Here is a 61,257-nt window from a genome sequence, read left to right on the forward strand (position 1 = left end):
TAATTAATAATTAATTAATTATGTACTAATCTATTATCCTGTTTTCCGCGCTGGCTAAGTTAACTTACCCCATCCCTCCTAAACGCGGCCTGTGAGGAGTAAATAGCAATTCATGCTACAGTTTTGCTTAAAGGATTAAGTTGTTGTCTCTATATATGTATATATGCATTTAAACGTGCCATGTGTATTGCACATAGTATCTTGGCCAGATTGACTATTGCAATGGATGTATGTGAGTTCAGCTAGTGTTGTCATGCATCCACTATTTGCATAGTGTTGTAGTCCTTTCGTCTGAAAAATCTCATCTTGCAGCCCCCATCATATGCAAGCTCTTGTTTCTTTATTTGGACAATTACCATTTCTTCTTTATATGCCCCTGTTATGCCTCCCCACCGAGTTAAATGCTTCTCACAAGTTGCATACTTTCTTTTCTGTAGTACGTAGAACATGTAATAAATAACGGTACATTAAGATTGTGTTCTCCTAGTTCTATGATTTTTAAATAAAAGCATGCTTCATAATATCCAAAGGATTTGCGTATTTAATCAGACCTTACCATTTCTGCAGTTATTCTTTTTGCCACCAGCTAGAGGGAGTTGATTTGCACCAGTGCCATCAGATTCCACTCACCTATATATGCTGTAAGGTTTCACACGCTTGATTTGTCAGCAAGGAGATGGATATCTATTAATCAATTTTTACTATGGATATTGTAATTGCTCAAGTTTAGCTATGAATGTTGCTGCCATCTTTCTAACAATAGTGAAATACAATAATGCCAAACTGTGGCACTATTTGCTATGTTAGTTACCTCTTTTGATCTGACACCCAATTTTTGTATGAACCCATCTTGTTGTTTATGCTAAGATAAGTTTTTGATAGATGAATGGGAATTGTTTGAACTGGGACAAACAATTCCCATTAAATAGTTAAGTATTTTGTGTTGATGTGATTACCTGGATGTGTGATTTGGATGCTGCTATATTCTGGGGCAACTAATAAATGAATTAGCATATGGTATTAATTTGCACGCTCAGTTTACCGTGGCACCCGAGAACATGATGGGTTACAGTCTTACAGAGTATTTACACTGAATTTTACCGGGTGTTTGATTGCAATTCCACTCGGAAATAGAAAAAAAAAACCTGATGTTTCAGGCACGCGTGCGCTCCGTAACCGAGTGTTCTGGCGCACTACGCAATCATCGCCATTTCCGTTCAGCTACTGTTCCCTGTTACCTGTTGCCGTTAAGATCCATGGAACGGCTCAGTCAGAATGTTACCGAGCTCCTGAACACACCCGGTAACCTGCAGCTTGTTGCGGAGTGTTTTCCAGATACACCCAGCATCCATGCACGGGAAGAAGAGATCACTCCCGGCCGGGTGGTCATTTCGTAGTCTCGTACTCAGCAGCATAGATTCCTGGGTGCCGTTTCTGGCACTAGGGAGAGACTCCCTCTCCAGTTCCTCAACGTCGATGACTGACAAACCTTAAATTGGGAGGTTTTCGTACGAAGAAAAAAACCATAATTAATAATACTACCTTCGTTTCATATTGTAAGACTTTCTTACCTTATCTACATTTATCAATCGATGAATACATATAAATATCTAGATTCATTAACATTCATATAAATATCTAGGCAAGGCTAGACAGCCTTACATTGTGAAACGAATGGAGACCTTTTAGATGAAGGTATTGAGACTAAATACAATTACCACTAATTATCTATGTAATTACATCTCTGCCATCAATTACACTAATGTTTTATACATTACCCTTTACTAGATCAACGGCTGACATTGCACCGTAAAATATCTCATATGCTTTTGATTCATACATGTGAGAAATTGACAAAAATGGCATAATCCACCTTTTTCCAAGATATATCTGGGCTGCACACAAGCATGGCTATTGGCTAGTTGTTATTATATAGCACTGATATGCATGAAAGGGATACGCGCATATATATATATATATATATATATATATATATATATATATATATATATATATATATATATATATATGCCATAAATAGATGTATGCCTGATATGTGCATATGCGCACTTTACGGAACTCTCGATCCATATGTAGCATGGAAAGCATGTTCCAGTACCGTATAAGTGGTCCACGCAAATTACGCGGCTAGCATTGATATATATTTTTTATATAATTATATATACTTTTACGTTCTATTACTAAAAAAAATTAAAAACAACGATGATTTTAGACTCCTACGTAACTTGATCAATATGATTTTATATATTCGATATAAGATTATTATAATAAGTCGTTTGTCTATACAATTCAAATGTTGTTGAATTTTAAGATGTATAGAACTTCTCCCAATAATAATATTTTTTTAAAAAATATGATTTTTATGTTTTGTTTTTTTCTAATTGTACTTCTACACGGACTTTGATCTTAATATAAATTATTTTTTGTTATTATATTTTTATTCTAAAGTTATTTATAATTTATGGTTGTATATGAGTTTCATTATGATTTGTTTTCTCACTGCTGCCTTACATGATTTTCATAATTAGTGTCTCACGTTTTGGAAAAATACTTGTTCGTTTTAGTAGTATCTGTGTCCGTGTCCATTTCAACAATAACGTGATCTTTTCTTTTCCTTTTTTTCTCTTCGACTAATCTCGCAATTTCTAGCCCGCATATATTGCGTGGCTAGCATCGTTATAAATTGTATGTATATAGAATCTTTTATCTTGATAATAATTACTTTTTAATTGTTATTTTAATTTATATTTTTCTAAATTATATTTTTACATAGAACCCTATTTATCTGTATTCTAAACTGTACTTGTACCTGAACTTTTTTATGCATAATTAATTTTTAATTCAAATTTTAGATACTTCTAAATTGTATTCATATGTTGACCCTTTCTCTTAATTTTTCTATTTTTAACTAAAATTAGATATTTCCTAATTGTATTTATAGATGGACTATTCCCTTAGTATCAATTATTTTAAAACTTTTAATCTAAGATTTAGATTTTTCTAAAGTGTATTTACACATGGATTGTTTTCTTTATATCCGAGATTTGGATTTTATTACAAATGGAGTCTTTTATTATTTTTTATTTTTACTTGATCTTTTCTTTCCTTGTCCTATTCCAAAAAACATTATCTTTTTTTATTTTCCTTGTCCGACTCGTTCTTTTCTCACTTTCTGTTTATTTTTTCTCTTATAGAAACCTGAAACCTGATCTTTATAGCAAATTTCATCGAGCAGCATAGATTTGGTTTTCGCCACCCACTCAGTCGTACTAACACCGTTATGATCACCTCCGACCTGGCCAGCAGATGGATCGATGTGACCGATTGATCTCTTTTACTACTATTTCTCTTATAGAAACAGTGTCCGATTGATTTTTCTTTATTCCAAAAGACCTGCTATTCTATTTTTATCTTTTCCTTATACAATTGATATTTTATTTTTCTCTTTCTTATTTTTCTTTGATTAATCTAAGAATTTCTAGCCCAGCCTCCTTTTTCTATTGTTATATATATATATATATATATATATATATAATAGATGAGACGGAAGAATTAAAGCTGGCAGGCAGAATATAATGCAATTCTAGCGCTAATTAACCAAGCAAAGCATATGGCCAAAAGATGATAGCCAGGGCACTGCAGACAAATGCTGATCGGTCGATCGATACTTTACCCTGTACCCAAGCTACTTGAACCAGAATGTTCGTACTTTTGTCAGGAGCTGTCGCACATACACACACGCATGATGACATGATGTGACTAGCTCAGCAGCTCTCGCCTTTCCGGCTTTTGGCATCCGGTTCTTGTCTGGGAGGCGCCTATAACATCCAGCCATGCAGACACACGTACTCCAAGCTAGCTAGGTATAGTACTGAGCACTGAGCAGCGGCCATGGCCATGAGCCAGCAGAAGGAGAAGCCAAAACCTAGGCCTGCTAGTGATGAGCAGCAGGAGGGGGACAAGAAGAAGGATGACTACATCGACAAGACGCTGTCGACGACGGCCAACCTGGTGAAGCTCCTCCCCACGGGCACCACGCTGGCGTTCCAGGCGCTGTCGCCGTCCTTCACCAACCACGGCAAGTGCCTGCCCATCAACCGCTACATCTCCGGCGGCCTCGTCGCCTTCTGCTGCGGGATCTGCGCGCTGCTCTCCTTCACCGACAGCATCGTCGACAAGAAGGGCCGGCCCTACTACGGGATAGCCCTCCCGCTCGACGACTACGGCGACGGCGGCTTCCTCCCGTTCAACTACGAGAAGCCACGCCGTCGCCGCCGCGGCGACGACGACGACGGCGGCGGCGGCGTCTGCTGGGAGGACTACTACAGGGACTTCGACCGAGAGGAGCTCGCGAAGCGGAGGCTGCGGCCGCGCGACTTCCTGCACGCCACGCTCAGGGTCTTCGTCTTCCTCGCCGTCGCCTTCAGCGACGCCGGCATACAGACCTGCCTCTTCCCCATGGAGAGCCAGTCGTGGAGGGAGGCGCTGGTGAACATGCCGCTCGGCGTGGGCTTCATCGCCAGCTTCGTCTTCATGATCTTCCCCTCCACCAGGAAGGGCGTCGGCTACGGCGCGGAAGCCCCGATCGACGCCGACTCGGGCCAAAATAAAGACGGCGACAAGAAAGATGATAACAAGCAGGACGACGACACTACCATCAGCAATAAGAACGACGGCGACTCTGCCAAGATCACCTCCGGTGCCGGCGCCGGCACCTCGGAAGGCAGCAGGAAGAGCCCTTCCACTTCCACCCAGGTTGCTCCCGCTCCCAGCCCCGCCGCTGCTGATCAATCCGCTATCGATATTCCAGCAGCTCCGACAAAATAGGGGCAGCAGGCTGGCCGGAGCTCCGACAAAATGTGTGCCGCCGCCGCCATGGATGCATATGCTCTCGTCTCGTATTTTTCGACGTCTAAATAAAGCCTGCCGGGAGGAAAGGCGGCGATCAGTGCTTTTAATTCTGTCCCAATAAAGCACGCACGTGGTACACACGGCGTGCGATTGAATGTGCTGACCCTGTACACGTGTGCTTTTTTTTTTCCCCAGTCACGATTGCTGTATGCACTAGTGTATCTAGAGCTAACTTTGAATTGAATTCAAACGATTGTACCGTGTTTTTTTGGAACCTTCATAAATTATATTGGTGAAATGTTTTGATTATATATTGTTAGATATATAGATATATATAGATAGAGATAACATAGTCCAATATTATCTTTATACATAGAGATATAACTATAGAGTATTCTAAGTATCCATCTCCCTATTCAACATATACAACAATAAATTATAGGGTTAATTTGATCCATGCCACTGCAAATTTGCAGTATCAAAAAAATACCATTACTATTTGTGATATCGGCTAGATGCCACTGCAAATTTGCAGTATCAAAAAAATACCATTACTATTCGTGATATCGGCTAGATGCCACAATAATTTTATAAAATTTGATCCATGCCATTACCGTCATGTTTTCCGTCACACTATCATTTCTGTCTTCTCTTAATTTCTTCTTCTCCGGCAGCGTCCGTCGGAGCCGAGTGCGTCAAAGGCTGTGAGCTCGTCGGGGGCCGGCGCGCTGCCATAGCACTTGAGAAAGAGTGTGGCGTCGCGGCACATGAGCGTAAGGAGAGCGACCTTGCGGTCGGACTGGAATGGGGCAGGTTGGCGTGGAGGAAGGAGGTCAGTAGTAGAGGCTGTCCATGGCGGAGAGGTGGCCAGCGATGCGGTCCATCGTCGCGGGCTCCATGGGCGGCGGCGGCTAGGGTTGAAAACGGTCGGAAAACTGCCTCTCTCATTTTCATTTCCATATTTTTTTGTCCGGAAACGAAAACGGTACGGTAGAGACGGAAACGAAAACGATATCGGCATTGTCGGAATTCCAGAAACGGTACAACCGGAACGGAAATGTATCGATAATAGTCGGTAAGCGGAAATGCATGTCGAAAATAACGATATATAGTTGATCACATCGTTGGAGAGTCGATGAATAAGATAAGTCTATAACGACATGAAGGAGGCGAGCGGCGGCGGCGCGGTCGTGCAGAGCAGGCGAGCAGCGGCAGCAGCGTGGACAAAGTACTCCTAGAGAAGGAGCAGTGACGACCGATGGCTTTGGGCGCTGTGGCGGCCGGCGACGTAGCCATGTGTAGCGGCGGCGCGCAGCGGCCGACGGGGCAGATCAGGTCACCATCTGAGGCTAGCAGCAGTGGCGGCCGACAGAGCAGCGACGATGGCGCGGCGGTGGTGTGGTGCCGTGCATCAGGTGCGTGTGCAGTGTGCGGCGGCGTCGTCGTCTCCTGTAGTCTTGCCTACTCTCCTATCACATATGCATGTACTGGACCATGGACCCGTGGTGACTGGTTAGTGTTAGGCACTTTGGACTTTACAGCTAATGGGCCAACACTTGACTGGGCTTTCTAAAATCTTCCGTGAACTTGGGACTTGGCTAGCTGGGCTTTCGGAAATTTCCGGCTCAATACGGAATTTCGACAAAACGGTCAGAGAAAATGCATTACCGTTTCCGAACATTACCGTTATCGTTACCGTTTCCAAGGATTACCGTTACCGGCTAAAACGGTCGGTACAAAACGAAAACGACAGCCGATATGGTCTGGATTTTCCGTACTGTTTTCAACCCTAGTGGCGGCGGTCGCCATCGATGGCCGGAGGGGACGAGGCATTCGGCGGCGAAGTGGGAGTCGACGGGGATCTGCCGTCGTCACCGCGACCGGAGGTAGAGGCGGAGGCCGGGGAGGCGGCGGTCACGGTGGCAAGGGACGAGCGATGAGATGGGTTCTTGTCAGGGCTCATCGCTAGCTATCCCTTCCTCCGGGTGCTAAAGTCGAACATGGCCGGAGCAAGCTAGCATCCTGACCTCCAAGAAGCCTTCCGGCGGGAGACAACAAGGCCTGACGCCGCAACAGGACGTGTCGCGGCACCGTGCTAGCTGTGGGGTGCTTCCGCCGAGGTCGTGCTGATTGCTGATGGTGTGCTGGTAATTCTTTCCTGACCAATAGACGAACAACCGACAAGTTGGAGAGAGATAGCGAAGAGAGAGGAGGAAGAAGATGGACCTCATGTGGGCCCCACGTTTTGGGACATACGAAGATGGAAAATGTGACCGCAGTGGCATGAATTCGATTTTATAAAATTGCAGTGGCATATATAGCCATTGCAGCGGCATATAGCCAATATCACGAATAGTAATGATATTTTTTTAATACTGCAAATTTACAGTGGCATGGATCAAATTAACCATAAATTATATGATATCCTCTGTTTAATATTTTTCATATGGTATCAAAGTAATAGGCCAACATTATTAGATTTTAGTTGTCAGACCTCCCCTTCGCACCACCCTAGCAGATGATTTGTCCATAAATCTCTCTAAGGTGTCACATTTAGTAGCTATAATAAATTATCCAAGGATTGATATTAGATTAACTTTTTAGTCACCCTAAATCTAGTGCACCAAGTGAGGTACTGACTTCTACATCCTCATATCCAATGGATCAAATTAATTTATCTTAAAATCTACGGTTGAGATCAACTTAAGTTCGCTCTCCCGCAAGCAGTCACCCCTCCACCCCTCCAACGCGCCGCCTTGCATCTTCACCCCCATTACATCGGCCCCACCGCGTCGTGCCGGGTGCCGCCGCGGGGAGCGGACGTGCCCCTATCCGATCCCGACTCTGCCACCACGATAGATGCCAAGGGCGGATCTACATGTATGCACTGGCATACCGTGTAATCCATATATAAAAAAAAGAAAGAAAGAAAAAAACTTACCTCGAGGGCTTGAGGCAGTCTTGGACGGGCCGGACGGTAATACTCGACGCGAGCAGCCCACGCCTTGAATCAACGTCGCAGCACAGCTAGCGGGAGTCGTTGCGCGCGTCCGTCCATCGTTGCGTCGTACTCAGTCATACCCTAGGGCCGGCAGGCCGGAGAGTAGTCGCAGACCAGGTAGGTGGTAGGCCGCAAACACCAACTGCCTGCCGATCGGCAGTGAGTCACGGCCGCACATGCAGCTCCGGCGCTCCGCCACAGCAGCACGGCGGCGCCGCTGCCAGCGGCCCAGCGCAGGCAGGCAGAGGCAAGCCATCAGTTTTAAGATTTCAATGTGAGATTTCGATACTTGTTCTTCGGCTTTTCATAAAAGAAAATAATGTCTAGTTTAATTGTTATTCGATATAGCTTTTCAAATATATATCGTGTATTTAGCCATGATTTTAACTTAATCCATAGCCTTGACGTATTACTTAATACGCGCGCGTATATATATATATATATTAAATCATGTTGTTAATTTTGTAGTTATTACCGATTTACTAAAATAGATATACCTAAGTGTATACGATAATTTTTGAATGTGCGCACCCTTAGTTCAAATCCTAAATTCTTCCCTGCCGACGCCGTCTCCGCTCTCGACTCTACCGCCGCGGCCAATGCCGCATCTGCTCCCAACTCTGCTGCCGGGAGCCGCCGTGCTGCTCCCACTCCGCCGCCACGGCTGACGACGCCAAAAAGGGTTACGAGCTTGAGGTGAGTCGAGATGCTAAAAATGGTCTTTGAATAGCTCACAGAAATTGTATCGTGCGTTTCTAACATGTGACTGACTGGTGGATATTCTCGCAGTCCTACTCCTATGTATATGTCCAGAGCACTGTACAAAGAAATATATATGTCAGAACGCTTTTTTTCTGTTACAAATCCTTCATTGAATTGCTACGAAACAGGCTATAGCATCGTATCTGATCTTAATTATATCCTATAGTGCATCAACACAAAAGACTCATAACTCATGAGACAAATCCAACGTTCTGTATTCATCTACCCTATAGTGCACCAACATGAGTCCTCACTTCTGCATCCTCTGCTCACCTCTTATATCTACCCTGTAGTGCAAGTCCTCACTTCTATGTCCTGACCTCTTATATCCAACTGTCCACAGCAGTCTATCTCTGAATCAACCGCTGGGATCATTTGCGACCCTATCTACCCTAGCGCCTCCCACTTCAGTGTCGCCCTCGCCTCCACCGCGCCGCCTCCCGTGCTCCCCGACCGACGTCACCGTTCGTCCACCCTGTCATCGTCATCTCCACCGCGTCGTCTGCGCACGTCTACCGCGCCGCCTCCGCATCTCAGATCTCCACCGCCGCGCCCTACACGTCCACTGCCGCCGCCCCTCCACCGCGCCCTTCACGTCCACCGCCACCGTGCCGCCTCCACCGTGACCGACGCCGCCTCCGCTCGCACCCCCACCCCCACGACCGACGTCGGTTCCGCTGACGCTACGACTGTGGTTACTCGTGCTCCACCTCAAGATACGGAACTGGTAAAGCTAGAATTTCGCTATGGAATTTGGATGTGCAGCAATTAAGGTCAAAATCCCCTCGTCGTGGTGAATTGCTAGCTTAGCTGCATAGCAAGCAGTATTCCATTGGCATTGTTGCCCCTGTTGGAAATTCATTGGAGCGGGAGAAATCAGTTATATATTGACATTTTTGGTTGCAGAATGCAGCTCAATAACAGTAAAACTTAACTAATAGTCATGCTGTAGATTATAGTATCAGTTGATGTGGTGTTCTAATAATTTAATTTTTTCAATCACAAATTTTAGTCTTTTGGATAAAGAAGAGTTAGGGTCGAATGTCCCTATTGCTGCTCACCACTCACTAGATGGCTCTGAAGTCCTAGAGAGACAGCCTAGAGGGGAGGTGAATAGGTGTCCTGATAATTCTTTCAAATCACAGTGGTCAGTAAAGGCCGGACTATCCGGTCGGCACTCTCGGGTTGGGCCGAGAGCTCTGGCCGAACCGTCCTGCTTAGAACACCGGACCGTCCGATCAATGAAAAATGCAGACTTGACAGTATGCTTTTTCGGTGATGTTCCTGAGAACGTGCTGTGATGGTGTGTTGAAAATAAAAATAGAAAGATGACAGGAATAAACAGAACACAAAAATCACAAGAACGAAGACACGAGAGATTTGTCCCGAAATTCGGATCTTCGATCCTACTCTCCGTTGAGGCGCTCCTGCGAGCGGGATATCTCTCGATCCGTTTCCTCTCTTGGCTTCCTCCCACAAGGCCAACACGGGTCTTCGGATTCACACCTAAGGACTAGCAACCCCTTCGATTGACCACCAAGGTCAAGATCAAGGCGACTTGCCCAAACCTAGGTTGCAATCCGCTCTACCCTGCAGCCCTCTATGTGAAAGCACAAGAATCCACTATCAATCTTACCTATTTCCTTGCGGAGGTTAGGCACCAACCTTCACAACTTGCTCCCGGGCGATCCACACGAATCGGAAGCTCGTGGGCGACGCCTATCCGTCTAAGAGATCAATCTCCAAGAGTAATAGACCACCTTGGCTTTACATGCATCCATCAACGCTCGAGAATAAACACTCTATCACTCACTAACCTAAACACTCTCTCTAAGACATAATCCAACGATTAATCTCTCTAGGAAGTGTTTTGGGTTAGTGGGGAGGCTTGAGAGGTGCTAAATTTGCCCTAGCAACTAGAAAACTCGAACAGAAAGCCTCACCAACGGCTAGATCTCAGGAGCCTTTTATAGGCTGGCAGACATCACTTAGCCATTGGAGAAGAAACCTAACCGGACTGTCCGACTAGGGGGCCGGACCGTCCGGCCGACACTTAACTTACTTACTCCGAGCAAGGGTCAGACCAAGGTCTAGACCGTCCTGCCACCGGACTGTCCGGCTAGGAGTCCGGACCGTCTAGGCCCTGCTGCTTGCGAAAAGCAGCAGCGAGCCTCCGCTCAATTTAGACTCAACCCTAATCACTCTTGGATGCATGCTTAGTTTCTGTGACCCCTCTTAATAGTACGGAGTTCCTATGACTCAAAACAAAAAATAAAAACTTCTTCGAGTCCCTTCGTCTTCATAGATCCGTCGCTCCGGGTCACACAAGCATCAAGTTAGCCGTGTAATTCTTCAAACAAATTGATCCCTTAAACTTCTCTGCAATCACAACACATTAGCGCACACATGCTTGACTAGCATTGTCATTAATCATCCAAAACTTCGCTTAGGGGCTAGATGCACTTTCAGGCTCCTTTCTAAAGTAATCTCGTCGTCTCTTGGTACTATTCTATAGTGTATTATCAAACAATATGGCTCAGTCTATACTTTTTCATTCATGATTGGTTGTAACTACTATTTTTTACTCTCTCCGTATTTTAATCGATGGTACTGTTAATTTTTTTGGCATACACATATGACTATTTGAATTCATTCATGTGATATAAAACTAAAATCAGGGCCTATTCTGCATATCTGAAGCTTTAAAGCTTTGTTAAAACAAATATAAATGCATTGAGTCAAAGAACTTGAGTTATATTCAAAGCCAAGTAATTGCACTTATGCTTGTCTACTGATCTATCAACACTAATGCTTGTCGTGGGCTTCTCTACTGATCTATTAACACTTCGGTTTGTCTTGTAAAGCATGTGCATTAATTTTCTTTAAATACCAAAAAGCATATTTATATTTAATTCTGCATTCAAAACTTGCAGCTGTTAGGTTTTGCCCAAGGGAGGATAGTGCCGGCTCTCGAAGAGGCTATAACCTTAGATCAATAGCGAATTCAGTTAGTGCTTGTGCTAAAGTTTTGTTGGGAGATAAATTCAGATATGACACTCCTGATATGCAACCATTTAAATCTTCATCAGAGAGACATCATTGTGGCCCCGTTTGAAAATGATGAAGATTTTGGATTTTTTTTCATTATCTGATTTTTAATAGTTATGTGAGGGTATAAACAACTGAATTATGTGCTGCTATTGTGTAAATTTTGTTTGATATAATTTGTTTAATTCGTAATTCTGTGCACTGCTTCTCCCTGATTGCATGGTCTTATCAGCAAGGTTACTGGAGAACCATTAATTCAAAGGAAAGATGACTCAGCTTCAGTATTGAAGTCAAGGGTGGAAGCCTTCCACGTACAAACTAAACCTGTATGTTTTCTTAAGCATATATGTTTTTTAAATATTCAATTTTCCAAGACAAAACCTTATTTTAGTTAAGGTGTATTTCTTCAGTTGCAATTCAGTATTTCCTGCTTATCTTTCATTCTTTTTTGTTCTGATTGCATTTTGCAGACCTTACATTTCTAGATTTATACTTTTCTTCCATTTGTAAGTTTGTTTAGTAGAGCTCCAACAACTCTTGCCTCTTGGTATCTCTAGATTATGGTTTCTTAGGTGAATATTTTATTCATAGACATTACTTTTGCCTACAAATTCCACATCGTTTAAAATTCTTGTGTTAGAGCTCTTAATATTTCATACTTAATATGCATGACTGTATAATGCAGTTATTTTTTAGGCTAGATAATGAGGAATATGAGCGTCACAAAGTTATGACGATAGAAAGATCGTCACTAGATTAATAACGAAAAAATAAGGTTTCGTCATAGAACACCATTAGAGACGCATGATAGGTGACGAATGAATTTTCGTCACACGAGCGTCACAAATTACGAAACGTGACGAAAAATTTAATGTTTGTGACGTAAATGAAACGTCATCTATCATAAGATCTCTTGTAGTGTGTAAAGCCAATCGTCTAGTTCATCTGCTAGGGTCCTGAAGCGGTATCGGCTATCTGGCCGATAGCGGTTTAGGTTAAACTATTTTTCATGTTTTATATATTGTCAGTTACAAGATCAAACTGACTGGCACGTCTAGTTTCTAAGAATTTATCCCATGTACTGGAACGTTCTAAGAAGTGATTCCCATGCCTTCGTGGGTGACATGTTAATTATCTTCAGCCTCAACACGTATGAGGTATCACCTATTCGGGGTTGTGCATCGTTGGCGGTTTCACAATTGGCCCCAAGTGATATACGGTTGGTTAAACACCACATGTATGTGGAGATGTTTTTTAGGGATGCCAACGGGTCGGGTTTGGTGCGGGTAGAGCAATTACCCGCTCACCAACTTGAAGGTTGCGGGTAGAATTCCCCACCCGAACCCGTGCCCGTAGGTAAAATCTAATGCCCATACCCGTACCGGTCAGGTACTGGGCGAGTATCGGGTACATGTCGGGTCTATCATTTCACATGTCAAAAGCACATCAAAATAACCATTCCAACGTATACAACAAAAACATACTGCTCATAATAAAATATTGCATTACACATGAAAAGTTGAACAAATACAACATATTGCTCATAATAAAGTATTCCAACAAATATAACAAACTAATCATAGCAAAAATAATAGCACATAGCACATTATTTGATGTTCAGATTCAACCATTTGATATTGCATACACATCTAAAGTTGAAGACATAGGTCGTATCAAACCTTTTAACTAAAAGGGAGTACATTACAAATATTATTACATGAATAACATAATAAGTTTTTAGCCAAAATTCAATATGTGGGCTATGTTTGGGTTCGTCGGGTTACCCGCGGGTAGAGAAAAATACCCATGTATGTACCCGTGTCGGTTCGGGTCGGGCACGGATACTAACTGCGGGTAAAAAATCATACCCGTCCCTGTCGGGTCGGGTACCCAGTGGCAGTGTACGTATAATCATTGAGCAATCAATATTATTGTCAAAGTCTAATCTTGAGGGCTAGTTTTAAAGTAATGACCTTCATTTTTATTGGAAGGGAATAAGTGTTACGTAACTAACGTCTTAATGAAATGCATCGTCCCAACGATTTAGTCTGTCGTGCATGGTGGACGACATATATTAACGACATATTTCGCATGTCTACACGTTTTGTTGGAAAAGATAGACCTTCTTATATATATAAGTGGACTAGCTAGCTTAATTAAGCTTAAGACTAATTCTTATCTCGCAAGTTACAAAAGGCATATTCCAAAAGAAAACGTCAACATTCTAATTTTATTTATTTAATTAACCAGCCCTACGATTGGCAAGTTGGAAAAGGCCGGACTGTACAAGTGTAGAGTCGATCTATATATTATATCTGTGGTGTCTCTGCAGTACGTAGCTACAACATTCACTCTGATCTAACGCATTAATTAATTGCACGTCTTGATTTGTGGGGATTGATCCGGCCGCTCGTAACAGGCCGGATCAGCTAATTAAGGCCGCCGGTGTGGCTATATATATGGGCACCGCACCACCCACCGTCGCCATGCCCTGAAGTCGAAGTCGACGGTGAACACCGGGCTGCGAGCAAAAAAACCTAGCCTGCTGCTCGAACAACGCTGGGGTGGCCACGCCGGCGGCTGGTGACGGCAGATAGATGTAAGTCAAGATCAGCAGGTATATATATATCTTCTTAATTTCACTCTCCAATATATATATATATATATATGCGCTTTAATTAATTAATTTGCTGAATTTCACTACTGCATGCGTATATACGTACCGATTTGCGCATGAAGAACAAGCTAGCCGGATCGAGTAGCTTGCACATGTACGGACGTACGTAATATTTCATCATGTACCTTCGAACTAATCGATGCTTATATTTCCTAGATGCTAGCTACTCATTCTGTGTACATTATACTCCTTTTTTTTAAAAAAAAAGAAAAAGACAGACACGGTAGCACTAACATTTATGTTCCGACGCAAATTTCGCAAATTATTACATAAAATTCTTAATATCATGTCATAAATAGCCACATTAATATATTCCATATTAAGACGTGCAACATATTTTATAATAAAAATTGTTTTTATTCAATTTAGAAAATGTTATGTTATATTTTTATCCATAACAACCCACCGGCGTTCAGCTTGTGTGTGTATATATGAGGTTTCTTGGGACTTGCATGCATGCTCCAAGATTCGAACCTAAATTTGGGTAGAAATCTTAAAATGGATATTACTCCCTTCGGTTCGATCCTGTCACTTAATTTGGACATGGCTAATGTTAAATTTGTTAAACTTTGGCTATGAAAACATTTTAAAATATGTATTTTTTAAAGTATATATGGAGGCTATATGTCTATCTTAATCTTAAATGGTGTTCCCTCCAGTTTCATAACACTTGTCATAAACCTAGTACTCTGATTATGTATAACTTTGAAAATATTTACATGTGTATAGAATAATATTGGAAAGTAATCCAATAAATCATATGTTTGTTAATTAATATTTTTACATATCTTGTAGCTAAAGTTAATTTTAGAGATTGTGTCCTTATTTAAAATCATATGTATTGCAAAACTGGAGGGAGTAAGAAATATTCCCGATCGGTGTAGTTTGTTATGCCAACGGTTGGAGTACCATTCTATACTCTATGCACCTTTTAATATATCAGTCAATTCTTCAGGGAAGGTAGCACGTGTATACGAAACCATTGACCTTTTCCAGCTCTGGAAGACGCAACCATGCATTCACTAAAAATGCCCAACTAGCTAGGCATAGAGATCTGACGTAAGCATAAATTCACTCTCTAAATTGCAAGAGATTTCCCAAATTATTTAGAAAAATGTCTGACTTACATCCCTAAACTACTGGATATATACAAATTACCCCTAACTCAAACCCAGATATTTTTCACACTCAACCGGCAATAAAATCCTCTCGAGGGACTTTAAGGCTGGTTTTGGCTTTAGATAGCATAGGTGACTGTATTTCTGCGTAGTTACACCTAGGGCCATACACAGTAATATAAACCAAAATGGGCCTCAAAACAGCTTGAGTGGGTTCAACATCCGTTATTGTCCGGTAAGGGCGAAAAATATTCAGATTTTGAATTTAGGGGTAATTTGTATACTCACTAATAGTTAAGGGTGTAAATGGGACTTTTCTCTATTATTTATGCTGTCAGTCTGGTTTTAGTCTCTTAAGTAGTACTAGTATGATTTTAATCCCGTAACTATGAACTTTTCACTGTTAGTTGAAAGGTGGACGTCCCCCGTGTATCAAGGCCACACGTATAAAACTCTTAATGTCAGCGGACAGTAATTTTGTCTCTCTCAGAAGCGAGCACTTAATTTATATCGCGTGGGCAAACTAGCACATTTTTTCCCGAGCAGTTCAATTGCATATTGATCCGGCTTTATAGGCTGGAAAGCCCAAAGAAACAAAAATAGTGTTATACACACAAAAAGGAAAAGCAACACAAAAGCTTAACTACGCTCCTTCTCATATGGACATATTGGCTCCGGCCATGGTTTCTCAGTTGTAGCCGATTGTAAAACAAAATTTAAATTTGAAAGCATTATTTTTGGATTTGATTTGCAGTTTTTTATTATGGTTTATTTTATAGCTCTATATTTTAAGTTATGGGTGTTTATATAAAAGTTTTACATGTAAATTATTTTTTTCTAAAAATACGGTTTCGCTTTTATTTGTTCTAAAATGCAAAACGACGGGAGCCATTGAGAGCAGGTACAATAGCAGACTATAAGCCAGCTTATTTTAAAGAGATAAGAGGAGAGGAGAAATATGAGCTACTAATTTATAGTCAGTTGTAGCACGGACTTCAAGATATATTGTGCGGATGACATGTGGGACCATATATTAATATTTTATAGATAACTATTATAAAATTTAGTTATTAGATTAACTATAAATAAATTGAAGGTCTGCGGTTGTCTATACTATTTAACTTGCTCCGATGGCCCGGTGCTACGTACACTGCAGCACACACCATTCCCAAGGACTCAAGTGCAAGGGAGATTTAACAAGAATATTCTCAAAACCCAATTAATGATTCGTAATCATCCCCACAGGCCTAAACAAACAGTACGTAGGCATCAACACAATCTAACCGAGTTTTTACTTTGCCCCACCACAAACATAAAATTGTTTGGCAAACTCCGAAAATAAAGCGCATCCATTAGGACACACCAAGCAAACTTCGCAATGGGCCATATCTGAACATAATGTTATTGGTAGGGTCTTTTTTATCACACACATTACGTGTTTATTCGATTTGGAGGAATTTCAAACAAAGGAATAGAAAAAGTAAAGGAATAGGGATGTATGATAATACCAATCCATAAGAATTTTTTTAAGAGGTTTGAGTGTGGATAAAATTTTTTCTATGTTTTCTCTCTATATCTTATAAGATATAGGGGAGGAAAAATTCCTTTGATTTTTCTATGGTTCATTTATACAAACCAAATGATTTTTAAAGAAATTCAATATTTAGAAATTGGATCCTTTATTTTCCTTCAAAACGAATAGGTACTACTCCTATAAAAAAACCCTTCCCTCATGTCCAGTTCCACTGCACATAAAATAATTTTTAGGCAGGCCACCCTGACCAGCCACTCCAGCCCATCATTATTTATGGCCCTTTAACTTTAAGACTGTATTATTATAATATTTGATCATACTTTCTTATCTAATGTATTGCAAATTTTTAGGTTGACATACCCGAGATGGTTGCAAATTTTACAGAGAAAACAGTAAAAATGACAACCGACGTCCCCGCCGAGCCCTACCTGCTGGTATAAAGAAAGCCCTGGGTGAATTGGCTCAACGCGCGCGACAGCACCGAAGCTGCAGCCCTTTCCACTTCCAGGCGGACGAGGAAATGGGCAACCTGATCCAACTCCTCCGTCGCGCCTGGTCCTGTTACGGGCATATTTTCACCACGGTCTACACCGCGCGCAGGCGACGACGATGCTGACAATCATCTGCTGGCTGTGTTTGGTTTGACACCAGATCAGCTTCCCAGCATTCCATCGACTAGGGTAATTATTTAAGCATATATGTATCTAGTGCCCGTAATTATTCAGATACGTGGTACATATATACATGGACCCTCGAATAACTGTGAGTCATCTATTAGTTTAGATCTAACGGATCTGATTTTATTATACATACATACTTACTTACCTACGTACCTACTTACTTACTCCTGATTTTCGTTGATTGGTCACTCACCCTAGCTGATTCAATTCTTTTGCTTAACCGTGACAGGATTATTTTCTCCGCATGCTTGAAGACATGAAAATAACAAGAGAAATAATTAATTGAGTTCTATAATAAGCATGTCATCCGGGGCGGATACAAGCCGCCCTAAGCCAAGGCATGATATATATATATGTGTAAATGTCGTCGTGAGTACAGTATCGCGTAATTAAGCTGTGTGTTCCAATGGTGGCTAATGTTTGCAAAACGGAACTCGCGATAACTCACTCGTCCGTTGATACCATATTAATGGTCATTTGTGTACTGTTGTTCTCTACCGTTGACAATGCTATGAATCCGTCTATGCATGTAATGCTAAATAAAAGAACTAAGTTGATGGTCATTTCCCAGTGTTGCCCTATGTATTTCCTCTAAAAATTATATTTGTATATTGGGAAATTGAGATAGTGTTTACTGTCTACCAGTATAGGCTATACCCAGATCTATATTGCAAGTGATCATTGTGTGAGCACCATATAAGTTCACGCAGATGGGGTACATATACACAAGATACCACACTAGCTAGGCTACAAATTATTTTTGCAAGTAGACTCAAAAGTAAGTCGCAGACAGCTTACTTTTCGGTCTCCGACAAAGACCTTGCAGATCACCCAGCGGTGGTAACCGGCCACCTACGAAAAGAGGCACATACGGCTTAAGTCACTTTTTGAAAACGTCTTTTCAAAGCGGCGCATAGCGCGTCATCTACAAAGATGAATTTTCTCAGGTAGCTAACACCATGCACCGCTTACGATGTCCCCTAACAACTATTTCTCTTTCCTCCTGACCTCACTCCAGTCAAGGCCCTCACTCCATTGAGATGTATTTTGTTAATATGTTGTATCATTTATTGGATATACAATGTTACCAGCTCTGTATTATTGGGCAGACGAGTTGCGGAATATAAACAAGCATTAATTATTATCTAAATGAATTTAAGACAAAACTGAAGCTGTATTTTTAGAATAATGAAATAACAAATATATAAGTGTAGGTGTATTTTTAGAATGTATGTAATAATTAATATAAGTGTATGTATATTTTTATAATAATGAAATAATTTGCAAGTGTAGAATGTAGGTAATAATAAATATAAGTGTACGTGTATTTTAAAATAATGGAATAATAAATATAAGTGTAGGTGTGTTTTAGATTAATGAAATAAAAGATATAAGTGTAGGTACTGTATTTTATATTGATCAAATAATAAATATAAGTTTAGGTGTATTTTTAGAATAATGGAAAAAACTGTAGATGTGTTTTTACAATAATGAAACAATGATTAATATAAGTGTAGATGTATTCTTATAAATAATGAAGTAATAAATATAAGTTTAGGTGTATTTTTAGAATAATGAAATAAAAGATACAAGTGTAGGTATATTTTTATAGTACTAATCAATATAAGTGTAGGTGAATTTTTAGAATATGAACTATAAGTGAAGGTGTTTTTTTTAATAATAATATATAGGTGTGCATCGGTTTTTTGAGACGGCGCACATGATAGCGCGCGCGTATGCAAAGATAGCTGAAGTTTTGCAGGCGGCTGACGACAAGTATTGTCTTCAAAGCTGCATAGCCTACATAAGCGCGCGCTCGGGAGTGGCGAAACTTTTCTTCTAGTCTTGTGCCTCAAAACTTGAACCCTAGCTCCACCAGGTTGCCGAAAAATTGCGTGGGTTACCGCCATCTTAATTTGTTCCTCCACATGCTGCCGCCCGATGCCACCTCCGCACCATCCAGTATCCTCCCCATGACGCGCACCCTCCACTGCCGATCCTCTTACCGCTGACGACGTCGTGCTCAACAGCATAGCCACCACTGACATCATCCTCGCCGCTATTGTTGCTACCTGACACATCAAGTTCGATGATCTGTTTGGCATTGTCTTCAGGTCCGTGGATTGCGACCAAGATTGAATCTTGTCCTCTTGTGGTGACGAGGTGTCAGGCTGGAATAAAATTTTTTTTTATTAAACAAACCCTTTTTAGTAACATTTTATTACTAAACCACCAGGCAAAATATTTTCAAAACTGAATTTTTTTTGGCCACGCCAGTGCTAGTCACGTGACAAGACAACGTTGTCTCGTAGCCTGGGTGGCGTGACAGTCTTACCACGCCAATGTCAGTGGCGTGGCAAGACAATTTGGCCACGCCACCGACAATGACGTGCCAAGCCATTTCGCCACGTCAATGTTGGTCGTGTGGCCAAAAGGTTCATGTGGTGAAAATATTTTTCTCGGAGGTTTAGTAATAAATTTCTTTGTTAAACAGGTTAAAAAAATAAAAAAAATATCGAATTTTTCTTCATCTTACTATTTACTAACGCATAATCAGATCTTGTTAAAAAAATATTTCTTCCTTGACAATTTGAAACAAAACTTCAAAGCACTTCAAGGACTTAAATACTCTTTAATAGATGAAAATGGAAGAATTTCCAATTTCGATATTCTACAGAGCGTGATTCCATCTATCTTATGTCGAAGCAGGGTAAAATAACTTTAACAAAACAGCCCGAAACTCCCAGCGGATGGCCAGTGAGCTAAAAAAACGAAAGAATGGGTTAAATTTTTCATATGCTCTCCTCTTATATATAGGATGCTAATTTTCATATAGGAAGACATATCATAGAAAAATAAAATCGAAAATATTCGGAGATGACTATGAAAACACCTCTCTAGATCCTCGAATTGAAAGAGAGATTGAGAGGGATGAAGAATCCTAATTCTCGCTATTTGGAATTGATCCAAACATCTACTCTACCGACCAGTTTGATTCCGAGTTAGTAAAGGAAAGCCCCTCGTACTCGTCGTCATGAAGTCTAATGTTGTCAAATTTAAAAGTTTGTCAAGATACAACCCTGATCTTTATAATCTTTAAATTTAGATCTGTTGAACTTGAAGAAATTCTCACCACACCCCTACCTGGTACGCCAACTGCCAATTATCTAGATCGATAGTAAACATAGGGGTGGCAAATAAGAAGCATCATTAATGGTATGCAAAAGACATGTTAGGTTCGAGCTCTCGATGTGAGATGACACCTTACTCCATTTGTATATCTATTATTTGGTGAGCGCAATCAAGATGTTGTACAATCTGTTTGATCCCTCAAGGATCTCTGTCTTCTCGTATATATTGAGGGGTAGAGTTACAAGAGATAAAGAACTAATCTGATAAGACCAAACCTATTTGACTCGTACGTGACTTATTATAGAAACCCGAACGTACAATACTAAGGCCGCGTTCGTGAGAGGTGTGGATAAGTTAACTTATTCGGCACGGAAAACATAGTAATAGATTAGTATATGATTAATTAATTATTAATTTTAAAAAATATAAAATAGATTAATATGATTTTTTAAAACAATTTTCCTATAGAATTTTTTTTTTAAAAAAACACCGTTTAGCAGTTCGGGAAGCGTGCGTGTGGAAAACAAAGGAGGTAAGTTAACTTACCCGGGGGCGAACGCGGCCTAAGCATTGCTATATCCCTAGTGAGTTACAACCCAATATATATCTTTACATCGTCCTTTATAATTCGAAACTCCCTTTCTTATATGAAAACACACAATACATGGGTATACCCTATATCCAGGTTTCCCACGGTTGGTCTAAACATAGTCTCATATTATCATATAATTAAAAGAATTTTAGTACACATCAGTATTCAACTTAGCCATATGCCACACCTAATTTTGGGTTCGTCCTCCTGCACTGGTTTATAATAAATCTTTCATATTGCATTTTACGACATATCATGTCGTATATCTCTCCATCTGAAGAGATGTACAAGCGACAGATTCATCGAGCGGAATTTTTCTTTGATAAGAATCCTGCAACCTGCATAGATGCTTTCTGAAACGGTTCTATCTATGCAGCATATAGAGGCCACCCAATTCCAAAGTGTCCCTTAGCTCCTCACGCGCTCAAAGGGCACTAGCTCGAGCCATGTAGCTGATATATGCGAAGAGCACACGTAATAGTTGTATATACATAAACTAAAATAGGACATATTCCCTTGTTTAGCGTTTGACTATTTTAGGTCTTCTTCTAAGAGAAACATTTTAGGTCAATTTCAAGAATATTCTTTTCCAGAAATTTGATGCAATTCTCATGTCAGCAGCACTGATTGACAGCAACTCAATATGGCTATTGAACAGTTGACATTAAATCTTACATTATTTATTATGCAGTGAATTGCAGTTTGAACCAACTTTTGTTATCAAAATTTCACTTTGGATGATACTTCAACAAATGTTTTCACTAATTTTGAACTAGATATGTTTATCTTTATTTCACTTTGGACCATCCCTGACTCTCTTTTAACATATCAATGACGAATGACCTGTCGGTTCATGCGCAAACCATGAGCTCATGTAGCTATGTATATGTAGATCGCACGTTTGACATAGAATGTAATAAGCAAGATGTGGGTTGATAATAGCTAGAGTTGGGTGACCCAAAGTGGCACAAATGTAAAATTACCCAGTTCAAAGGAAAACATTAGCTAAACTGTGGCCTAAACCAAATCTTTTGTAACAAAAGGTGGTCCAAACTGCAATTCTTAATTGTTTTGTTTATGTGATACTCCCTCTGTACTAAAATATAAGGCACAATCACTTTACTCTTATATTCTAAAATATAATGCACGCATTAATTACATTGTTATATGTATTGGAGAAACAAAAAACTAAAGCAAAAATAGATAGCATGCATTGGTTGGTTTGTACTAAGTAAATGTATGACTAAATGTTTCTTAGTCTTTGCATATAAGGTGGTTGTGCCTTATATTTTGGAACGGAGGAAGTATCAAATGAAAAGTTGGATGGCACGTAATATTCTGATAGAAATAATTGCAATATCTGTGATTCTTTTTGATAGATTGATACTACGACTAGAGAGGGATCATGGTATCATAAGGCTTGGATTGTACAAGCATGGCATCTCTTTTAAAGATACAGAAATTCATTTGTTTACATCTCAAGAGAACATAGCTTAAATGGAAGGTACGAGAGAAAACAAAGTTTTCTCTTTTTTTTGGCTAATTTACCGGATACTGTCAGACTAGTTTTTATGAATAAAACAAATGTGAAATATATTTTTTGCTTTGATTTGCTTTGGAATGTTTTAACTGTCCCTCCAAAGCAAAGGCTGAACACTGATGAGGCTATGATTCACCAAGCAGTTGTTGTCATTTTTGCTACAGTACAACTTAAGCTATCTGCTACTCTTGTTCTCTTGTCCTTAGTGCTCCTTTAAATCAACTTTACATTCTTTTTACTTCATTTCATTTGAACTGAAATTATTTAAGTGCAGTTTACAGTAAAGCAATAAATTAACTTTCTCGTGAACTAGCATAAATATTAACGGCACTGGCAATTTCTGTTAGAAAAAGAGATAACTGCAGTTAGATACCACAAGCATTGGTCAAAGCAATCTAACCTAACAAAAAACACGTTCATCACTTCATCTTGATTCTTGAGCACACTACTAACCATAGAATATTGTTTCTAATTAACCAAAGATCAATAGATGGCTGGAGTGATTTGACCAAAATTCGGAATGTTTATTTCCATTACAAATTCCCTGAACATTTCTCTTGTTCGCAGCCCATCTGTCCTTGGCAGCAACCCAGACCCTCTCTTGGCTGTAAGTATCACACCCATGTGTAACATTGTTCCTTTCTTTTCCCTAGCAAGTTATAAGCTGCCACATAGCAGATCTCTTGATTCCCACTTTGCCTGGAAAATGGAATCCCTACCCTCTTTCAGATGCTCCTTATCCATACAAAATGCTGCCTTTCTGGTCAGTACTGAAAGAACAAAAAGGAGAAGAAGAAAAAGAAGAAAAAACTCAAATTACAATAGGCGACTTCGGAACGCGGCATCACGTTCCGATCCTCTAGCCTCTCCATATCTGATGAGGTGTGAGGGGGGGCTTGCTTTTGGTGAGATTCTGGACACACAGGATAAGAGCTCCTGTTCAGAGGGCCATTGCTGTTCATGGGTGCCTCTGTATGGAATCAAAGCTCAACGTTGACTTGGCTGACGATGATATGATTCCCAGGGGATGGCCAATTAGCCATACATGCATCCGGTGGCTCTGGTCTGGTGTCAATGTTGCTGACCACTTGGTGATGTTGTCAAGCAGGCAGGTGAGCTTATCTGAATGTGAATATATTGGTTTTTGAGCTGAACAGTGATGACAGGGCAAAACATTTGCTCAACTTAATTCTAAGCATAACTGTATATAGATTATCAGAAGTGCTGAAATTTTCACAATCCAGATTCTTAATAAAACCTGACAAAATTTACTCTTTTTGTTCGTTAAGTTGTCACCCAATGTATGTGGAGAGATTAAGTGTGTGAAAAGTGGGACATGATGTTGTTGAACACAAAATCACTCCAGATACTTCCACTGGCTACTGGACAGCAAAAGCAATTACAATCCAACAAAGATGAGTTGTTTTCTTAAAGGAGTTCTGGACTGAGATCTTAGTAGGTAAGATAAAACGACTTATATTCTGATCTCAGCGTTGCTTTGAAAAATTCAACACCTGTGACCTGTGCAGTTCCACATCAAGTTTGTTATGCTCACGCAAATGTCTATGCCGTACACAATCTTACGCAGACATTATCCATACGGCATCCCTGATACAAAATTCTCTTTCTCCTCAAATTTTATCTCCCTAAGTATTGTACTTGCCATGCATTATTGACCCTGGTAATTGATTTTGTTGGGACTTCAGAGACTCAGCAAGTGCTGCTCTCTTGAATAACAAAAAAGCATTTCCACTAATTGATCAGTCCATGCTATCTAGCAAAACTCTTCCATATATCACTATAGTTGGTATTGATAAAACCGAAAACTAGCAAAATGGTAGATTTATCAGCAAATTCTAGCAAGTTGGTATGTTCTGATTCCCAAAAAGTTAATCGATATTTTTCTGGGATTTTCTACAGAATGCAAGAGTTACTTCATATGTAAGACTACATGCATGACCATGACACCACCAGCATCTCCCTCCGTCTCTCTCTCTTCTGACTTATGAGCTTGTGGAATAGGATCAAAGTAGGAGGAGGAGGAGGGTCAAGGCCTTATCAACACACCATTTCGGCATCAGGTTGCTGCGTTAGCATTGTCATCCATATATTCCATATTCCCACATTAGGCATGGTGTCGATCGAACGCCAAGGAGCAATCTAGCTTTGGCCATACATTATCGCCTCTAGCTTTTTCCCCGATCGAATTGCCGCAAAAATCCCATGTTGTTCACCCACATATTTCCATGGCTATATAAGCAGGCAGGAGCCTTCTCCCCTATGCACAATTCAAAGCCTCATAGAAAGAAGTTCAAGAAGCTAGCTAGCACTCAGCTGAGCTACATCATATCAAGCTGATCGATCACCTGCATTTTTTTTCAGAGAGAGAGAGAGAGAGAGAGAGAGAGAGAAATCTCTGAGATAGCTAGCTCTTGAAGAAGAAGAAGGAGATGGAGCGGGTGAACAAGCTGGCGGCGCAGCGGGCGGTGGTGATGTTCAGCATGAGCTCGTGCTGCATGTGCCACACGGTGACGCGGCTGCTGTGCGAGCTCGGGGTGAACCCGACGGTGGTGGAGCTGGACGAGGACCCGAGGGGGAAGGAGATGGAGAAGGCGCTGGCGAGGCTGCTCGGCCGCAGCCCCGCCGTGCCGGCGGTGTTCATCGGCGGCAGGCTCGTCGGCTCCACCGACAAGGTCATGTCGCTGCACCTCAGCGGCAACCTCGTCCCGCTGCTTCGCAATGCCGGCGCCCTCTGGGTGTAGCTGTTGCACCCCATCGATCGATCCACTCACCCGTACAAGTACAACTGCATGGCTCGCCGTACTGATCAATAATTTTATCCACACGCACGCACGCACTTTAATTTGCGTCAGGTCAGATAATTAATTAACTACTAATAATTAAGGGAAGCTATGTATGGTAGTATAGGCTTTTTTTCGCGCTGTAATAAATAGTGATCTATAGAGTGAGGACCTAATTAAGTGTCATGTCAGCCGCCTGTGTAAGGCTCTTTTGGAATGTAATAATGGCACGTATATATGCTTAATAATTAATATATACCTCTGGTGTCGAACGGTTTTTTTATCGACGCGTGTGAAAAGATATATACCGTGTACTTACCTAACTACTATGGCGGCGTTCGTTCGTCCGGTACACTTCCTAAACTAAACGGTATGTTTATTTTATAAAAAACATTCTATAAAAAAGTTGTTTTAGAAATCATATTAATCTATTTTATAATTTTTATAATACCAAGTTTTCTGTACCGGATAACGTACCTACATCCGTCACATAATAACTTTATTTTTCGTTTTTCCATATCCAACGTTTGATCATTCGTCTTATTTGAAAAATTTGTACAAAAACTTAAAAAAATTAGTCACATATAAACTACTATTCATGTTTTATCATCTAGTAAGAATAAAAATATTAATCGCAAAAAAATTTCGAGTAAGACGAAGAATCAAAACATTATATCAGAAAACTAAAAAATGATCTTATTTCGAGACAGGTGTAGCAGTTAATATTATGGAAAACAGATATTGGCATAGAACCAAAATATTAATACTGTATTGTTTTCCCACCGAATCGGCCATACGTACAATCAAATTTTATTTTGAGACAGGTCAGAGAGTGTGTATATGAACAGAAGGAATCTGAAAAGTATGACTTACAACCTATTAACTGTACTAGTATATTCAACTGATATATGTCCTTATCGCGTGTAAAAAAACAATGGCATTGTTACACCAAAAGTACCAAAAGCAGTGTATACCTTCAATATTTTTGTCACCATTTAAGAGTTAGAAAAATTGATTGGTTGAACTGATAATAACAGAAGTGAATGTTTGATGAGGTCAACCACATATATAATACTTAAAAGATATACAAAATTATACATACCTCGTACATCATCTGTCTCGTAATACAAGAGACTATATCTATTTCTATAAAAATTAAGAAAGTACCCATAGTACGAGTCATGTCAAAAGAGATTGTAGGTGGGAAAATAAAATAGTACAAAAGTTTATTGATGTAAGATTAAGTTGCACAAAATTTAGTACGTAAAGAACAAAGTAATATAAAAGTTGATTGATGGAAAATAAATTATTATGTCTAGATCACAAAATATATTATGAGACAAAATTGAATAGAAAAACACGTTATATTATGGCCGGATGGAGAGATTAGTTATTAGTAATGAGGTAGGTGTTATGAGTAATTTTACCATCCTCGACAAGTTATCTAGAGGTACCATTGTTTTCCATGTAAAATTGGGTACGTAATGTAACTCCTGAAGTGTCCATCTGTTGTACTTCCTGGCTTCCTGATCAACTCACCCAACTGCATGGTTTGCCCTGCTGGTACAGTGGTGCAGTGCTCGATAATTTTATCCACACGCACGTACTTTGCGTCAGGTCATGTAGTTAACTGCTAGCCTCTTTCGTTTTATATTATAAGACTTTTTGGTTTCATCCATCTTCATACATTATCAATTTTGTATACGTGTCTATTTATTAGCTAGCACACATATGAATTAGCTAGCACACATATTAATCTAGGTAAATCTAAAAAGTCTTATAATATGAAACAGAAGAAATAATAATCGAAGGAAGCTATGGTTGTAGCATATGCAGGCCTTTTTTCGCGCTGTAGTTATCTATAGAGTGAGAACCTAATTAAGTGTTATGTCAGCTGTCTGTGTAAGGCTCGTTGTAATAATGACACGTGTATATATACTTAATATATATACCTCTTGTATGTGTCTCGATCATTGGTTTTTTTTTTCTGACGTGTGTGAAAAGATATCGATCGTGTACTTAATAGTAAATATTATGGGACGAAGATAGTATCAAAAATAATAAAGATATTAGCGTAGAAACCAAAATATTAATGCTGTATTGTTTTCCCACCGGATCGGCCAAACATACAAATCAAATTTTATTTTGAGGTAGATCAGATCAGAGAAATTTTATTTTGAGACAGATCAGATCAGAGAGAGTGTGTGAACACAAAAAGCTGAAAAATATCACTTACAACCTAATAACTGTACTAGTAGATTCAGGATTCGGATCCTCTACCTTCTAGGGTGTGAAGGCAGCATGGTGCAGTCAAGCCATCCTCACCGTCCAGCAAAAATCAATGGCTCACGTGTGAAAGTACATCTGGTTCCTAAACGGAGTTTTGGATGATTAATGACAATGTTAGCCAAGCATGTGTGTGCTAATGAGTTGTGATTACAGAGAAGTTTAAGAGATCAATTCGATTGAAGGATTACGCGACTTACTTGATGCATGTGCGACCTGGAGCGACGATACTATGAAGACGAAGGGGCTCGAAGAAGATTTTATTTTTCGTTTTGAGTCATAGGAACTCCTTACTATTAAAAGTGGTCACTAGAAGTTCAGCATGCATCCAAGAGTAGTTATGTTTGAGTCTAAGTCGAGCGGAGGCTCGCTGCTGTTTTTCACAAGCAGCATGGACTGGACGGTCTGAGCTCCTGACCGGACAGTCCGGTGGCAGGACGGTCCGGACCAAGCCTTGGTCCGGGCCCCTGTTCGGAGTGAGTGAGTTAAGTGTCGGCCGGACGGTCCGGCCCCCTAACCAGACAGGTTACTTTTCCAACAGCTAAGTGACGTCTGCCAGCCTATATAAGGGCCCCTTGAAATCTAGCCGTTGGTGAGGCTTTCTGTTCGAATTCTCTGGTTGCTAGGGCAAGTTTAACACCTCTCAAGCCTCTCCACTAACCTAAAACACTTCCTAGAAAGATTAATCGCTGGACCATGTCCTAGGGAGAGTGTTTAGACTAGTGAGTGATAGAGTGTTCGTTCTTGGGCGTTGATGGATGCATGCGGAGTCAAGGTGACCTATTACTCTTGGAGATTGATCTCCTAGATGGATAGGCGTCGCCCACGAGCCTCCGATTTGTGTGGATCGCATGGGAGCAAGTTGTGAAGGTTGGTGCCTAGCCCCTGCAAGAAAATAGGTAAGATTGATAGTTGATTCTTGTGCTTCTTCATAGAAGTCTGCAGGGTAGAGCGGATTGTAACCTAGGGCTAGGCAAGCCGCCTTGATCTTGATCTTGGTGGTCGATCGAAGGGGTTGCTAGTTCTTAGGTGTGAATTCGGAGACCCGTATTGGCCTTGTGGGAGAAAGCCAAGAGATGGAAAGGATCGAGAGAGATCCCGCTCGCAGGAGCGCCTCAACGGAGTGTAGGATCGAAAGATCCGAACTTCGGGATAAATCTCTCGTATCATTGTTCTTGTGATTTCTATGTTCTGGTTGTTCCTGCAATCTTTCTGCTTTTATATTCCGCACACGATCACATCACGTTCCCAGTAACATCACCGAAAAGAAAGACTGTCAAGTCTGCACTTTTCATTGACCGGACGGTCCGGCGTTCTAACCAGGACGGTCCGGCCAGAGCTCTCGGTCCAACCCAAGAGTGCCGACCGGACGGTTCGGCCATAGGCCTGGACAATCTGGCCCCTGTACTAACCGCTGCGATTTAAAAGAATTTTCAGGACACCTATTCACCCTCTAGGTTGTCTCCCTAGGACTTCAACATGCGTGCGTGTGTACACAAAGTAGAATGACCCAATCCATCCTAGCAAATGGAAAAAGGCTTTTGCCAAGGAAATGGTTTGAACTCAAGGACAAAAGTAAATGGTTTCAAAAGTTAAGAGAAAATGTCATAAATAAGGAATCAAAATTGAATCAGAGTGTATATCTGAGAGACCAAATTTGAACTTTTCTCGGTCATCAACAACCAAACATAAGGCCCAAATCTTTCTTTGCTCCTCCCACTAACCAGTGAACCACCAAATGCCCCAGGCTACCTAGCACGCAGTATCGCGTTAGTACTAACCAGCGACATAACATGTTTGCCAAAAATAAAACACCGCATCCTTCTATCAGCAGACAATAGCTAAAAATAGAAAAACAAAACCTATATTGTACCATTTTTTCTTCTTATGAAAAATTCTCTTAAATTACATATCCAATTTACGATCCAATTACACCATTGTGTTTGTAACAATTGAATCTTTATAATAAGATCTCACATGATTATGTTTTTTGAAAAAATACAAAAAACTTTTATAATATACCTAAATTACTTTTATATTTCATTAAATTAATTCATAGTCATAATAGTAAATCTGGTAAAGCTTGAAAGCAATTTATATATACTATAGATGTAACTTAAAATAAAATAACTTGTTATGACATTAAAAGAAATATGTTTGTGGGGTAAAAACATGTCTATTTAAAAATTAAATTTAATCAACATATCATATACCCCACAATGGATTTACTTCTAATGTCATGACAAGTTACTTTCCTTTTGTTTTAAGTTATTTTTATAATATACATAAATTATTTTTATGTTGTATTAAATTTAAGAAGTAACTTAAAATAAAATAAAGTAACTTGTTATGGGCTTACGGCATTAAAAAGATCTATTACGCGGATAAAAACATAAGTCTATCCAAAAATTATATTTAATCAACATATCATAGTTAGCTCACAACAGATTTACTTCTAATGTCATGACAAGTTACTTTCCTTTTGTTTTAAGTTACTTCCATAATATATGTAAATTACTTATGTTGTATTAAATTTATTTTTATATGTATAAAATGTAATTTAATAGCATCTAAAAGTAATTTGGATATATTAAAAAAGTAATTTGTATTTTTTTTATCAATATATAATCATGTGAGATTTGTTATAAAGATTTAATTATTACGAATACGATAGTGTAACCGAATCGTCGATCAGATGAGTAGTTTAAGAAAAAATTGTATTTGGAGCATAGGATTTTTATGTTGGTTGAACAACATATAGGCTACTTCCTTATTTTGGTCTAGCCTCGCTTAGGATCGGATAGCTAAGCATCCGTCGCTCGTTAAGCCTAAATCATATGCCCGCAGCTCGTTAAGCCTAAATCATACGCCCACACCATTTAGATTTTACGCAAAGAAATATCACAGTAGCCAGTCAGCGGCTCAGCGCAACAACCAAAAAGGAATGTTCCTGTTTTTCAAGGGAAACATTGGGTGGAACCTTCAGAAGTTGAGAGCCCTGCTGTTTTGTTCAAGTCATGTTGAACTATATATTTCACATTAAATAACACTTTTAGCTCTTGATTTCTTGCACTAAGAAGAATAACAATACATTTCTAATAGTGCCTTGGGAAATGCTAGGTTCAATAATAACACTTTATCGGTTCAAGGCCTAATCAACAATTTACGCTGAAAAACAGAACGAATATACCACAACTTGCAAAATTACATGCGCAAATAGTACTCAAGTAGCTCAACTTGTACAGTAATCCATGATATGTGATACAATTCAAGGCACAATTATCACCAGTGCTTTTGGCATATCTACGACATGATATACAACAAATATTTTACAACAATGATGGCCTAGGACAAGGTTGGATTGCCAGTTCAAAGTTCCCTCTCCATTTATCTAGGCAACATAATGAAAAACAGCAAAACTATATGCTATGGATAAATTTAACAAATAGGACATGACCTAGTATATGATTACAACATTTAGGAGAACCTTGAGAAGTTCCAGCAGCAAATCCCTGACCTGGTGGGCTCTGATGAGTTCTGACAGAGCTACCATTGGTTAAGCTGGATATACAGGGAGTGTTCTTGCTGCACACAGCACAATCACCTGCCATGCTTGAAAATTCTAAGAAACCAATGGTGTTGTACCAGATAAACTACTTTCATCATTTTGCCATTGATAAATGCAGCACTGCAGAGCACAGAAGTGAGGCTCCGGCAAGCATCTGTCCACCAGCAGAAAAAACACATTAAGCCAAGTATCTGTACACATTTGGGTTGTCTTTATCCCTCTCCAAGTAATCCCTTGTGATAAGATCCTCAATGCGCTTCTTTATTGCCTTGAAGTCAGGCTGCATGGGAAAAAGAAGAACACTTATGAAAGTGAAGACAAGGAGTTCAAGCAAACAAGAGCTTTCCACATTTCAGAATGTCAGCTTCACTGTAAATAACTACAGTAAATTCAGAAAATAAAAAGGCAAAAAGATGGTTGTCCAAGGCTCGGTTAATAGAGCTAAACAAAAGGGCACTAGCCCATGAAGGCACTCAACAAACTCTACACATCAACATAGTACAACTAGTGAGTTGTATCAAGCGTTTTATTTTTGATAGTAATACCATGATTTAAAAAAAACATAAATGATGACACCAGATTTTATTTTAAAGGTGTTTAAAATGCTTTCAGTAACAAGTGCAAATCACTTCTTGAAGAAATGTATCATACCTTGAACATGCGGCCAAGCTGCTCCACACATTCCATCACAAGTTGCTGATGACCCAATACTTTGCGACTCTTCATAATGCGCACAATTGATGCATCAATGGCATATCTGCGATCCTTATCAACATCTTCAACTACTTTCTTCTTCTCATCAACTGGAGGAAGAGGTATCTAAAAACAACACAAACAAAGATAATATGTTGAACCAGAGAAATAATAAAAAAAGTACAAGTAGAATTGGTTGTGTAGCGTCTTAAGTTCCTGCTTGCAATTTTATACCACCACTGATATGGGTTCACTTTACTTACATAAGATCTCACTGTTTCCCTTTTTTTTTACCACTCCAACCATGTCCCTTAGTATTTTCTTCATTTTTCTTGTACTTGTGTCCAATAATTCCGATAATGAGGATGCAAAACCAAACATCCCGAGCTTGCACTCACTTTGGCTGGCGACCACTTACCAGGGCCTGGATATGATGCCTTGCAGCACTGCCACCTTCTGCATCTTCCCTTGCCAATCTGCCATAGCTTCCATTCTATTCTCTTGGTGTACAGCTTGCTGGTCACAATTTGGCTGAACATATGGAGACTAATTTGAGTCCGTGCGTTGGTTTCTTGGTTGGATGTCCAACCATACTGTCTGCTCAGATGAGGGCACATGATCACAGATACCAACAGTTGGCCTCGAATGCATTGAAATGGTTAAAAAAGATCAAAGGTGCAGCCTTGGTAATAAAGTGAACCCAAAATTTTGAGGGGTATAAAACTGACAAAATGAACTTCCGATGCTACATAACCAATTTTACCAGAAGTAAATTATCAAACCTAGAGAACATAAAGAAAAGGAAGATACCTTTATCCTTCGCGACTTGTCAGTAAACTTTGAATTAAACTCAAAGACATCATTCGGTGAAATAGATTTATTGTTTGGTTCTTTGTTAAGAATCTTGTATTTTGCACAAGAGAGAGAATGGAGCAATCGGACAACATCATCATCTGAGAGATTTAACTGTGTGACAATCTCAGAGTAGCTGAGTCTATCAACTCCATTAAACAGCAGCAGCAATGCAGCCTACCAACACAAGTGAAAGGCATTTCAGAAGACATATAATACAACAGGGAAGTGATAATGTGCTTTAGAGTTACCTGATAAGTTGTAACACTGAGCTCATTAGTTTTGGTCTCAAATTTAGCATTAATAATACAGGTTCCAAGTGAATATATCCAGGTAAGCTTCCTGTGTTTGGTTCTTGTTTGGTAAAACTCCTTGAAAACCTCTACACATTTCACCTAAAAATAAAATATTTGTGTGTACAGTAAGATGTCAACAACAAATTCTATGGAAAACAAGGCAAGCTCAGGAATCAGGAGATACAAGGTTACGTCATAGATCATAGCAAACTCCAACCTTCTAAAAACGTTGTACATAAACTCTTATTCTGTTTATAATTGAAAATCACACTGCTGGGCAAAGCCCTGGCAGTCTTTCACGTCAAAAAAAAAGCCTCAATGAAAACTTACCATTTCTGCAGGTAGATTTATATCAAAAGATTTGTAACTTGGCCAAAATCCTGTTGTCAGGACAGTAACAGCCAAGCCTATTCCAGGATTCAACTCTGAGTGTGTGCTTATGAACTCTTCAAATTTGGCCTGGTGATCTCTTGCAACAGTGAGATCAGTAACCATGCCCTCCATTTTTGAAGTGAACTGCCCTCCACATTGTTGCTTTAGCTTGGTAAGAATGCTTCTCTCATGTTCATCATTAGCACTCTTGTCAAAAAGCAATCTCCTTGCAAGTTTCTTTCTGCAAATTAGCCCAAGAGGTCAACAGCTGCATAATATTCCAGCGCAAGAATTTAAAGACAAAGGAGAAAGCAAGCAAGATAATAACAACTTACCTATAGAACTCAGCAAACAAGTCCTTGTCACTGATGTAGGCAAGTAACCTTACAACCTGGCAATGCCCAGTTTCAAGATTAGGACTTACTAATGACATTAATAGACCAAAAATAACAAATTGATGATTGTACCTTCTCAAGGGTATCTTCAATTGCTTCATCACTAAGCTTTTCACTACTACCTTTCTTTAAGATATTGTCACAGAAAGTAGCTAGTAATTCAGCGCTTGAGCTGCCAGAAACACCTTTGTTGCAAAAAACTTCGAATGCCTCCTTAAGTGCCTGCATAAATAGGATACAGAACATGATCCACTGTTTTGATACTATCATAACAAAAACGGTGCATGCTAGCATTTAGTGTAAATAGCAAACCTTATGGAAGAGAGTATGCCCCTGGAAACAATCCGTAACATAAGCCACATACTTGTCGTGAAGCTCGATGATTTTCCGCACAAAAACCTAAAATAAGAAACAGTGAGTAATTGAAGCAAGTGTTGAGCCATGAAAGTATATACAAAGTTATCAAAACAAAACCTGTTCCTGCAAACCAACTATCTCCTTCTTCTCTGGCTGCAATATAACAAAGAAAAAACAAAATTACTTCGAGTATCCAAAGTGCTCAGCGGAGTGCAGAGGTGCAGAGCTATATGTATAAATCAGCAGAGTAATTATAACTACAAAAGTTACCACCAAGAGGTGAGTACAGAGTCCATCTAATTGATTAAAAATATCCTACCCAATTCTACTAGCCTAAGAACATGATAAAACGAGATAATCAATTTACTAAGAAAACAGTAACACAAACAAAAGTTAATCTATAGAATGTACACCTTCTTATTACTAGCAGCATCTTCGGCTTGCTTCACTAAGGCTGTGCCCTCATTAGTAACATGCTGCAGAAAAGCAATGTTCCATTACATCATCAAAATAGATTTCATAAATAGAGCACACTTCTGGATAAACAAATACCTGCTTAAATATTTGAGAAACAGGTTCTAAACCACGAGTTATTCTGGAAAAGAGCCTGTACATTCTAGAGAGATCATCAACCTGGAGTACAATAGAAGATGTTATATTAGCAGACTTCATACATTCCGTGTAAACTGTTGAGAGAGGTGGAACTTCTCCATGAAACCTTGTCATCACGGAGCAAAGCATGGCATCCAGAATGCTCCTTCTCGAGGAGCTGGCTTGCGTACTGAGTTAGCAATTCATGCTGCACTTTCTGTAAAAACGAAGGAAAGCAAACACTTCAAATCGTGTCATACAGGAGACAGTGAATTATAAGTATGCTTTATCATGAAACAATGTTCCAATTTCTGAACATAGAACTATAAATTATGAATATGGCCATGTGGTATAGATGCACTTAGCAAATATAGATTAAGTGTCAAAAGTGTGCCCTAAAATGTGGACTAGAAAGCAACAGCAGATACTTCACTAACCTCCAGCAACTTCTGTTCACTACTGGAGTGCAAATAGTGAGAGACTCGCTCTTTCTCCCTTTTCAAACACTCCTCTGCCTATGAAACAAACAAACTATTAGAAGGATATGTTATGCTTAAGTGCAGATAGGAATGTTCATGAAACATGCTCAAGGGTACCTTTAACATGTAATCTGGACAAGAATCCTCAAGAATCCAGGTTTGAGCTTTTATAGAGTAATAGTCTGCAGTATCTTTGAGCAAGAAATCTTCAAAATCATTTTCGTAGTAGTCCATAATGGTCAAGCCAATCTCAACAAATATATCCAGAACATTCTTTAACAGGGCCCTATCAATTTGTTCACCCTCACGTTCTTGATCTATCTGTTTGACAAGCATTTCTATTACCATCTATACACAATAAAAAATAGATAGCATCACAAGACATAATGTGGCTCACCAAGGATATCACCGCACTTTTTACTTTTCCTTTGATCTCTTGATATACCTATTACAATAAATTAACCTGATTAAAATTTGAGATAAAAGTACATCAAGCAAGGAAATGTAAGCTGTATTGCACAAAAAACAAGAAACATGAGTTAATCATGCAAAGTGGTGTTACCAAATCTCGGAAACAATTAAGCCCAACTTCACTTAGTTCTGGTAGGGACCTCCTTGAAATAAAGTACCGATCGAGATAATGGAAGAAGCGCGATAGCCACCGAACCATCACTTTATGGTTTGACCACCGTTTTACTAGCTCTCTCAACATAAACTCATCATGCTTTTCTCTTAATGAAGGTAAGACCTACAAAGATTGAAACCAAGTAATGGATATATCTTCCAATAGAAGTGAGCAAGAAATTAAAAAGATCTGAGATAGGCAACATGCAGATGATGAAGCATGATTAAGCTTCATTGAATTTATAGTGCATGATAATTAGCTAAAGGTACCAATGAACTACACCGGAGTATGGAATAAGTCCACGGCCACACCATTTCGCTTATCATAAGCATAAGTGAAATGGCATATTAGCAATTAAAGTAATTTGTAAGTAAAACTTTTACACGTTCTTATCGTTCTAAAAGAAAATTTTGTAAAATAAACTATGATAAAAAACCCCCAAAATCAACTCCAAAATTAAGCTCTAAAATTCAATTTTGGCATATTCTTATATGAAGTTGCAAAACAATGAGGCCCCTGGTTCCATCTCTCAACACTTCACACTTCTAATTTTCATCCCTCAACTACAAAGCAGATAAAACCTGTCCGTCAGCTCTCAAGACCAAAAAAAATGTGTACCACCTATCCAACAGTGGAGTTGATTCACAGGAGGTGGGCCCCACTTGTCATACAGAGATGGATTGGAGAATGGTAAATCTGACATCACCGACCTTGATACTCTATGACAAGCAGAATCCACTATTTGGGTCCAAACCATCAACAAAATACGAACATGGTGGTGGACAAGTTTTACCTGGTTTTGAGAATTGTGGGACATTTTACGCTGTTTTATAGTCGAGGTACAAAACTAAACTGAAACAAAAATTGACAAATGAGAAATAGACTTTATCCAAATATGAATGAAAACAAAAACAAGACAGATCAACTAATAAGCTCAGGACGTCATAGAATTATATGAGCTGTAATACCAACTTATAAAAAATGTTCTACCAATTATATGACCAACAAATAATTGATACACACTAAACTTCTCAACAACAAATAAGAATCAGCATCTTTATAAATTTAATACACGTCACTGCACATTAGGTAGCAATGAACACATACATCCTAGAGAAATATATGCCAGTATGACATTATAAGGGTGATGTTGATGAAAAGGAAAAGGCAACTGATATCATGGAAATGATGCAGTATGGCCAGATGTTGGCAACAAAAACTGTTTCCAGCATCACCAAATACTAACTACACAAAAAGGAATATCCTCCCAAACCAAGCAAGAAATGCTTAGCGGGCAAACTATGACCTAGAAAAACCTAAACCTCGAAAACACAGTGAAGTAGAAGCAGCATAACACAGAACAATGGAAGGAGTCCTTTCAGGTGAAAAAAAATGAGGACTTTAGGAGCACTTTACCCAGCATTAAAACGATCCAATGCAAAATGAGTGGAGGGCAAGTGTAAATTCTCTCACATATGAACGAAGTCGCATCAAACCAGAAACAGTTCAAGTCATAATATCAAGATTTTATGTGTGCATATATATATAATAACTGCACATTTCAGCAGGTAAAGCACCTTGTTTCACTTTAAGGTATGGGTATGGCACACACTTTGCACCAGATTGCATCATCAAACCAATATATATCTCAAGAGATGACATAAGACCTTAAAGAAACTTCGCCAAAAATGATCAAGTTTCATGAAATTTTGTAAGGCTTCACTTAAATTTTATAAGGTTTCCCTCTGATTTCATAATGTAACCTGGTGCAAAGTATAATTTTACTAATAACAAGGACCCTTCTGTAGATAATCAATTATTGGGGAAAAAGGTAAAATGCTAAAAGTCAATAAAAGGGAGGATAAATAATCAAGAGTAATGTGGATCTGGGCATCTAGCATTCTACCCACAATGGTTGCTCACTTGATCCTACAATCGCAATTTATCATGGAAAGGAACATAGATCTATTTACATAACAAATCTTATGTTATGTTGCAAATTCAGTCTTTCTAGAAATCTCTCATGTAGATTTGGTGCCCAAATAGAAAGTGATTACATGGGTGAACAAAAGTGTGATTTCATAGTATATGTAGCTGTTATGAAAAAGGGCAAAAGAACAACCATTTCAACAATTAAAGGGATTCCATTTAAGAAAACAAGACTCAATATGATGATAATGATGATAGTTTGCTCTAGGTAACATCAAATCCAAATGTGCTCAGGAAAAATCTTCCCAAATTGAGCAATCGATGCTCTAAGCAAATTGCTAAGTTCATATAAAGGCACAGGCAGTGTATGGGAGGACTTTTATAGCAGACAGCATCACATGACGATGTTGGTGCTTGGTAGCCTATTTCCAGTAACATCAAATCCAAATGAGGGAAAGAAAATCATCCCAAATTGAGCAACCGATGCTCTATAACTATAAGCAAATCAAATAATTTGTATAGTGGGCACAGGCACTCTCACACTAGAGTATTTTTAAGCAGATAGCATCTAATAGCCAAATAACCAAATAATAAGCACAACATGATTATCCATGTCCATAAAAATATGCACTACTGCAGTACTTAGTACGGGCCTCCTCAGTTAAGAATCACAATTATCTACCTATTTGAAGCTGCCAACAGAAAATATCTCAATTACTCCATTGTATCGACAATGATCAAAATTAGGTATATCCTTATAGTGGGGGATATGAAAATGCTAGTTTTAGGCATTGAATCTACCCGTGTGCTTCTATGCTCTTCACAAAGAAAAGTGCAGAGGTATCAAAATTGATGAGTGGCCCAGATTAACAACACCTAACATCATTAAGGAGGGCATTTTTCATCCAGTCATTTAGGATCTGATGTTTCATCACATTCCCTTCGCCGTCTTCCTCGCATAGCTTTTAGTCTCTCATTAGTCATTAGTCAATCTATACTGCCTCCACATCTCAATTCTCCAAGAAAGCTCTGTGTCTGCCATGCCATGGATGAGCGCCACGGAGGACGTCATATGAAGAAGAGCTCCATGCCCCACGTTCTGCTACACTGAACTAACATTCCTTGGTATCACGAATTACACTAGCCACAAAGAATTTTGGAAGACCTTCAATTGTTAGAGATGCAGGAATACTTGATGTAGAGGAGAAAATGCATATGAATAATGAACTCCGCATCCAATTTGTCATCCTACTTATCTTCCCCTCTCACATTCTCCTCCATATGCAAGAAATGAAAACATGTGAACAAGAATAATGAAGCTGTTCTCTAGTCGAATAAAGAAATTTTGTAGAAAGATGCTATAAGGCATGGCAGCCATTGGATGGGGGTGAGAGGGGAAAAAAGGAAGGTTAGCTGCAGTTTGCAGGAGGCTGAATTCCTCAGGAGCAAGGAATTGGGAAATGGGAGAGCTGCTTGAGAGGATGAACGATCATAATGCTTCTTTTAAGTGCACATTCACGTTGAGGGTGTTAATCTGGTTCTGGCACCATCTGTATGATCCCGTGCACTCTCTTTGTGAAAGTACACAGGCACATCTCTTGAATCTATCTTCTCTGCGTAATCTATGCACTGAACTATTCAATACGTTTGCTATTAGTCATTTAGTTCATTGGTACCTACAGCAGCTGCTCACCATGGACGTGATGTACTCCTCGAAGGACTCCCGGTATTTCTCGTAGAGCTGCTGCGAGTAGTCGTGCGGCGGCTTCTGCGTGCACATGTTGTAAATCGTCCTGAGGCAGGGAACCAAACCCTAAATCAGATCAGCGAAAAAAACAACGCTGGGCGTAGCGGGCGGGAGGAAGCAGGCACGCACGTGTAGAGCATCATGTAGTCCTCGGAGCTGAACTGGGGCTCGGGCTTCCCCTCGAGGATGTTTTTCAGCTTGGTGATGCCCTTCTGCATGAACTCCCACCCCTGCTCCAGATCGATCGTCTTCCGCTCGTGGGTCGCCATCCCCGCCGCCGCCGATTCGCGGGGGGAGAGCGCGGCGCGGCCCCGCCGATGATCCCCGCAGGAGGGGAGGGGAGGGGAGGCCGCCTAGTGCAGTCGTCTACGTGGGGGTGGGGGGAGGGAGGCCGGTGGGGTGGGTTCCCTCCCGCCGCACGCGAGGTGGTGGAGGAAGACGAAGGAAGGGGAGGAGGGGGATGACGGAAGAGAAAAAACTGGAAAAGTGAAGCTGCCTTTTTTTTTTCTTTTCTTTTATTTTCTTTTTGGTGCCTTTTTGGTGATAGGGTGGAGGTGGGTTTCTTGTTGTTGGAATTTTCTGAATTTTTTAATTTTATTTATTAAATTTATTATATCTATACTATTATAAAAAACGGTAACGATTGTGTCAGATTTTCGTTCGTTGTGGGTCCCACGCCAGACCGATGGCCCCGCGCTTGCCCGAGTGGACCCTATAGGCCGGCTGCAGTACACGTGCATGGGTCGATGCAGTATAAAAACCGCGCGCTCAATTCAATAATAGGCCAATGCATAGTCCAGTGGCTAAGGCAGTTTTTGCAGAAAAAGAGGTCTTGGGTTCGATCGCTGCTGCAACGTAGACTGTTTTCCTTTTCTTTGTCTGCAGCGCATAGCATCTCTTTTTCTTTTTTTTGCCTTTCGTTATTTATCTTTATTTTTTAAAATAAAATTAAATAAAAATATAATTAGTAATAATGATTTTTCCCCATTTTGCCTTTCGTCATTTATCTTTATTTTTGTACTGAACAATATTAAATGAAAAATTATTAGAAATAACAACAATAATAATAACAACAACAGTATGGTACTGTTTCTGCTTTTTTATAAAGAAAAACAAGCAATGGTTTGCATGTTTTTTTAAAAAAAGAAACGCAAGTAGAAATATAATTAATAACAAAAATAAAAACAAAGGAAGTATGACTCAGAAAAATTGGTTAAAGATGGCATAATAGGATATAGCGCATCTCTATATTTCTTCGTTATCGAAATACCATCTATCTTATTTAATTAATGTATGATGTTGAGTATAATTTACTATTTTAATTAGAAGATTTCCGATGCAACGTACACTTTTTAAATCCATTACGTGTTGACCATAACTTTACAATTCCCGACTCGCTGTGTAATTTATTTTAATTTATGCCATTGAAATTAACTTGACCTGGTGCAACGCACGGGCATATTTTCTAGTAATTTATAAACTTAATTTTGCATTCAATTTAGGAATGCGAAACAGAATGTTGACGTGACAAACGGTGGAGAGGGAGCCACAGATGGTGGAGAGGGAGCCACAGACGGCCCGGAGATACAGACGGCGCCTAGTCTTCAGTATGGAAGGGAGTGGTGGTGACCACTAAATCAAGACAGTGCTTTTGATTAAACAATTACATACATTATACTTATATTTACTAAATTGTGTTCAATTGAAAAATTACCGCGCGCGTGCGGCCATTTTGCATTTACCCCACTGCCGCCCTTACAGAGGGCGGAAAAGGGGCTAAATGCAAAATGATGCTGACCTGTCCTTGCCAGCCGTTCCTCCCGATCGAGTGTCCATTTGTCACGTCAGCATTCTGCCATCCTAGAGGGCGGCAGAAAGTTAATTCTGTGGATTTCTAAAATACAAAATTAAATTTATAAATTATTAATAAAATTTAAAATTCAAAAAATTCATTGTTGTTGTTGTATGGGAAGGGAAAACACGGCCGCAGAAAAGGAACGGCCCATGATGTACTTTCCGGTCACCACCAGATGCTCAGTCACAAGTGCTTAATGCCCTCCGCGGCTCCGCCCTTCATTTTTCAAGGGGGTGATTGATTGGATTTTGGCATATTTTCAAATGAATAATAATTTATAAATAAATGTTTTAGGTACGTATTCTTGTTTAAATTATGGTTGATAAGTATAAGCAGAAGCGAAAAGATTTCAATGGAAACGAGGTACTATGATTTTGAGTTGTTTATAGTTGAATTACTAATACATAATTATAGACTGCATAAAATCTGAGAAGCCTCCCATTTTTCATACTAGTGACACATAACATTTTAAATTTATCACAGATTAAATTTCTTTTATTTTGATTAAATGTATAGAAAAATTTGGTGTTACATGAATTCTGGATCAACTAGATTAGTAGATCAGGCAATATGGTTGTCTATATCTTAGCAAAAGATTATTTGTGGTAGCAAATGTTTTAGGACTTGGGTCTCTATCCCACCAAACTTCTTAAAGTCCACTTTAGCTAACATTGCAATTAGACATTTTTTTTTGTTGAATGAAGTGCTAGCAAGTTTCCTAAAAATTAGCCTTTTTGAAATTACTCATACAGAGACTTTGCAATGCGAGTTATATTTTTATTCGACAATAATCTTTTTCGCTTATGTTTATGCTCATACTTATAAGCCAAAATGTAAATTTTCAACCATAAATTTAGAGTTGATTTTAGGGTTTTCTCATCATAGTTTATTTTTTAGTCTTTGCTTTTAAATGATAACATGTATATAAAGTTTCGGTCATAAATTATTTTTCGTTTGCAAATATCACATTTTTAAAAGCCAAATGATGACCTCGGAACATTTTAATTGGTCTCAATGTTATCAGCCAATTTGAGAGGAACTTCCTCCCATCTCTTGCCGCTCTCTTTTCCACCCAACGAAATTGCCTAGACAGCACAGCAAAATTGTCCAGCTAGAAGTTTTACCAACTAACTATTTAGGCCGTCTTTGATTTATTGGAAAAATATAGAAAGTTAGGAGGATTTCAGTCCTATGGAAAAAGTTTCTATTAGAGCCTTTGAAACAAATCACTAGGTGTGTTAACGGAGCGGATTCGGGCGGATAATGGTCAAACCATATGTTAAATCATAATTTTTAAGCGGATACAGATCTTTTTGATATGGATGCGGATACGGATTGTTGCGGATCTCGGAAATGGTGTGGAGTCGGTGCGGAGTCGGCTCGGAAACAGATTATTATGACCGGATGTGATATGCACATACATAAATTTCATTCAATATTGGATGAAAAATATTTGGGCTATTGATAGGCTTTTGATTGAGTATTTTATGGACTAAAAAACTCGGATTATTCGTCAAATTGACTATCGGATTATCCGGTAAAAAAATCGGATAATCCGCATCCACTAGATATTAACGATATCACATCCGTATCCGAATCCGCAACTCAATATCCGAATCCGACTCCATATCCGTCAGATAGTTGCAAACCCCTCCGTATCCGAATCCGCAACTCAATATCCGAATCCGACTCCATATCCGTCAGATAGTTACAAACCCCTACCACATCCTCAATTTAAGCGGATTTGGATCGGATCTGATCGGATATGGATAGAGCAACCCTACATATATTTTAGGAAAAAAATTAACATAAGGTCATATCTAATGTTTTCTTCTTCTATATATGACTCTAAATTCACGTGTTTCTTCTGTGCATAAATCAAACTATGATTTTAAACTTTCCTGTGTTTTTAATTCTATATAATTCCTATAGGAATCTAGGTGACACAATTCGATTCCTACATTTTTTCATGTGTTTTCACGCGTGTTTCTAAGGCCCTTAACTGTTGGTATGGATCCCCTAATACGGGCAGTTCCCAGGCACTGCGTTGCTTCAACGAAAAGTGGTTGTACTAAAAATAAATTGCCCATAGGGGATGATGTCATGGAGGTAAAATTGTTTCTTTAGAGAACATTCATAAAATAACCAAACTATATTTAACTAAGCATAACGATCCAATGAACTTTCATATGCCATAAATCCAATTATGTGTTACAATAATACATACTAACATCCACAGTGGCACTGACCACATCCTGAAAATAGTAGGGCACAATCACCCAGAGAATATGAAAAATGAAGCATTTCACTCGAAATACATATAACAGTTCGACAGTAAAACCCAAATAAACTTCGATCACATGCACTCCAAACGATTTTCCTCAAATGGTTTACAGGTTTCCATGGTTATCAGTTGTTTTACATCAGATCAATAATTGGTTATGTGCCACTTTCTTTTCAAGGAGCTAGAGCACGCAGGATCCATGGCCCTTTGAAATTTTAATCCATCTTGACCGCATCATCAAGGACATTCCGGCGCCTCTGGATCTGTAAAAGGAAAAAAAAAAGAGTTTTCATGAAGCTAACCATTGAACTGGTTATCTCCTTGTTTTTTTTAAAAAATAAACTAGTGAGCTGTTTGATTAAAATTTTTCATTAGATGTTTCTTATGTATAATATTATGTTAACATGTCAGTTCTTCCATCTATCAATTGAACTAAACGAAACACCTCATAATAAACTTTGTAGTTCAAACCAGGACCATACCCATTGTTAAAAGCAAGTTAAATTTATTTATTGATGGTAACTGAATTGGGAATTGTCGCTGTTGCTATATGTCAACATATTTTACACACCGCAACCTTGGTTTGCTTGCTTGTGTGAGTGTTGATTTGCTCCAATAGTGATAAGCCTTTCTTCAGACACCTGCAAACAAGAAAAAAGTAAACAAAATTATAAACTGCTCTTTGGAGTTTCTAGGCGTGTTCATAGGATACACATTAAACATAATGTGTCACATATCCATTGCCTGTTCAGATATTCCACCAGTTTGAGCAGCTCTGAGAAGAACATCCTCGACCCCTCTTGCTTTATCAGGTTTGACCAAAGCTATGCGGGACACTCCCAATTTCACAGAAAGTAAAGGTTGCATTTCAGATTTGTGATAGATTTCAACTGCACCTTTTCATTGACAAGATTTATGAAAGATTTCAGATGACTGTTATCCTTATTAAATATTAAATCCAAATCACAATAGGCATACTAATAGGGCAAGACCTTTTCCAAGCCTTTCCGAAATATACATTCATAATTCCTGGCGGAAAAAATACATTCATAATCCATGTCACTATATATATATATATGATCATCTACGTTGAGTTTCAAAAGCAGGACAAAAATCCATAAATCCAATCTTTACTATTATGAAAATAAAAATTGCTTCCATCATCCGTCAATCCAACCTCATCAACCGCAACCTTGTGTCGTCTTTCATTAATGTCATCTTTAGAGATCAGTGTTGTCCAAAATATTTTTCTTGATGTTTCACCAAGAAGGGGGTAATGACTCCCTTCACCGCAACGCGAGTCGCCTCCTCTGACCCGGCGGGGAGATCGTCCAGAGGGACGAAGGGGTCGAAGTCTGGGTCACGTGCCCGGTAGCTCACCAGAATTCGGTCAAACACCCGCCGTGCTAGATCAATCAATGACCTCTTCACCATGTCCTCGACCGCCCCAGGGATAGCCTCTAGTTTCTTCGCCAGCAAGTCTAGCGGGCGGGACATCCCCACTAGGTCCTTGCCCTCCCTAGCATCCCAAGCGAGGTGCACCCCGATCACCAGCGCCGCGTTCAGCAGGCGCTCAACGAAGGCAACCATCATCGGTGGGCCAGATTTGAGCTTGAGCTTCAGGGAGTCGATGCCGACCTCCTGCTAGAGCAGCACCTCCTCAAGCGCCTTAGTGGATGGCGTCGTCGCTGCCGAGTCGCCGGCACCCACCACAACCGAGCAAGGGGCGCAGGGCAACGCCTGCTCCCACGCGTCCAACTCCCGCATCCGCCACTCTAGGTCGCCGACCTCTCGCTCCCACACCTCGAGCTCCCGCAGGTGCTAGTTCTGCTCGGCCTGCAGCTCCCGCGAGGAGTCTAGCTGCCGCTGCTCCCACTCATCGACGACTTTCTCGCGGTGAGCCAGCTGCTCTTCCACCCTTCGGGCCGCCGCCTCACGGCGGACCAGCTCGGAGTTGCGTGCGGCAAGAGCCCCCTATCAGGCATGCACGACCTCCTCCGCAGCGCCAAGGGCTTGCTCCCTCCTCGCTAAGGCCACCTTGTGCCGGGACAGGGCCTCGTCCCGTGGGCGCAAGAGCAGCTCGACATCCTCAAGGGCGCATGACCGCTCGGCCACTTCGTCGTCCACGCGACGGAGCGAGCTCTCGGCCTCCTCCCGCGTGTCCAGATCACGGGCCCACTGGTCCAACGCCCAGAGCTTGGCCTCGGTGTTTGACACGGCCCGTACCCTCTCTTCCACGGTAGCCTTGGCCTGCCGGACGGAGTCGGGCAGCACGCAACTCCTTCTTCGCCGCCTCCAGCAAAGAGACGGCAAGGCCAAAGACGACCTGCTCTTCCTCCGTCTCCCGCAACACCCCGTCCAACTGTGCCTGTCGTGCCGCCAGCCTCTCTAGTTGTTGATGGTAGGCGAAGCGCTCTTCGTCCACTATCTACGCCGTCCGGGCCTTCGACTCCTCCAGTAGCACCCACTTCCGTCGGACCTTGGCCCACGCCCCCTCAACACTCCGCACTTGAGCGGCGAGGCCCCGCAAGGTGGCGCTGTTAGCCTCCTCCAATGCTTGATAGAGGGGATTGGAGCTGGGAGTGATGAGGGTGCTGGACCGAATCCGGCCGACGATGGGCCCGTGTGGCCCGAAGCGGCAGCCAGAGACGTGGCGGCTGAGGCGTCAGCCGCCGGCGATGACGCTGGTCCATGCGATGGGGCGTGAGGTGGTGTCGGTTCCTAGTGTGGCGGTGTCATGTGTGACAAGGACGGGCTGCGGCACGGTGGCGTCTCTTGACGCAACTCGCTGGAGGCCCCTGCTCCAGGGCTAGGACTCACGCATGCCAGCGCCGCCTTCACCCTGGCGCTTCGTGGGTGATGGGATCCGGCCCGTCACCACCCGAGGCCAACGTCGTGCGGGCCCCTCTTCGGGCAGCCTGACGGTCCTGCCTCGAGCTCTGGCTCCTGAGGAGCGCCGGGACCGCTGCCACCGGAGGCCCGAGCCCTCGACAGAGCTGCCCTTGGTCGGGCCCCGGGCCGAGCGATCACGGTGCCGGCGACCTAAGAAACACAATAGAAATAAAAAAGAGCGATATACAGGAGGGAAGGCGAGTTGTGAGAGTGATGAACGGACCTCCTGAGGGGTCGAAGCTCCACCCCGATGGCTCCACCACCACCTCTTAGCACGACTGGGTCTCCCTGACCTTACGAAGTTGTTTTTTCTTCCACCCCTTCGCTTGGGCGGTTGAGCTGGCGCCGGCGGATGAGGCCTCCGCTTGCCGGGACTCCGGCGTGATAGAGCTGCCTCTTGCAGACGCGGCCCTGGTTGGCTTGGCCCCCGCCCGAGGGGGATCAAAGGCGTGTTTCGTGCCATCCCTGTGAGGGGAGGACGGGGGAGGAGTGCCAACACCCCTCTTCCTCTTCCCCTTGCGATCAGAGGAGTGGTCCCCGTCGTGTCCTTGCGCCCCCTGATCCAGGGAGCTAATAGACCCACCGTCGCCTTCGTCGTCCCTAGACTCATCACTGCAGACAATGACGCCCGCACGGCCCTTGCCCACTGCCATCGCCTGCATCACCGCGAAGTGCTCGGCTCATGCCGGGTTACACCACAACGGTAGGATGCCGTCCGGGACCAACGTTGGCGTGACGTTAGAGATGCACAGCACCCGCTGGGTCACCACTGAGTAGGACACCACGTCCTAGTCGTAGGCTGCTCCGACGTGCGTGCATATGGAGTCGTCAGGCTCGATGTAGAACCACGCGCGGGCGGGGCCGTTCTTGGAGCAGAACGATGCGGTGGCGTAGATAATCATCGAAGACAATGTGACTGTTGAGCCTAATGGCGCGGAGTCCCTTGAGGCAGTCGAGGGTGGCGTCAAATTCAGAGCCGAGTGTCGGCCACTCTAGCCAGCCTGCACTTTGCACCGATGGCCCCTTAGGTAGTCAAAGGTGGGGGTGGTCTGGAAGGTGGGTGTAAAACCAGTCCATATTCTAATCGTCCCACTTCTTCCGGAGATGCATCGTGATGAAGTCCCCGCTCCTATGGTCGTGCATCTAGAACGCACAACCCCCTACAGCCGACAAGTTCTTCAGCCAACACAACATGAAGTAATGCTGGAAGAGGGCGAACGTCGGCCCCACGCACACGAACATCTCGCACAAATGGGCGAAGACGACGAGGACGAAGATGGAGTTGGGGTTGAGGTGAAGCATCAGGATCCTGTAGAACTCTAGAGCGTCATAGAAGAAGGGGGAGAACGGTGGACCAGCCCCACTAGACCAAACGAGACCATAAAGACAACGTTGGCTAGGAACACCAGCGCCAGGCGATTTCCGTTGAGGCGAATGACGTCCTGCCCCGGCGTCACCGACAAGAACTTCCGAGGGAGGCCGGCCTGTGCCTCGGAAGTAACCCGCGATGGTGGGAGCACGCTGCCCGGTAGCAGAGTGGTGTCGTGAGCCATGGCGAGAGCACGACGGTGGCGAGCAAGAGCAGAGGAAGAGGCGAAAGGGCACAACTGTGAGCTAGACGTAAGTGCGTGTGAAAGGAGTGAATAACGAAGAAGAGAGCAGCACCCTCTAAGCCTCTCTCTTATACGCGTCGGTTCACCTTCTCGCCCCCACTCCAAGCACTTTTACCCCACAAATCTCGCTCCCACTACCTGGCTTGCCCCTCAGTTCCCCTACCGCCATTAGGCCACGCGCCCACCCACAGAGTGGGGGGCCCCACGTACGGCGCGCCCCCTCGTCTCCCGTGCATGATTGCCGCCTGAAGCGCGCCCCTTCATTTCTCACGAGAGTGCGGTGTGGAACGGTGTGTTTGGTTGGTGGGATATGTCTGGATGGGAAATGACCATCTAGGTTTTTGATGCGTTTGGTTCGTGGGCGAAACTGGATATGGTGGTCCAGAAAGGAAATATTCCACGAAGATGCTGGATGGGTGTATCCGGTCAAATTGGCCGGATTAGCTCATCCACCTTCGCGAACCATGATCATTAGTGATTATTTAGTGATAATTAGCTTGTTTTGACATTAATTAGTAATTACCAAGTTTAAATTAGTATTGATTAATGATGATAGATATATTTAATTGATAATTTATATTAATTACGATAAAAAATATGATGATTAATTTATATTATTATTTATTAGTAATTCAATATGTCCATCCTATCTATCCTCATCCATCCAACTAAACAAAAAATTAGATCATCCCATCCATCTAACCAAACATAAAACTGGATCACCATATCCCTAAAAATATAGATGGACATATCCCATCCCACCTTGACCACCAACTTAAGGCGGCCATGCGCGGACAGTTGCACTCTCTCGTTTCTCGCGGAGATCATGTGTAATGATTACGCATGAACACCGTGGAAAACACCGCAATAAATTGCCTGACAAAATGCCACGTGGCCCTGGCCTTCATAGCACTAGGGCCCACGCCACGCACGAGTCCATGGAAGGCTATCGCCCCCTCTGCTGAGGTTGGTCATGTGCATTTTTGCTAGGCCCATCGACAGAGAGACGAGGCGTTAGTGGCGCCTGACCACCAGTGACGGTCCCACAAACATTGAGGGCCACTGTTGGAGATATGACCCGGGGTATCTCATTTCTAAAATACTGACTGGGTGCTTCTAATATTGAAAATATTTCAAGAGGTATGTCATGTTATGCTCCACATGCTGCACTGCTAAAATATTTGAATCTCCTTGAGACATCAACTTCCCACAATATTAACTGTCAGTTTTCACTAAGATTACAATTAGCCAAGTAATTGTGCTAAAATACTTATCTGCAGCATGTCAGTGCTGAGGGTATGTCTCTGCTGAAACATACAACAGACGTAGCTATCAGGCGAAAGGTGATTAATCTTATGTTGCTTTGTTCGTTCATGTTGTGCTGTGCAAATTTTGACATCCTTGGGGTGTCATTCTTAAGTTATTTATTCTTTCTACATAGGTTTTGCCTAGTAAGCCCAACAAACAAACATGCCATGCATCACCCACTAGTAACTAGTATATTTAAAACTCATGCAAACATGCTACATAGGGTTAACATGTAAACATGTCGTGCGTCAACCTATTAGCATCTATTATTTTAACGTATTTAACATGTAAAGCTCACACCTTACATCCTCTACAATTTATTAGTTTTGAAAGATTAGTATACAAGCATGTCAAATCATAATTCTCTATATCATTTCTAAAATATTTCAATATCTATTATTTTAACATATTTAACACACAATCATTCATATATCCCGCAGCAAAGCATCGTGCGTCATCCAGTATATATTTGATTGGTCAATCAAATCATCTTTTGCGAGTGCCTGATGGCATCTAACAAACATTAATACTTGTGCTGACTAGTTGATGTCTATTTATGTTGCAAATGAATTCCATATTTTTATTATCTGCAAATTCTTACAAGCAAGAAATAAACTATTGCTAAATACATACATCCACTGAACAATAATATGGTCTTTTGATTGTTATTGAATCAAGTTTCTGAATGGACTATTTGTTCCTACATCTTACCCTACTGTGAATCTTCTATTCCGTGGTGGGTTAGTCTGTTTAAGGATTAGTTGTATGTTATTTTGGTAGTACACTAGTCATACATAGTACAACTGAGAGCTTTACAGTCAGTTCTTTTTTAGTAGAAGGATTTACTAGTTAACTGGTTTTCATGCTTTGTACTGCATTGTATTTTCGTGTTACTTGTTCAGAATTGACAGTCTCATTGTTTATCTTGCACCGCAGATGCTGGAAATCTTATTATGTACAACATTTGCTAATCAGATCACTAATGTTATTGCATTCTCATATGCAGGATGAGATGAAGGGATCGACGGAGTTGCTCAAGCAGGTGTCTAATTAGTAAATTCGCTTTTAACTAAGGTTGTACTTCTGCTTTTTTTTAGTCTAATGGGTTACCAACACTTTTAGGATTTTGTGAGGAATGTCATAGAGCTCCATGAAAAATATATGTCATTTGTCACCAACTGTTTTCAAGACAGCACATTATTTCGCAAGGTTTGCTAATCGAAGAGTTTCTGACACTACACTTTTGTCTTAAAAAAATTGTTTGCTAAAACCGTGGATAATGCTGTTTTACCTTCTATATTGTCTTATCTCAGGCACTTAAGGAGAGCTTTGAAGTTTTTTGTAACAAAGATGTTGGTTGCAGTAGTGCTGAACTGTTTGCGGCATACTGCGAGAGTATCTTAAAAAAAGGAGGAAGTGATGAAGATGTAGAAACAGCTCTTGATAAGGTATATAGTCATTGCAATACTATTTGTACAAACCGTAGTTACAAAATCTTTGGCTCAATAATGCATGTAACTGATACTAGGCTGTCAAGGTTCTCACATATCTGAGCAACAAGGACCTATTTGCAGAGTTTCATAGGTTTGTCGTGCTCTATTTTGTTGAATGACTTTTATTTCTTTTGAAGTAAATTACATCACAATTTTGAAGCTTGAAGGCTTAGTTTTCTCTCGAATACTATTACAGGAAGAAATTTATGATAAGATTTCTGTTTGAGAGGAATATAAATGTTGCACATGAGAGAATCATATTCTCCAAGATAACTCAATTCTTTGGAGGGGGGGGGGGGGGCTTGCTTCAAAAATGGTGGGAATGCTCCAATATATTACAATGGCAAATGAATGTCAGATAGGTTTTGAGAAATACTTAAGCAAACATCCAGAGTCAAATCCTCAGGTAGACTTGCATGTGACTGTCTTGAGAGCAGGATGCTGGCCAACATTTCAGACCACAGATATGAATCTTCCATTGGAGATGGTATCACCCGCGTTTTTTCGTTTCTGCTTATGCTTTTAAGTTAAAATTTGAATTGCAACCTGAAATTTAGAATTGATTTTGAGTTTTCTTTCACCGAAGTTTATTTTCCGGTCTTGACTTTTGGATCTAAGAACACGTGTATACAATTTTTATTCCCTATTTTTCGTTTGTAAATATGCCAACAATAACGTCTATGGATTTGTTCATCACTTGTACTTACTTTCTTTCTTAACTATGACAGTTAAATTTTATAATCATCTAATCCACAATCATTTGAGAAATTCCAACTATTTTATTTGAGTTAATTATACTTGTAACTTTTCAATGGCCATTCCTTGGATATCTTTTTGACGCAATCATTACCTGGATATTGAATTGCTATAAAGCCATATGCCATTTACTGTTCTCTAACTCCATGTTTTCAGGTTAAGTGTGTGGAGGTTTTCCAGGAATATTATGATTCCTACACTAAACTCAGAAAGCTTACCTGGATCTTTTCTTTGGGAACCTGCACTGTAGTTGGAAATTTTGATGCTAAACCTGTTGACCTCGTCCTTAACCCTTATCAGGTTATTTCAATGACAGGACTTGAGTAGGTATTGAGAGATACTACAATTTTAGTATAAAATTTGGTATCTCCTAGTACCTATGTACCAAGAGGTACTAAAATTTTACATTGAAATTTTGATATCTCATGGTATCTTATGGTATCTTCTGAAGTACGGTAAAATTGCTCTATTTCAAAATATTCGAACTAGGAGAATCTCTCACTAACTCAATGCATGGATGGAACATACTTCTCACTTAACTTACGCTTGCCCTTACCCTCTTTGGCCAGGCTGCATAGCTGCTGCTTTTCAATGATGCTGATAAACTGAGTTACACTGATATTGTGTCGCAATTAAAACTATCTGATTGTAATGCTGTGGCTGTGCGTGCGCTTCATTTGCTTTCATGTGCGAAGTACAAGATTCTCAACAAAGAGCCTAGCAACAGATTGATTTCTCCTGATGACGTCTTTGAGTTCAATCCCAAATTTACCGATAAGATGCGAAGGATTAAGGTGCCTACCTACGGTGCCTTACTTATCTTTTTTTAAATCTGTTTTTGCTCACTGACTGACTGTGTTGGGTTTTGCAGTTATCAGTTCCACTCCCTCCTACTGTGGAGAAGAAAAAGGTTGTCGAAGATGTCAACAAGGACAGGGGGTTCGCCATTGATGCATCCCTTGTGCGTATCATGAAGAGCCGCAAAGTTATGAGCCATCAGAATCTCATAGCTGAATGTGCGGAGCAGCTCAGCCACAAGTTCAAGGTACTCGATCGGCAGAGCACATACATGTCGATTCTGCTAACCTACTTGTTGAACATTCTGTCAACTTTTAGACTTCTGTTATGCTAACCCATCTTCTTTTCTACATGCAGCCTGACATCAAGAGCATCAAGAAGAGGATCGAGAGCCTCATCAGCAGGGAATTCTTGGAGCGCGATTCGCAGAATCCCAAGACCTACAAATACGTGGCTTGAAGAGTTCCAGGGGGGACTTGCTGACCGACCGACTGACTGACTGTTACTCACCCTCTCGATTACTAGCGCAGCGTCCTGATGTTGCCACCAAGGGCGCATGTTATTTCTCAGTAGTCTGTTTACATCACCGCATCAGTGTTGTACATGTTTTTTTCTTTTCCTGCACAAGCGAATGACTAGAGGGAAATACAGATTTGCAGCAGCAGCTGCGAGGAGCCACATATACAGTTTTAGCTGTTGTTGCCACATTGAAAATCAGGTCCTTCGTTCTGGTTGGAGTTCTTATTATTTTCTGAATCTTTCTGTGTTGTCGATATTGTCTCGTTCGTCGTGGAGAGAATTTTGTCTTGCATTTAGTAGCATAACTGTGGTTTATTCTGTCTCTATATTAAGCTCATTATTAAGCTGATTAAAACGTGGATGACATGCCCAGAAATAATGAATGGAGTGTGCAGGGGTAATAAATAATAAGCAAAATGGATATGATGTAATTAAGCAGGACAGGAAGGAACTAGACGTAGTAGATCATGCCGACTTCGATGAGGCTGATGTGCGGGATGTTGAGCGCGACGGCGGGGCCTCTGCAGTTCTTGCGGAGGAAGGCGTAGGCGACGTTGACGGCGAACTTCTTGAACACCGACGAGCTCTTCCTGGCCTTGATGTACGAATGCCCCATGATGTAGGCGACGCCGGCGTGCTTGGCCTCCACCAGCGCGCTCAGCTCCTCCTTCACCCTCGGGTCCGTGTGCTCGTCGGCCACCTCGAACCGCACGCGCCGCCGGTTCGCGAACCCCGGGGACTCCGCCTCGTGCATCGAGTGGAGCGACTCCGGCCTGGCCGCGGTGGCGGCGCGCGCCACCACGCTCTCCTCCTCCCCCGGCTCCCGCATGAGGAGCCCCGTCCTGGCGAGGTCGCTGGGCCGCGGGACCACGGCCATGCGGCCCTCCACGGAGCCCCCGTCGTCGCTGCTGCAGCGCTGGTCGCCGGCGGCCTCCATCTGCACGAACTCGGCGATCCGCAGCACGAGGTCGTTCTCGAAGTCGGTGTCCTCGCCGAGCACGTCCTTGTAGCCGTGGCGCACCACACAGCGGTACATGCGGAACTCCCGCGGGCCGATGCGGCCGACGAGGTGGCGCTCCTCGACGCGGACGTGCGGCACCGGCACGGCCTTGACGCAGATGAAGACGAGCACCTGGTGGAAGGCCGGCAGGTTGGTGACGAAGTGCGAGAAGATGGCCGGAACGCCGGTGGCCAGCTCGCTGTAGATGATGCCGATCCCGGGGACGCGCACGATCCCCAGGCTGGGGCCGAGCGCGTGGATCCACTTGAGCGACACCTTGTTCTCCACGTCGAACTGGTGCTTCCGCCGCGTGCCGTAGTGCCACACGTACATGACGGCGACGAACGCCAGCGACAGCGCCAGCGGCAGCCACCCGCCCTGCGGCACCTTCATCAGCGCCGCCGACAGGTACACCGCCTCCACGACGCCGAACGCCGCCAGGAAGAGCGCCGCCACCAGGCAGCTGTACTGCCACACGAAGACGATGACCAACGCCATGAGCAGCGTGGTCACCAGCATCACCGCCGCGCACGCCATCCCGTAGGCGTTGCCGATGAGGGTGGTGTCGCGGAGGCCGACGGTGACCGCGATGCAGAGCACCATCAGGATCCAGTTGATCTCCGGGCTGTAGATCTGCCCGTGGATCCGCCGCGACGTGTGCACGATCTTCACGCGCGGGAAGCACCCCAGCGCCGTGCACTGCCGCACGATGGAGAAGGTCGCCGAGATCACCGCCTGGCTCCCCACGATGGCCGCCATCGTCGCGATCACCAGCACCGGCCAGAAGATCCTCGCTGCAATTCATATGCATGTCTAATCAAATTACTTAATTACCACTCAATACTTACTAATTGCTCCTACTCTATTGCTTACTAGGGATGGACTCGAAGAAGATGAAGCGGATGTCGCAGTTGGGGGATTTGGACAGGAAGGCCGCCTGCCCCATGTACTGCAGCACCAAGCAGGGGTAGATCAGCCCCACGAACGCAACCTGTCAAAATGGCTCCTCATTACCCATCTAATCAACCCTTAAACATGCATACATATGTATTTGCATGCGCATATACCCTTATGGATGCAGCGGTGAAGTGGCCAAGATCCGCATACATGGCCTCAGTCCCTGCACACATGTACACGCAATAATAATACATGCAAATTCCTTCCGTTGAGTATAATACAATTAGGGAAATTAGTTAAGTATTACCTCCGATTTATATCGTAAGACTTTCTAACCTTGTCTAAATTCATCAATTGATAAATGTATATATATATATAAATTCATTTAGCATGCATATGAATTTAGGCAATGTTTAAAAGTCTTATACCGTGAAATGGGGAAGTACTTCTCAAACATAGAGTAGTAGCATGATAAGGATTTTTTTTACTTTACCGTCTCGGAAAAGTATGATGAGTTACCAAAAATTTTAGTGTAAATTCTAATAGCATATTGTACTTTAAAGTATAAATTTTTTAGGGGTTTCTTTTACCGTCCTCGAGAATTACTATGAGGTACCAATAATTTTAGAAGATTTGCTCCGGTCTAACAAAAAGTAACTCGAGGTACATGTACCTCATGGTACTAAATCATTTCGCACCATTAGATCTAGTTGAGTAGGATGGACATTGTTAAATCCAACGATCAGAAATAATTTATTATCCGTACAGGTATCTTGAGTTAATTTTCGTTGGACGAGACCAAATCTCAAAATTTTAGTGCATAATTTTGGTACCTTAGAGTATTAAATTTTTATACTAGAAAATATGTTAATTTTTCCAGACAGTTAAAAAAGTAATGGATGGTATGATATGGTAGTGTAATTAATGAAGGAAGGTGCATGCATGGGGTTTTGGCTTGCCTGTCATGGAGAGGAGGATTCCGCCGAGGGAGATCCAGCCGTCGCGGCCGGTGCGCTGGAAGAAGCGGAGGAGGTAGTAGGGGGAGAACGCGCGCAGCACCCTGGGGTTCCACACCACCACGTTGTAGACGCCGAGCGCGGCGAGCAGGAGCAGCCACGCGATCACCACCGGCGCGAACAGGAACGCCACCCGGTGCGTCCCCCAGTGCTGCAGCGTGAACAGGCACACCAGCACCGTGCACGACAGCAGCAGCACCTCCCCGTTCGTCAGCTTGCTCGAGTGCACCTGCAGCCCCGAGAACGACGACAGCACTGCAATGCATCCATGCCGTCGTGATCGAGTGAGTGTACGTACGCAGCTCGATCGATCGATGGATGACGAATGAGTGTGTAGCTCTCGGGCTCACGTACCGGACATGGCCGGCGTGAGGACGCCGTCGCCGATGACGAGGGAGGCACCGAAGAGGACGGTGACGAGGAGGAAGGTGCGGGACTTGCGGTGGTTCTCGAGGAAACTGCGGAGCGCGGTGAGGATGGGCGTCTCCTGCGGGGCGTAGCCGGGGCGGTAGTAGGACGTCAGCTCCTCGTCGGCGGCCTCCTGGTTGGGCATCAGGCTGAACTTGGCGTGGCGCACCAGCAGCGAGTAGAGCGCGAAGGTGCCGCCCTCGCCGTTGTCGTCGGCGGCGAGCACGATGAAGACGTACTTGAGGAGCGGGATCAGGGTGAGCGTCCAGAACACGAGGGAGAACACGCCGAACACGATCTCCTCGTCGGCGAACCGCCGGAGCGAGCCGGTGATGAAGGTGCTCTTGTACACGTACAGCGGCGACGTGCTCAGGTCGCCGTACACCACGCCGCAGCTCTGGTACGCCAGCACCAGCAACTGCCTGTAGTACTTTCTCCAGTGACCCTGTAACCCGGCCGCAATTCTATTATTTGATCCGTTCCGTATTATATTACTATCTATCCTTATCTAAATTTATTTATATGCTAATAAAACTGGATTATATATATATATATCAAAACTAATATGTGCACCCCTAGAATAAGCTATTCTATAACCTCTCCCCTCATAATGCCCAAACCTACCTCCCACCCCTTTCTAAAGGCCCAAAACCTCTCAACTAGCCTGGTCAAAGCCCTCTCCCGCCGGTCAAACCGCTCCTTTGACCTTCCTCCACACCCCACCTTTGCCAACTCCCGTCTATCTAAAAAGTGCTATAACACGAAGATAAAAATACAGTAACATGTCTTATAAAATACAAAATACAGTAACAACGTCAAAATGTAGTCATGACAGATCTACTTTTTTAAGTCACATTTTTTTAACCAATGTGGTGAAAACGGTTTTGAAAAATAATATAAATACATGAGATATTGCTCTCTAAAAATTATGAATACAATATTTTTTAGCTCTCTCATATGCATTAGTTGTACTGTAGCAATAATATACAGTCATGATGTTACTGTACTTCTATCGTGATGTTACTGTATTTCTATCATGACGTTACTGCAACTATGCAACACACATATTACTGCACGTATATCGCGATGTTACTACACTTCTATCATGACGTTACACATATTTTTTATAGCAACATAGCATTATTACTGAATAGAAGGCGCATCATTACTGCACTTATAGATATTTCTTAAGATTTTGAACTTTAAACAACTTTACCTCTCACCTCATATATTATTTTTTAAGAACTTTTGTACCATATTGTTTGAAAAAATTGTTCCTAAAAAGTAGATCCCTCATGGTTATGTTTCAATGTTGTTACTATAAATTAGTTATCGTGTTACTGTAATTTTTGTCGTTGTGTTACTGCACAGTTTCTGTGAGACGAGAGATGTGTTTAGATAAACATAAGGGAAAGCTTATAAAGGGGTTAACCCACGAGATTAATCTTTTGACCAGCTTTTAAATGAGGTGGGGATAGTTTTTAGATCTCGGGAGGAAGGTAGGAGGTGGGATGAGCCTTAGGAGGCCTTGGAAGGGTGGGGTGTAGAATAGCTTATACTAGGGGTGCACATATTAGTCTATATATATATATATATATATATATATATATATATATATATAAATATAAATCTAGACAAATCTTAAAAAATTTGTAATATGGAATAGAGTGAGTATTTATTTATTTGACTAGCATAATTATTTCCATTTTCCGATTACATGGCATGTGGAAAATAAATCGGGGTTTGAAATTTTGGTTTAAAATATCCAAATTCCTCAAATTTAAGACCCAAAGCGAATTTTTTTCACAGTAAAATTTTGGTTTTTAAACCTACCAAAATGTGTTTAAAGTTCAACCCCTCATACATTTGTGTACACCAAAATAATAATCATAGGAAAAAAATACGTGCATATTACTGCATTCTCACTGCATAACAGAGTAAGTTTACAGTTCTCAAGTTTACAATCCCCGAGAAGATACGAAGAGATATCACTTTTTTCTATATAAATTTTGGTATCGATTGGTATCTTAGATAACAAATTTTACACTAAAATTTTGGTATCTCTCAATAACTACTCAAGGACCGTAAAATTACTTAGCATAAAAACGTGCCCACTCCCACTCCTGCATTCTTACAGCATGTTTCACTGCCAGATACTAAAGATATAATCCTATAAACCTCACAAATTCGTAGGGAACATAACTGGGTGCACACTAATACATGAATAACATGATTGAAATCAAGGACGGACCAAACCAAAAGTCCAGGCCATGCAGGCATGTGTAGTTTTGTTAGACAACTTCATTGTGTCCACCTCTTTGACCATTTATCTTATTTAAAAAATTTATATAAAAACTTAAAAATATAGTCACGTATAAAGTACTACTCATGTTTTACCATCCCGTAACAATAAAAATATTGATCGTAAATTTTTTTAAATAAGACGAAGAATCCAACTATTGTATCTTAAAACTAAAAAATATACTTAATATGTGACAGTAGAAATTAGTCTACCATGATAATATTTTGTCTTGGGCCTTGGGCTTTTAACCCAGACCCGTGCTATTGCCTAGAGTCCCACGGGCCTATGTTTGCTTTGTGATATTTATTTCATGAGCAATTTTGTCATACTTAAAAAGTATTTAGAGATGTACTATTTTTCTCTCTAGTTACTTTGTTTCTTAAGTTACCCAAATTTTTTTACGTAAATTTTGACATCTAGAGGTACTTTCTCAAGAATAGTAAATTGTCCTCATTTCATCCGTATAAGTTTTTTTTCTCCATACATAATCAATCCCATTATCGATTTAGAATAGAGAATTATGATATACGTATTGTATGGTTCAACTGAGAGGGCCGGATAGAGAATTAGGATATAGTGCATGAAAAAAAGCCCTCTTTTCTCCGATCATCATGAATCCCACTAAAAGCATTACACATGGCAATTTCTTTTTACTAGCATTACTATTCTTCATGGATCCCATTTAATGGCAGGTGGTAGAACTGTACACTACTGATGCCCAATGTCCACAATGCCCAGTGTCTGAATCGGTCACAAACTATTTTTAGGAGGGTGTTAGTAACTAGTGGTGTAAAATAGCTACGAGCTACTCCTACTGCATGCCACTCTTAATGTAAGTGTTCTCCTTGAATCACTCTTTGGGGGAAAAAAATGGAAAAAACAGCCACTCTGTTATTATTGTCACATAATTCAGCCAAGAACTCCATTTGGATTAGGTATTATTTTCACAGATATTGGCAACGATAAGATCAATGCAGAGTACAGTAATCAACAATTTTGTTCGTTCTACACCTGAATAACTTTTTTTTTTAAAAAGGAGGAATTAATCCTAGTTCTTTCCCTGCTTAATCAATCCGAAAAGAGTTCATCATAAAAAGAAAAAGAAAAAGAAAATTAAAGGAAGTGTGGATTCCATTCATTCACGCGAGAAGGGAGAAAGGTAGGTAGGTAGGCATCTCACCGGGTTGCCGTCGGCGGCGCCGCCAGCCGCCGAGAGACCGCTTTCGCAGTCGGCCGGCGGCATTTTATTGGAAGATGGACGGCGGTGGCGGCCGGAGGAATTAAGGAGGATGTGGCCGGCGCCTAGGATGGGACGAACACGCCGATCGACCGACTGCGGGCGGCAGCGTATACGCGCAAGCGCGCTCGATCGATCGATCGATCACTGCATGCGTGCTTCTTCTTCTTGCCCTAAACCTGTTTCTTAATTTATTCCGTGTGTGTGCGCGCGCGCGGCGGATGGGTAAGTTTGTGTTGGTGCAGAGAAATGGGGGAAGAGGAGAAGAGGAGGGAGAGCTCCCGGTTTATTATGAGGACGTTAACAACTGTCTGTGCCCATGGAATCATGCAACTGGAGTTTTTTCTCTCCCTCGAGCTCTATAATTCTCGTCGTTTTGGATAATAGGATGGTCAAAATTTAAAACTTGACTATTAATCAATGACGGAACCAAAAAACTTTAAAAAGTAGGGCTAAACTAATGTAATATTAGCTATTTTTAAAATTTATATGTTAATTTTGTATAATATTAAAGGGATTACGGACCTAGGCCTAGGGCTCTAGCCATAGCTGCCCTAGGCCTAGTACCACCCCTTAGTATCAATAACTTTTAAAATATATAGTTACAACGTGTATAAATGAGGTATAAAGTGTACTAATAAAATAAATATTTATTTATTTGTTGTATGTATTTAATAAAAAAATTACAACCAAAGTTAAGCCTAGTTTAGTTTTCAAATTTTTTTCCCAAAAACATCACATCGAATCTTTGGACATCTAAATAAAACATTAAATATAGAGAAAAAACTAATTGCACAGTTATGGGAGAAATCGTGAGACGGATTTTTTGAGACTAATTAGTCCATAATTAGCCATAAGTGCTACAGTAACTAATATGTACTAATGATGGCATAATTTGGCTCAAAAGATTTGTTTTATGGTTTCTAGGTGAG

At 41.3% G+C, this 61,257-nt stretch overlaps 3 protein-coding genes, 1 long non-coding RNA gene and 1 pseudogene across 5 annotated transcripts; 2 read left to right on the forward strand and 3 right to left on the reverse strand.

The window, feature by feature from the left end:
- The first annotated feature begins 25,256 nt into the window (after positions 1-25,256).
- LOC102721116 (glutaredoxin-C1) lies at positions 25,257-26,026 on the forward strand. The gene has a single exon (XM_006644110.3). It carries the CDS (start codon positions 25,407-25,409, stop codon positions 25,716-25,718), a length of 312 nt encoding a protein of 103 aa, XP_006644173.2. The 5' UTR covers positions 25,257-25,406; the 3' UTR covers positions 25,719-26,026.
- Positions 26,027-31,310: 5,284 nt separating this feature from the next.
- Positions 31,311-40,449, reverse strand: LOC102704936 (cullin-1). 2 transcript variants are annotated; one of them, XM_015843672.2, is made up of 18 exons: positions 40,077-40,449; positions 39,894-39,993; positions 36,209-36,394; positions 36,044-36,091; positions 35,764-35,967; positions 35,605-35,682; positions 35,295-35,384; positions 35,129-35,209; positions 34,990-35,052; positions 34,694-34,729; positions 34,532-34,618; positions 34,292-34,441; positions 34,160-34,215; positions 33,783-34,065; positions 33,408-33,551; positions 33,115-33,333; positions 32,263-32,430; positions 31,311-31,891 (listed from the first exon to the last, which is right to left on the reverse strand). In XM_015843672.2, exons 1-18 carry the CDS (start codon positions 40,214-40,216, stop codon positions 31,790-31,792), a joined length of 2,235 nt encoding a protein of 744 aa, XP_015699158.2. In that variant the 5' UTR covers positions 40,217-40,449; the 3' UTR covers positions 31,311-31,789. The 2 variants fall into 2 exon arrangements, 1 of the variants encoding a protein (XP_015699158.2); XR_005811266.1 differs by lacking the exon at positions 31,311-31,891 and adding an exon at positions 32,723-32,901 and having other exon boundaries at positions 32,341-32,430.
- Positions 40,450-43,984: 3,535 nt separating this feature from the next.
- Positions 43,985-47,440, reverse strand: LOC107304599. The gene is made up of 3 exons (XR_001550675.1): positions 47,202-47,440; positions 44,569-44,727; positions 43,985-44,349 (listed from the first exon to the last, which is right to left on the reverse strand). It is a non-coding gene; the product is annotated as an uncharacterized LOC107304599 (long non-coding RNA).
- Positions 47,441-48,485: 1,045 nt separating this feature from the next.
- Positions 48,486-53,405, forward strand: LOC102705213 (annotated as a pseudogene).
- Positions 53,406-53,701: 296 nt separating this feature from the next.
- Positions 53,702-60,614, reverse strand: LOC102721401 (probable potassium transporter 3). Its single transcript, XM_040525521.1, has 6 exons — positions 60,269-60,614; positions 56,733-57,231; positions 56,322-56,633; positions 55,533-55,585; positions 55,339-55,456; positions 53,702-55,259 (listed from the first exon to the last, which is right to left on the reverse strand). Exons 1-6 carry the CDS (start codon positions 60,329-60,331, stop codon positions 53,917-53,919), a joined length of 2,388 nt encoding a protein of 795 aa, XP_040381455.1. The 5' UTR covers positions 60,332-60,614; the 3' UTR covers positions 53,702-53,916.
- Positions 60,615-61,257: the final 643 nt, after the last annotated feature.

Source organism: Oryza brachyantha, chromosome 1 (genome assembly GCF_000231095.2).
Source record: "Oryza brachyantha chromosome 1, ObraRS2, whole genome shotgun sequence".
NCBI lineage: Eukaryota > Viridiplantae > Streptophyta > Magnoliopsida > Poales > Poaceae > Oryza > Oryza brachyantha.

Excerpts from the sequence above, each read along its gene's own strand:
- LOC102721116 (XM_006644110.3), top strand. The coding sequence starts at position 25,407 with ATGGAGCGGGTGAACAAGCTGGCGGCGCAGCGGGCGGTGGTGATGTTC.
- LOC102704936 (XM_015843672.2), bottom strand. The coding sequence starts at position 40,216 with ATGGCGACCCACGAGCGGAAGACGATCGATCTGGAGCAGGGGTGGGAG. Across the intron at positions 36,395-39,893 it reads AGGAGTACATCACGTCCATG|GTCTTACCTTCATTAAGAGA; the intron begins GTGAGCAGCTGC and ends CAATCTTTGTAG. Across the intron at positions 34,442-34,531 it reads GGCATACTCTCTTCCATAAG|GCACTTAAGGAGGCATTCGA; the intron begins GTTTGCTATTTA and ends CTATTTATGCAG.
- LOC102721401 (XM_040525521.1), bottom strand. The coding sequence starts at position 60,331 with ATGCCGCCGGCCGACTGCGAAAGCGGTCTCTCGGCGGCTGGCGGCGCC. Across the intron at positions 57,232-60,268 it reads GCGCCGCCGACGGCAACCCG|GGTCACTGGAGAAAGTACTA; the intron begins GTGAGATGCCTA and ends GCCGGGTTACAG. Across the intron at positions 55,260-55,338 it reads CTTCTTCGAGTCCATCCCTA|CGAGGATCTTCTGGCCGGTG; the intron begins GTAAGCAATAGA and ends TATGAATTGCAG.